Here is a 70938-nt window from a genome sequence, read left to right on the forward strand (position 1 = left end):
CTGGACTCTTATTGTTGTTATGTACTGTATTGTGGAGGGAACTAGCACATTCACATTTCCCTGCATCTTTTATACCTGCTGTGAACTGTGTCTGTGACCAATACAATTTGATTTGACTGTCAACCCGTTCATACAAAAAAACTCCTAGGCAAGAATGTGATCAGAGTAAAATAATTTATGTTTGAAACAGACAAAGTGCAATACCTTCCCAGTAATATATATATACAGGAAACACTGCTATGGAATTCTATGGAGTCATTTAGAATGTTTGAAGACGAGCCTTTCAGAACCTGGAATCAGAACCTGGAATCAGAACCTGGAACTGATCCAATACTTTGTCCAGTGACAGGAGGTCAGTTGTATCGAGTTCTACTTCATGGGCGGGTGTCCCGATTCTCCACAAGTGTGACAAATTTGAACACTTTGGGAGAATCTTCAATTGCCTTTGATTCCTCGCGTCCTCTCTCCTCGCCTCCTTCTCAAAACCCATTGGATAAGAAAGTCAGAGCGGATGGGGAACCTCTGACCTTCTCATCCAATGGGTTTTTTGAGAAGCCGACGCGAAGAAATTGAGATTCTCCTATTCTGGAATGGATTTGACCAATGGTGGAAGCTCTCTTCAGCCCGATGCTTGTAACAATCCCCTGCGTTTAGATCCATGTCGGAACGGTCAGGGCCAAACGGGATGTGATAGGTAAAGGGTGTGGGGGGGGTTCTAAGTCTAGGGTTCTGTTCCAATACCTTTACAGAGATGCACAGTAGAGCTGCGGGCGATATGGTCACAAATCTCCATATCGTCATAAATTGCCTGAACTGATGTGGATAACGACATACAGAACAATACATTTATAACATCAACGAGCACCACGGTAATTAATCAATTATCCTTTTAAAAATACTACTACTAGTTGGATGGTTCTAGCCATGAATTGTCCCATGAACAATCAGCCATATTAACAAACTTGTTTCATTTGAAACGTTCTAGTGTATAGGGTTATTTGGGGCAGCAGGGTAGCCTAGTGGTTAGAGCGTTGGACTCATAACCGAAAGGTTGCTAGTTCAAATCCCCGAGCTGACAAAATTACAACATTTATCGTAATGAATGACAGAGCAAAACGCTGTTCTGTCGTTCTGCCCCTGAACAGGCAGTTAACCTACTGTTCCTAGGCTGTCATTGAAAATAAGAATTTGCTCCTAACTGACTTGCCTAGTTAAAAAAAGGTTAAATAAAGGTGAAATTTTAAAAAATTACAACATTTATCGTAATGAATGACAGAGCAAAACGCCCTGCAATAAGTGATTGGTATGTTCGCTGTAGATCATTCTGGGTTTAATGTCCCAGCTCTAGTACATGTAGTCTTGTGGTAGCACAGCTGGATACTCTATGTATGCCTCAGCCTCCCCAATGGAGACCAGGGTTCAATCCCTGCATCTACTCTTCACTGTCTTCCCTCCTCATCTGTCTCCCCCTCTACTTCTAACCTGTCTCCATTAAAACAATTACAACATCAAATATACCACCCCTAAAAAACACATGCTTCACATCTTGTTTCCTTGAAGTAGTAAACACACCTATAATGGATTGGACAGGTGTAAACCAGGTTACAATGGAGTGTGATGTGGGTAGGGATAAGGGACATGCTGATTTGGTGGTAGGTAGGGATTAGGGAGTCTTGGGACAGAGACAGGCTGAGTTTGCCTGTGTGTCTCCTGATGTTTCTTCAGACTGCTCAACTGGGCGAAGGCTTTATCACACAAGCGGCATTGGAACGGTTTCTCTCCTGTGTGGGTCCGCCGGTGGTTTTTCAGGACATTCCCGTCACGAAACCTCCTCCCGCAGTCAGGGCATTGGTACGGTTTCTCTCCAGTGTGGATTCGCAGGTGAAGAGTGCAGTGGCTCTTACTTGTGAAGCTCTTGTCACAGTAAGTACAGCAGTAAGGTTTCTCACCCGCATGAATCCGGAGATGAAGTTTTAAACTCCCTGTCAGAGAGAAACTCTTCCCACACTGAGGGCAAAGGTAAGGCCTCTCTCCAGTGTGCTTCCTCTGGTGGACTAGTAAATTACGTTTAGTGGAGAAGGTCTTGTCGCACTGTGGGCAGTGGACACGGCTGTTGTGGGTCTTCTGCAGGTGATCCTTCAGAAGAGCCTTGGTAGAGAACTTCTCCCCACAGTGGGGGCATGGAAGAGGGCCTTGGTGCATACGGACTGGACCCAGTGTCTCCCCCTTGTGGTTCTTCAGGTGGTGCTGCTTTAACGAGATTGTATGACGAAACTTCATCCCGCACACTGAGCAGTGATAGGGTTTCTCTCCCGTGTGAGTTCTCATGTGTCTCTGTAAGAGTCCTGATTGGGTAAAATCCTTACCGCAACGAGGGCAGACGTACGGTTTCTCCCCGGTATGGATTCTCAGGTGTATTTTAAGATTGTCGGCATATCTGAATCCCCTTCCACATTCAGAGCACACATGTGGGTTCTTCAGAGGATCATTAGGCGGGTGTCGTGTCTTAATGTGTGATTCCAGTCTTTCTGCAGTTATGAAACTCTTCTTACATTGACCACAGCGGTGAGGGTGGTCTGTGTGAACAATTTCCTGGTGATGTACAAGGCTTATTTTTACACGGAAATTCTTCCCACAATCCGAGCAGTGGTAAGGTTTCTCACCTGTGTGGGTTCTGATGTGTTTCTGTAAGTTTCCAGAATCATTGTAGTTCTTCCCACAATGATGGCAGACGTACGGTTTCTCGCCAGTGTGAGTTCTCAGGTGTCTCTTAAGACTGCCAGCCTCACTGAATCCCTTTCCGCATGTAGAGCACACGTGTGGTTTCTCTCCAGTCAAGTTATCTCTGTATCTCTTCAGGTACTGTAGGTGTAGTTTTAGACTTCTTGCTGTGGTAAAATTCTTCCCACAGTGATCACAGATATGGGAGCCATCTCCTGAGAGAGGTTCCTTGCGTTGCTTAGCGTTAGGCGTGCTGCGAAGCTCTCTTGTGTGTTTTCTCTGTTGTAGTCTCTGTTCGCGTGAGGTAGCAAAGCTCATCCCACAGTCGTCAGAGGAGAAATGGTAAGGTTTCTCTCCTGTATGGACGCTCTTCTGAGGGACAATGACCTCCTCTCCTGGGTGAGCTCTTTTGATGTGTTTCTTCAAGCCTCCAGATTCAATAAAGTCCTTCCCACAACGAGGGCAGTGGAAAGGTTTCTCTCCCGTGTGAGTTCTGATGTGTCTCTTTAAGGTTCCAGATTCAGTGAAACCCTTCCCACACTGATAACAAACGTACGGTTTCTCCCCAGTGTGAGTTCTCCAATGTATCTTAAGACTGTAGGCCTGAGAGAATCCCTTTCCGCATTCAGAGCACACGTGTGGTTTCTCTGCAGTGACGGTATCACTGAATCTCTTCAGGTTCTGTAGGTGTAGTTGTAGACTTCTTGCTGTGGTAAAATTCTTCCCACAGTGATCACAGATATGGGAGCCAGGCCTGTCTCCTGAGAGGGTTTTGTGTTGTTCAGCATTAGACCAGCTGTGGGGTTTCTCTCCCGTCTGTGTTGTCTTGTGTATTATATGGCTACTCTGCCCCGGTGTCTTCCTGCAGTCGACCAGCCGCACGGACACCCTCTTCTGACTCTGCAGTAAGATACTACTGGGAAAGGCATGACCTGGAGACTCTGGGCGAGGGGAGAGGGGTGGGGGAGGCTTGTCCTGGAAATCCTTAAAAAAAAGAGACAGACTTAATCAGGGTAATAATCAGGGTAATAATCAGGGTAATACTCAGGGTAATACTCAGGGTAATACTCAGGGTAATACTCAGGTTATAATCAGGGTAATAATCAGGGTAATAATCAGGGTAATAATCTCAAAAGTTTTTCCTTCTTTCTTTTTTCCCTCTCAACCTTTGACCCCTTTTCAAAAAAACATTGGAGGAGAAATTCCAAGAGGATGAACCTTGAATCTTCTCCTCCAACGCATTTATAGAAGGAGGTCAAGGAATAATTTTATGACTGGGAAAAATAAATACTCACCTCTCTTACTCTCTGCTCTGGAGTGTGCCTCTCTGGATCTGACTCTGCCTCCAGCCCATCGCTAGCCAACCAATCCTTGTCCTCCACGTCCCAGTCTTTGTCGCAGTCTGCAGCGTCGTCATCGGATTGGCTGGAACTCAAGTGTTCCGCCTTCAGTCCATTGCTAGGCAACCAATCGATGTCCTCCTTGTCGCATTCTTCGTCATAGTCGATAGCATCATCATCATCGGACTTGCTGGGACTAATTTGTGCCCCACTAGCATCCTCCAGCATCCTTCTGATGTCCTCTTTCAGATGGAGTAACCAAGACATTCCCTGCTCCTCTGATTTGATTGAATCCGTATTGTCCCACATTTCCTCCATGACTTTACGCCTTAATAAGCGATGATTCATCCCTTTAATTTCAGATCCATCTTTGCCATGACGTTCACACAGGTAGCGTAAATTGTCCACGGTTAAAGTGAATAAACTCTGTTCAATTTCATCAATCAACGTTTCCTTCTCTGAACTGAGTGGATTCATATTGTCCTGCTCGTGTGGCAACAACGACAATGCAGTCAATGGCAGGACTTTAGAGAACCTGTAAAAAAAAGATGTACACATCAAAACACTCATCTGTAACTTCATGTCCTCATTAGCTGATATTTAAAACACGTCACCAGGCGTTGTGAGATCTGGCAGCCGTCTACAAAGTAGCCTGGGACGTGACCGTTGCTTTGTTAGCCGTTTAGCAAGTTAGCTGGCTACTTAGCTTAGCTAGCTATTCTGTTCACGTTGTGTAGGGGACCCAAGTCAGTTCAATCGATTTACAGATCCTGGAAATACACATTCACAGCTTGAACGTGTAGCAAAGTTGGGAAAATAAACCTCATCTTACAGTATACAATAAACACTACAACAGATCTAACTAGATAGCGGTGTACAAAGCAGCTTCACGTTAGCGTAGCTAGATCAGCATGTGCTAACTTAGCTAGCTACCCATGTGGACCTAGCCATCTAGCAGCTATATCGCTGACTATGCATATCTACAAAGCGAATATAAATGGTCTATATATGTATTTATAATATACCTGGCTGTTTTTAATTACTCTGATCATATAGTCTGTGATTTTCCTTCTGATGTTTACATTTTGACCACAATTCTACTGGCAGCAGTTCGATGACGTCGCATTCTGCTTCTTCTTCTTCTTCTTTGGGATCTAACGCCGGTTGGCATCCAATATGTTGCATTACGGACCCCAACTGGACTTTAATATACATCCATGATACTTTGTGATACAAAACGGGAAAAGGGGGAAATTAAAAAAGTATAAAATAAAATATATTTTTTAAACCCTTCCGACTAACCCAACACTCATTCATAACCGCAGGGCTCTCCAGAGGATGGTGCGGTCTGCACAACGCATCACCGGGGGCAAACTACCTGCCCTCCAGGACACCTACAGCACCTGTTGTCACAGGAAGGCCAGAAATATCATCAAGGACATCAACAACCCGAGCCACTGCCTGCTCACCCCGCTTTCAGCCAATCAGCATGCAGGACCCGAAATACCCGGTTTGTAATTTAAAATAACTTTATAATCTCGTAGGCTTTTTCATTCAAGTTTAATTCATCCCGGGTTATATCACACAAAGATGGTTCAGTAGAGGTCTTTGAAGCAGTGCAGTTTCACTCTCTCTCTCTCTCTCTCTCTCTCTCTTGTGAAAATGCTTTCTGGTTGCACAATATTTCAAAATGTAGCCTAATCGCAGCAAAAACTCTGTATTGAAAGCAACTCTGTATTGAAAGCAACAAGTGTTGTTTCTATTGGAGAGAAAAGGATCAACCAGTGTTGTTTCTATTGGAGAGAAAAGGATCAACCAGTGTTGTTTCTATTGGAGAGAAAAGGATCAACCAGTGTTGTTTCTATTGGAGAGAAAAGGATCAACCAGTGTTGTTTCTATTGAAGAGAAAAGGATCAACCAGTGTTGTTTCTCCTGGAGAGAAAATGTCTTTCTGTTCTGAATTGTATTCAATAATGATCAAAGGGCACTCACGTTGGTCATTCAAGGTGAGTGTATAGGCCTATACACTAAATGTAGCCATCTGTTAGATATCAATTACATGGCTAACTATCAGTGATATTAGGCTGTATTTAGAGTTAGCAATTCAGCTAACCACTTCCTCAGGTGGTGGATTAGCGCCAAATGAATTAGTCCATGTGATATAAGTGGCCAAAAAATATGAAGGAAAATGAATCTCTATTGAAGAACAAAAAATAATAAAAATAATAATAGCAGCAATTGCTCAATTGTCAAAACAAAAACGAATGTTAATCACAGGTTTAGTTTGCACATAAACATTTCTGGAATCATGCATTGGTGCTTGGACATGATGTTAGAATACACCTGTTTATTTGTTGCATCACAACATTCTAGTAGCCCTATTCTAGAACACTTCCAAATGACTCCATAAGATGAGGAGGCTTCTAATTGTGATACGACCAAATCACGGGCTGATGCCACCAACTGAACATGTTAGTATGGAGTCCTCTCTGTAACTATGCTTTTAGAATAGAACATGTGAATTTCAGGATCTTTAGACTATGCTCTCACACTAGTCCCCAGTGTGGAAATACTACAACAACTACAACAAAATGCTAGTGTAACGGATGTGAAACGGCTAGCTTAGTTAGCGGCGGTGCGCGCTAAATAGCGTTTCAATCGGTGACGTCACTTGCTCTGAGACCTTGAAGTAGTTGTTCCCCTTGCTCTGCAATTGCCGCGGCTTTTGTGGAGCGATGGGTAACGATGCTTCCTGGGTGACTGTTGTTGATGTGTGCAGGTCCCTGGTTCGCGCCCAGATATGGGCGAGGGAACGGTCTAATGTTATACTTGTTACACTATATTAAGTGAATGTTTTTAAAAGGTTTAAAAATATTTCTGGGTGTTAAAGAAGGGAAAGTAATCCAATTGTAATCAGATTACGTTACTCATTTAGAGTAATCCAGAGGATTATAACTGCAATCCATGTAACTGCAATCAGCAACGAGTTACATTTTTCAAGTAATCCGCCCAATCCCAATCCTAATCTTACTTCCTTTACACACACTGTATATAGACTTTTCTATTGTGTTATTGACTGTACGTTTGTTTATTCCATGTGTAACTCTGTGTTGTTGTTTGTGTCGCACTGCTTTGCTTTATCTTGGACAGGTCGCAGTTGTAAATGAGAACTTGTTATTAACTGGCCACGTGGTTAAATAAAATGTGAAATAAATCAATAAAAACTACCCGTAGGCAATATCCAAATGTGCAAAAGTAACCTAAATAGGTAAAATTACCAGAGATTCTCATGTGGCCAATTGTATTAGGTCATTGGTATTTATATTGAATGTTATATTTCGGCATCTCTGAGCAAATATTGGTGATCAATATTCATTTCCGGGCATTGTTGTAAACTATAGTCTAATCATATTTAAGTTCATTTCCTTGGAAAGATAACAGGCAGTCTAATCTATTTCATTGATACCACACATACAGGTGCACTTGGTTGACGACATGGGCTCATGCTGCATTCAAGACAACTGGGAACTCAGGAATCTCCGACCTCCGACTTCAGTGCGTTCAAGACAACTGGGAAAAATCACTTTGAATGGTCATCCAACTTGGAATTCCAAATCGGAATCTTGGGCCTCCTCTAAGAGCTCAGACTTTCCGACCTGAAGATCACTGACGTCATGATTTTACCTTTTTTTCCCAGAGTTCCCATGTCACGTTCAAAACAACTGGGAAAATACGAGCTCAAATCATCATGTCAGTGATCATCAGGTCGGAAAGTCGGGGGTGCAAAACGCACATAACGCATACAAATCATTTGGGTACTGTTAAATCAATGAAGGTAGCTAGAAGTGGACTTCAGATGATTTTCTATGTTTCTTCCGCCCAGAAGGTAAAGGTGCTTCGCGTCATGCGCTCGGGACAAGACCTGTGACTTACCTTGCTCTCCGGAGCAGGGTGCCTTTGAAAGGAGTGGTTACTGGGGTGGCGTTAAGTGTTGAGGTGGAGCAACTGAAATGGAAGATTCCCTGTGTCTGTGACGCCCATCGTTTGGCGTGACGCAGACCCGGTGGCGTTTGGCGTGACGCAGACCCGGTGGCGTTTGGTGTAACGCAGACCCGGTGGCGTTTGGCGTGACGCAAACCCGGTGTCGTTTGGCGTGACGGAGACCCGGTGGCATTTGGCGTGACGCAGACCCGGTGGCGTTTGGCGTGACGCAGACCCGGTGGCATTTGGTGTGACGCAGACCCGGTGGCATTTGGCGTGACACAGACCCGGTGGCGTTTGGCGTGACGCAGACCCGGTGGCGTTTGGTGTGACGCAGACCCGGTGGCGAGCATGGAGAAACTGAGAAGACACCGTCATGCGCTAACCCAGGTCTCTCTTACTCATGCCTTAAACTAAAGACTCATGAATATTCCGTGTCATAATTACATCCAGTGTGATATCAATATTTATAAACTGTCTGGTTTGAGCCCTGAATGCTGATTGGCTGTCAGCCGTTGGTATATCAGACAGTATGACAAAACATGTATTTTTACTGCTCTAATTACATTGGTAACCAGTTTATAACAGCAATAAGGCACCTCGGGGGTTTGTGGTATATGGCCAATATACCTCCGCTAAGGGCTGTATCCGGGCACTCCGCTTTGCATCGAGCCCTTAGTTCGTGGTATATTAGCAATATACCACACCCCTCCCCCTCGTGCCTTACTGCTTAAATATATACTAAGCTGTAGATAGGGTATTGCAATGTAGTCTACATCTTAGATTTACATTTGACAGGACTAATGGTTGCTAGGGAGTTGTCTAGATAATCATAAAAAAAACTGTACAGACAGAAAACAGCCTAATGGTTGCTAGGGAGTTGTCTAGATAATCATTTAAAAAAATGTTAAACAGAAAACAGCTTCAGTCTGGGTTTGGAACATTTTTTTATTTCTCACAAAAATGTGTTAAATTATAAATCGCTGGTGGTGTTTATAAATGTTATTAACCCCCCTAAAAATAAAAATAAACTAGTATTTCTTTAGTGGTCTTATTAATGAATCGTGGCCCCTCTGCAGTTCCACAGCTCTGTAGTTGGACACAACCACGTATCTGAATAAAGCAGAATGTTTTAAATTACAAACAAACAAACACCACAACATACAATTTGACCCACATTTGTCATTTTGAATTTTTATTTTATTTTTTATTTCACCTTTATTTAACCAGGTAGGCTAGTTGAGAACAAGTTCTCATTTGCAACTGCGACCTGGCCAAGAATGAACTGGTCAAGGCAAAGATGGCGGATAAATGTAAGATGAACGACTCAAGCCGTTTAACCATTGTCTATTTAAGTGGGTGGCTCTCCCAATAGACACCAAATGCGAGTCTGGACTACTTAGTTCATTGACTTCCATTGAAACGGAAACATTTGGGAGTGGGATGTCTCGATTCAATCATAATTAGTGCCCTCTATCATACAGAGTGTAGGGCATTAGGCTCTGGTCATAATTAGTCCCCTCTATCATACAGAGTGTAGGGCATTAGGCTCTGGTCATAATTAGTGCCCTCTATCGTACAGAGTGTAGGGCATTAGGCTCTGGTCATAATTAGTGCCCTCTACCGTACAGAGTGTAGGGCATTAGGCTCTGGTCATAATTAGTCCCCTCTATCGTACAGAGTGTAGGGCATTAGGCTCTGGTCATAATTAGTGCCCTCTATCGTACAGAGTGTAGGGCATTAGGCTCTGGTCATAATTAGTGCCCTCTATCGTACAGAGTGTAGGGCATTAGGCTCTGGTCATAATTAGTGCCCTCTATCGTACATTAGTGCCCTCTATCGTACAGAGTGTAGGGCATTAGGCTCTGGTCATAATTAGTGCCCTCTATCGTACAGTGTGCCATTTTGGACAGAATCAAAGGCAGTGTTCCAGTACTTCAGGAAATGCTTCCTCCCAATCTATTTGCATCAGTTGGTAACCAGATATATAGAGTGATTCCTCATGAAACACAGACAACAACAACAACAACGACTGGACGCAGACATCCATTCTAATTCTTTTCCACGTTGGTTCAATGTAATTGTCATTGAAATGACGTAGAAACAGCGTTTATTCAACCGGTGTGTGTCCAGTGGGGTTTTGGGGGTTGTAACTAAATGTCATCCATAGAATGGTCATTTGGAGGAAGGATTGTTTACCTATGTTTGAGAATCATCTCTAAAAGCATCATTGAGAAATAACTGAACAAAGTTATTAGATTTGGGCCTTACCCAGGCCTTTTGGGGGGGGGGGGGGGGGGGGGGATTTGCCAATTTTTTTATATGTATATACACACACACACACACACACACACACACACACACACACACACACACACACACACACATCACACACACACACACACACACATCACACACACACACACACACACACACACATACACATCACACACACACACACACACACACACATCACATACACACATCACACACACACACACACACACACACACATCACATACACACATCACACACACACACACACACATACACATCACACACACACACACATCACACACACACATCACACACACATCACACACACACACACACACACACACACACACACACACACACATCACACATCACACACACACACACATACACATACACACATCACATACACACATCACAGTTCAAAAGTTTGGGGTCACTTAGAAATGTCCTTGTTTTTGGCTGGCCTTCTAGGCAGAGTTGCAAAGAAAAAGCCATATATCAGACTGGTCGATACAAATAAAAGATTAAGATGGGCAAAAGAACACAGACAATGGACAGAGGAACTCTGCATAGAAGGCCAGCATCCCAGAGTCGCCCCTTCACTGTTGACATTGAGACTGGTGTTTTGCGGGTACTGTTTAATGAAGCTGCCAGTTGAGGACTTGTGATGCGTCTGTTTCTCAAACTAGACACTCTAATGTACTTGTCCTCTTGCTCAGTTGTGCACCGGGGCCTCCCACTCCTCTTTCTATTCTGGTTAGGGCCAGTTTGTGCTGTTCTGTGAAGGGAGTAGTACACAGCGTTGTACGAGATCTTCAGATTCTTGGTAATTTTTCGCATGGAATAGCCTTCATTTCTCAGAACAAGAATAGACAAGAATGAGTCTAAGAAGAAAGTTCTTTGTTTCTGGCCATTTTGAGCCTGTAATCAAACCCACAAATGCTGATGCTCCAGATACTCAACGAGTCTAAAGAAGGCCAGTTTTATTGCTTCTTTAACATGTTATATTAAACACCTGCTCTATCCATGACAGACTGACCAGGTGAAAGTTATGATCCATTGTTGATGTCACTTGTTAAAACCACTTTAAATCAGTGTAGCTGAAGGGGAGGAGACGGGTTAAAGAAGGATTTTTTAAAGCGTTGAGACATGTATGTATGTGTGCCATTCAGCTGGTGAATGGGCAAGAAGAAAAGGAGTCAGGCTACACCGATTGTCAAGACCTGCAACGCTTCTGGGTGTGTCATGCTCAACAGCTTCCTGTGTGTATCAAGAATGGTCCACCAACCAAAGGAAGGGTTCAGCCAACTGGACACAACAGTGGGAAGCATTGGAGTCAACATGGACCAGCATCCCTGTGGAACGCTTTCCACACCTTGTAGAGTCAACATGGACCAGCATCCCTGTGGAATGCTTTCTACACCTTGTGGAGTCAACATGGACCAGCATCCCTGTGGAATGCTTTCTACACCTTGTGGAGTCAACATGGACCAGCATCCCTGTGGAACGCTTTCTACACCTTGTGGAGTCAACATGGACCAGCATCCCTGTGGAATGCTTTCTACACCTTGTGGAGTCAACATGGACCAGCATCCCTGTGGAACGCTTTCTACACCTTGTGGAGTCAACATGGACCAGCATCCCTGTGGAATGCTTTCTACACCTTGTGGAGTCAACATGGACCAGCATCCCTGTGGAACGCTTTCTACACCTTGTGGAGTCAACATGGACCAGCATCCCTGTGGAATGCTTTCTACACCTTGTGGAGTCAACATGGACCAGCATCCCTGTGGAATGCTTTCTACACCTTGTGGAGTCAACATGGACCAGCATCCCTGTGGAACGCTTTCTACACCTTGTGGAGTCAACATGGACCAGCATCCCTGTGGAACGCTTTCCACACCTTGTAGAGTCAACATGGACCAGCATCCCTGTGGAATGCTTTCTACACCTTGTGGAGTCAACATGGACCAGCATCCCTGTGGAATGCTTTCTACACCTTGTGGAGTCAACATGGACCAGCATCCCTGTGGAACGCTTTCTACACCTTGTGGAGTCAACATGGACCAGCATCCCTGTGGAATGCTTTCTACACCTTGTGGAGTCAACATGGACCAGCATCCCTGTGGAACGCTTTCTACACCTTGTGGAGTCAACATGGACCAGCATCCCTGTGGAATGCTTTCTACACCTTGTGGAGTCAACATGGACCAGCATCCCTGTGGAATGCTTTCTACACCTTGTGGAGTCAACATGGACCAGCATCCCTGTGGAACGCTTTCTACACCTTGTGGAGTCAACATGGACCAGCATCCCTGTGGAACGCTTTCCACACCTTGTAGAGTCAACATGGACCAGCATCCCTGTGGAATGCTTTCTACACCTTGTGGAGTCAACATGGACCAGCATCCCTGTGGAACGCTTTCTACACCTTGTGGAGTCAACATGGACCAGCATCCCTGTGGAACGCTTTCTTCACCTTGTAGAGTCCATTCCCCGACAAACTGAGGATGTTCTGAGGGCAAAATGGGGTGCAACTCAATATTAGGAAGGTGTTCATGTTTTATTCTATGGATTATGTTTGGTGAATTTCCCCTGTACTCGGAAAGCTTCTAGGCCTTCATGTGTTTCTTTAGCTAATCGAAATCACAGGCCTCCAACCTCAGCAAAGCTATAAACCCCCCCCCCCCCCAAAAAAAAAAACTATACAATGATGCTGTGGTCTATCAGCTACATAGTTTGCCTCATGGTATTTTTCTGTCTGGGTATCGTAAGGAATCCCTCTTTAAGGGATTGGACAGGTGATAAACCAGGTTACCATTGAGTCTGTGATGGGTAGGGATAAGGGACATGCTGATTGGGTGGTGGGTAGGGATTAGGGAGTCTTGGGACAGAGACAGGCTGTGTTAGCCTGTGTGTGTCCTGATGTTTCTTCAGACTGCTCCACTGGGCGAAGGCTTTATCACACACGTGGCACTGGAACGGTTTCTCTCCTGTGTGGGTCCGCCGGTGGTTTTTCAAGACATTCCCGTCACGAAACCTCCTCCCGCAGTCAGGGCATTGGTACGGTTTCTCTCCAGTGTGGATTCGCAGGTGTAGAATGCAGTGGCTCTTACTTGTGAAGCTCTTGTCACAGTAAGTACAGCAGTAAGGTTTCTCACCCGCATGAATCCGGAGATGAAGTTTTAAACTCCCTGTCAGGGAGAAACTCTTCCCACACTGAGGGCAAAGGTAAGGCCTCTCTCCAGTGTGCTTCCTCTGGTGGACTAGTAAACTACCTTTAGTGGTGAAGGTCTTGTCGCACTGTGGGCAGTGGACTCTGCTTTTGTGAGTCTTCTGAATGTGACCCTTTAGAAGAGCCTTGGTAGAGAACTTCTCCCCACAGTGGGGGCATGGAAGAGGGCCTTGGTGCATACGGACTGGACCCAGTGTCTCCCCCTTGTGGTTCTTCAGGTGGTGCTGCTTTAGCGAGATTGTATGGCGAAACTTCATCCCGCACACCAAGCAGTGGTAAGGTGTCTCTCCCGTGTGCGTTCTCATGTGTCTCTGTAAGAGTCCAGATTGAGTAAAATCCTTACCGCAACGAGGGCAGACGTACGGTTTCTCCCCGGTATGGATTCTCACGTGTCTTTTAAGACTACCGGCCTCACCGAAACCCCTTCCACATTCAGAGCACACGTGTGGCTTTTTCAGAGGATCATTTGGCGGATGCCGGGTTTGCATGTGTGATTCCAGTTTAGATTCACTTACGAAGCTCTTCATACAGTGACCACAGCGGTGAGGGTGGTCTGTGTGAACAACTTCCCGGTGATGTACAAGGCTTATTTTTTCACGAAAATTCCTACCGCATTCCGAGCAGTGGTAAGGTTTCTCACCTGTGTGAGTCCTGATGTGTCTCTGCAAGTTTCCTGAATCATTGTAGTTCTTTCCACAATGATGGCAGATGTACGGTTTCTCCCCAGTGTGAGTTCTCAGGTGTCTCTTAAGACTGCCAGCCTCACTGAATCCCTTTCTGCATGTAGAGCACACGTGTGGTTTCTCTCCAGTCAAGTTATCTCTGTATCTCTTCAGGTACTGTAAGTGTCGTTTTAGACTGCGTGCAGTGATAAAACTCTTCCCACAATGATCACAGATATGGGAGCCATCTCCTGAGAGAGGTTCCTTACGTTGCTTAGCATTAGGCGTGCTGAAAAGCTTCTCTCTTGTGTGCTTTCTCTGGTGTACTCTGCGTTTGCGTGAGGTAACGAAGCTCATCCCACAGTCATCAGAGGAGCAATGGTAAGGTTTCTCTCCTGTAAGGACGCTCTTCACAATGACCTTCTCTCCTGGGTGAGTTTTTCTCGTGTGTCTCCTTAAGTTTCCAGAATCACTCCAAGCCTTCCCACAATGATGGCAGACGTACGGTTTCTCCCCAGTGTGAGTTCTCAGGTGTCTCTTAAGACTGCCAGCCTCACTGAATCCCTTTCCGCATGTAGAGCACACGTGTGGTTTCTCTCCAGTCAAGTTATCTCTGTATCTCTTCAGGTACTGTAGGTGTAGTTGTAGACTTCTTGCTGTGGTAAAAGTCTTCCCACAGTGATCACAGATATGGGAGCCAGGCCTGTCTCCTGAGAGGGTTTTGTGTTGTTCAGCATTAGACCAGCTGTGGGGTTTCTCTCCCGTCTGTGTTGTCTTGTGTATTATATGGCTACTCTGCCCCGGTGTCTTCCTGCAGTCGACCAGCCGCACGGACACCCTCTTCAGACCCAGCAGTAATACGCTACTGGGAGAGGCACGACCTGGGGGCTTCAGGAGGGCGGAGGGTGACGTAGGAAGCTTGTTCTGGAAATCATAAAAATAGAGAGAGAACAAATCAGGGTGGGAAACATTCTCCTACGTGTCTTTCCCTTGACTCTGCTCATCCTTGATTAAAAAAACATTGGAGGATAAAGTCCAAGAGGAGAAACCTGGAATCTTTTCCTCCAATACATTTATAGAAGGAGGACAAGATGGCGCCGACAGACACCGTTGCCTCGTTTCTAGCTACTAGCCAACTTTGCAGTATTTTTGGGGGGTGTTATTTCTGACATATTGGGGGTGTTGTTTCTGACATATTGGGGGTGTTGTTTCTGACATATTGGGGGTGTTGTTTCTGACATACTGGGGGTGTTGTTTCTGACATATTGGGGGTGTTATTTCTGACATACTGGGGGTGTTGTTTCTGACATATTGGGGGTGTTATTTCTGACATATTGGGGGTGTTGTTTCTGACATACTGGGGGTGTTATTTCTGACATACTGGGGGTGTTGTTTCTGACATACTGGGGGGTGTTATTTCTGACATACTGGGGGTGTTGTTTCTGACATACTGGGGGTGTTGTTTCTGACATATTGGGGGTGTTGTTTCTGACATACAGGGGGTGTTGTTTCTGACATACTGGGGGGTGTTATTTCTGACATATTGGGGGTGTCATTTCTGACATATTGGAGGTGTTATTTCTGACATATTGGAGGTGTTATTTCTGACATATTGGGGGTGTTATTTCTGACATATTGGAGGTGTTATTTCTGACATATTGGGGGTGTTGTTTCTGACATATTGGGGGTGATGAAGGGAAAAGACTGCCTCTGACATTGCACGTTCTGATATTTCTTAATTTCTTAATTATTTTTCATATATTATTACTGTTGGAGCTAGGGAACACAAGTATTTTGCTCCACCTGGGATATCTGAATGTGTGTTTCGCGACCAACAAACCGATTTGAGGACAAGGAATCAAGGATGACATTTATCAAGGAAAGACTGAAACACACATTTTATGACTGGAAAAATAAATACTTGTGTCTCTTACTCTCTGCTCTGGAGTGTGCCTCTCTGGATCTGACTCTGCCTCCAGCCCATCGCTAGCCAACCAAACCTTGTCCTCCACGTCCCAGTCTTTGTCGCAGTCTGCAGCGTCATCATCGGATCGGCTGGAACTCAAGTGTTCCGCCTTCAGTCCATTGCTAGGCAACCAATCGCTGTCCTCCTTGTCGCATTCTTCGTCATAGTCTACAGCATCATCATCATCATCAGACTGGCTGGGACTAATTGGTGCCCCACTAGCATCCTCCAGCATCCTCCTGATGTCCTCTTTCAGTTGGACTAACCAAGACATTCCCTGCTCCTCTGATTTCATTGACTCCATATTGTCCCACATTTCCTCCATGACTTTACGCCTTAATAAGCGATGATTCATCCCTTTAATTTCAGATCCATCTTTGCCATGACTTTCACACAGGTAGCGTAAATTGTCCACAGTTAACGTGAATAAACTCTGTTCAATTTCATCAATCAACGTTTCCTTCTCTGAACTGAGTGGATTCATATTGTTCTGCTCGTGTGGCAACAACGACAATGCAGTCAATGGCAGGACTTTAGAGAACCTGTAAAAAAAGGATTTATACATCAAAACACTCATCTGTAACTTCATGTTATTATTAGCTGATATTTAAAGGAACAGTTCAGGATTATGGCAATGAGTTTCTTTACTTCCCCAGAGGTAAATGGCCATGTTTAAGTCTCCGCCGTCCAGTATGAAATCAGTTAGAGACATAGTTTCGCGAGCCAATGCTAACTAGCGTTAGCTGTTTCTGTAGACTTCGTCATTGCGCCAACAGTTTCCTTAGACTTCCAGTCATTCTTATGATCCATATCAACACAGGCAGGCTGTAGACTTCGTCATTGCGCTAACAGTTTCCTTAGACTTCCAGTCATTCTTATGATCCATATCAACACAGGCAGGCTGTAGACTTCGTCATTGCGCTAACAGTTTCCTTAGACTTCCAGTCATTCTTATGATCCAAATCAACACAGGCTTTCATTGTTTTCAAATATGTAGCCTATTTGACTGACAAACCTTAGCTTATTTAACCTTTATTTAACTAGGCAAGTCAGTTAAGAACAAATTCTTATGTACAATGAGGGCCTAGGAACAGTTGAATCAACCGGTTTATCCTCATTAGCTGTGATAACCGTTGACAAGAGGCAGCTTCACAGCAGATGATTCTTCCATCAACCGGTTTATCCTCATTAGCTGTGATAACCGTTGACAACAGGCAGCTTCACAGCAGGAGATTCTTCCATCAACCGGTTTATCCTCATTAGCTGTGATAACCGTTGACAACAGGCAGCTTCACAGCAGATGATTCTTCCATCAACCGGTTTATCCTCATTCGCTGCGATAACCGTTGACAACAGGCAGCTTCATAGCAGGAGATTCTTCCATCATCCTTTCCTTGGCGATACTTTCTTCCTGCTCGACGACATGCTGACCAAACCAGACGCGAGAATCCTATTTCACCTTTATTTTACATAGGCAAGTCAGTTAAGAACAAATTCTTATTTACAACGACGGCCTAGGAACAGTGGGTTAACTGACTTGTTCAGGGGCAGAAGGACAGTTTTTGACCTTGTCAGCTCAGGGATTCGATCCGGCAACCTTTCAGGTTACTGGCTCAACGCTCTAACCACCTGCCTCCCCGTCCTCATTGGTTTTTAGGAGCATATACACACGTGGTTGATTGAAAGATGAACTGAGGTCCACACTCCGGGAGGTTGTAATAATGCTGTAAAGTTGGTTGTAGTAATGCTGTAAAGTTGGTTGATGAACTGAGGTCCACACTCTGGGAGGTTGTAGTAATGCTGTAAAGTTGGTTGATGAACTGAGGTCCACACTCTGGGAGGTTGTAGTAATTCTGTAAAGTTGGTTGTAGTAATGCTGTAAAGTTGGTTGATGAACTGAGGTCCACACTCCGGGAGGTTGTAGTTAGGCTGTAAAGTTGGTTGCCAACCGCCATATAAAGTCCAAAGAAGAAGAAGCCTTTAGGAAGGAGGAGCCTTTAGGAAGGGAAGGAGGAGAAAGGAATTCCGTTGACCGTTTTGTCTGTGGATTAATTGTCAGAGTTGAGGACCTTGTGCATTTCAGGTAAAATAAACAACCCAATGTTTATATCCCAGGACAAATTAGCTAGAAACAGCAAGCTAACTAAATATGACAAATTAGCTAGCAACTGCAAGCTAGCTAGCTAAAATGCCATAAATGATTTAAATGCTTTTCGACCTGTCCCCAAATTAATATAATTGGTTCAGAGTTTGTTTTCATATTTCAATCTGCGTGTCCTGATCGTGTCTGGTGTAGGGGTACCAAAATCAACATGCGCGCGTCCTGTTTGGTCAGCATAGGAGCGGCACCGTTGTCTTATAAGCGTATGTGTCCAGTTGCTGGGGTAACGTTTGAATTTAGAAAACACTTAGATATTAAATTTAATATTTTGTTCCAAGAAGTAATCCAACAATGTAAACGCAGCCATCTTGTCTATTCCTCATCCCTCATTTATCGGAGTCAGGTCAGTGTACGCTTGATTGGTGAACACCCACCTGGCTCGTTAACTAATCCACCAATTAAGCGTCACTTTGAATGACACCCACCTGGCTCGACCAATGAGAGCAGATCAGAGACAGAAAAGATGGCAGCGAATACGTCATGGAGCACGACGTGTATTTAATAACGGGAGCATCTTGTGAATTCAATCGTTCTCGCTGCAACTGGACACATGCACCATTCTCTTAAATGTCTCTCCTAATCAAGAACGAAGAAAGTATCGACCAGAAAAAAAGGTTTGGTGGATAAATATCTTGCTATGCAGCTGCCTGAGATCAACGGTTATCACAGCTAATGAGGATAACCCGTTTGATTCCATTAAATATCACTTTACCTAGCTTTCTGTATTGGTTGGACTCATTGGCTGCATCATTCTGGTGGTTGGCAACAGAACATAAGGTACCACAATATAGCCGGCTTCAGCAACAACAACAAAAAACGTTTTATGTCAACAAAGGCATATGCATGTATAATCTCTAGGAACTATTTACCGAATGTAAAGTTAAATGTGACCCTCTCTATCGAATTAACGTCTGTATCCAACTTTTGTCAGAACAGCACCATGTTGAGTTAGACAGCGGGTTGTCATTAGACCACGCACGTCCTACCACTGTCTACAGAGCAGAGATACGGTGCGGTTCGGACAAAGTTTGGATTCAGACGTTTATTTGATAGTGAGGGTCACATTTCAATTTACGTCTGGTAAATAAGAGTTCCTAGAGATTACACATATGCTTTTGTGTAGCCGGCTCAGGGAGTCCAACCAATACAGACCCCCGATGTTGTGTCCCAAAGCTACACTGTACCATGCATTTCGATGGAACCACTATATACACAAACAAGTATTTTCTGGCAATTTAACCATTCATTTTACCAGCATTGATCCGTGTAGACGCGAGGGGAAAAAGAGACGCTCGCAGCCCGTCTTTTCTCATTCTGCATTATATTCGTGCTTAAACACTTATCGTATGATTTTGTCCTTTACAGGTCTATATAAACCGTTCTGATATAGCTAACGTTTGAACAAATGCGTTACAACTGTTAACTAGCTAGATAAGCTAGCGATCCATGTGGACCTAGCTACAAAGCGGTTGTAATTTGGCTAGATGTGCATTTATGATCTACCTGGATGCTTTTAATCATATCGTCTGTGTGACGTTTCCCTCCGACGTGTTCTCTTGTTTACCTTTTGACCCAAGAGGGTTTAGATAAGTCTCGCTTTCAACCCAGTCTGTTTTGATGGCAGCAGTTTGATGCCGTCATTTCCGGTATGGGAAGGAAGCCTTGTTCTGAGTTTTTTAAACAGTGGGTTAACTGCCTTGTTCAGGGGCAGAACGACAGATTTGTACCTTGTCAGCTCGGGGATTTGAACTTGCAACCTTCCGGTTACTAGTCCAACGCTCTAACGACTAGGCTACCCAATAGACTTGAATGTCTATTGCCGCCACCTACTGTACAGGGTAGTGAACGAAATAGATATAAAAATAATTTTGGGGAGGGTGGAGGAAACGACATCATACGCAATAGCAGGGGTACTCAACTCTAAGCCTACGAGGTCTGGGGCCTGTTGGTTTGCTGTTCTACCTGATAATTAATTGCACACACCAAGTGTCCCAGGTCTAAATCAGTCCCTCATTAGAGGGGCACAATGAAACAAAAACTATACAAAAATAGACCCATTAAAAAAACACATCCAGTATTAGGGCGGAACATTCTTCGACAGGACTCTTAAGTCCCAAAGAGCATTCAGTTGCACTTACTTACAATGATGCCAATTGTCTCTGATTAGTTTATGTAGTTTATGACCGTTGCAATAAATTATACAGTCCACCTTTTTTATTTTTTATTTTACCCCCTTTTTCTCCCCAATTTCGTGGTGTCCAATTGTTTTTAGTAGCTACTATCTTGTCTCATCGCTACAACTCCCGTACGGGCTCGGGAGAGACGAACGCGCACTGCGCCCGGCCCGCCACAGGAGTCGCTGGTGTGAGATGAGACAAGGATATCCCTACCGGCCAAGCCCTCCGTAACCCGGACGACGCTAGGCCAGTTGTGCGTCGCCCCACGGACCTCCCGGTTACGACAGAGCCTGGGCGCGAACCCAGGGTCTCTGGTGGCACAGCTGGCGCTGCAGTACAGCGCCCTTAACCACTGCGCCACCCGGGAGGCCCAGTCCACCTTTTTAACATGAAATATATCAGGGTCCCTTGGTGCAGAGAAACATTCACTGGTGTAGAGGCTCTACTACCATCGCGTCTTCAACGCCACTCCATCCTTTCCTTATTCCCCACGGTAACCCACGGTAACACACTCGTTCTCACTCTCTGTGTTCTCATCTTCACCCGACCCACCATTAGTTTCAAACTGAACATCGGTTTCCACCCGTCTTCCTTCAGAGGAAGCCTTCAAAATAAGACTAGAATGAGTTATGCATTCTACTCTGTGACAGAGCGAGTTATGCATTCTACTCTGTGACAGAGCGAGTTATGCATTCTACTCTGTGACAGAGCGAGTTATGCATTCTACTCTGTGACAGAGCGAGTTATGCATTCTACTCTGTGACAGAGCGAGTTATGCATTCTACTCTGTGACAGAGCGAGTTATGCATTCTACTCTGTGACAGAGCGAGTTATGCATTCTACTCTGTGACAGAGCGAGTTATGCATTCTACTCTGTGACAGAGCGAGTTATGCATTCTACTCTGTGACAGAGCGAGTTATGCATTCTACTCTGTGACAGAGCGAGTTATGCATTCTACTCTGTGACAGAGCGAGTTATGCATTCTACTCTGTGACAGAGCGAGTTATGCATTCTACTCTGTGACAGAGCGAGTTATGCATTCTACTCTGTGACAGAGCGAGTTATGCATTCTACTCTGTGACAGAGCGAGTTATGCATTCTACTCTGTGACAGAGCGAGTTATGCATTCTACTCTGTGACAGAGCGAGTTATGCATTCTACTCTGTGACAGAGCGAGTTATGCATTCTACTCTGTGACAGAGCGAGTTATGCATTCTACTCTGTGACAGAGCGAGTTATGCATTCTACTCTGTGACAGAGCGAGTTATGCATTCTACTCTGTGACAGAGCGAGTTATGCATTCTACTCTGTGACAGAGCGAGTTATGCATTCTACTCTGTGACAGAGCGAGTTATGCATTCTACTCTGTGACAGAGCGAGTTATGCATTCTACTCTGTGACAGAGCGAGTTATGCATTCTACTCTGTGACAGAGCGAGTTATGCATTCTACTCTGTGACAGAGCGAGTTATGCATTCTACTCTGTGACAGAGAGAGTTATGCATTCTACTCTGTGACAGAGAGAGTTATGCATTCTACTCTGTGACAGAGAGAGTTATGAATGTACTACCAGACAGTAGAAGCCTGCTCTCTATTGAATGACAGAACCATGTTAACAATCACCTGTTTATTAGGTGGACATGATAGAGACGACACAAGGCGTCATGTGATTCAGATCAGAAGCAGCAATACAGGTCAAACACAGTGAGTTTACGTCCAAAATGGCACCCTAATAAGCCCTGTAGAGGGTTTTGCCAGGACCCATGACACTACATAGGGAATAGGCTGCACACTACATAGGGAATAGGGTGCTCATAGTGCACACTACATAGGGAATAGGCTGCCCATAGTGCACACTACATAGGGAATAGGGTACTCATAGTGCACACTACATAGGGAATAGGCTGCCCATAGTGCACACTACATAGGGAATAGGCTGCTCATAGGGAATAGGGTGCACACTACATAGGGAATAGGGTGCACACTACATAGGGAATAGGGTGCACACTAAATAGGGAATAGGGTGCTCATAGGGAATAGGGTGCACACTACATAGGGAATAGGGTGTCATAGGGAATAGGGTGCACACTACATAGGGAATAGGGTGCACACTACATAGGGAATAGGGTGCACACTACATAGGGAATAGGGTGCTCATAGGGAATAGGGTGCACACTACATAGGGAATAGGGTGTCATAGGGAATAGGGTGCACACTACATAGGGAATAGGGTGCTCATATCAGACACATCCTGTGTTTTACCTTCAATTCATTGCCTGTGTCCAAAACCCTGTCCAGCCTGTACTGAACGAAACATATCAAGCACTCGTAAGTAGACTCACCTCTTTATTTAAAACATAACTTAATACTCTCGTAGCCTATAGCTGTCTTTGTTAGTCAAGTTGCAGCACTGCTGGGCTACAGCACACCAAGATGGTAAAACACGGTATCGCAGGCGAAGTGTTGCCAACATCTGTTAACTTTCCCAAAATGTCCCGTTTGGAAGATTCACGAAATCAGGAGGGAGTAAGCAAGAAATCCAGAATCTTCCAACCGGGATTTCTGGGAATCTTGGGAAGGAACTGGATTTCTGGGACTCTTGGGAAGGAACTGGATTTCTGGGACTCTTGGGAAGGTACCCTATGCAGGTAGCATCAGGTCGTGGGCGTGGTTACTGAGTGCTGCTGACCCCTGTTTGACCTCCAGGAAACACAGACCATCGCCATGGGAACTGAAAAAAGCAACCGACAGCGTATTAGAATCCACCCCTCTCTAAATAATAGGAAACAGCCCCCATGAGTTCCCTCTCTCTATAGAAAACAACAGCCCCCCCTAAGTTCCCTCTCTCTATAGAAAACAACAACCCCCCTGAGTTCCCTCTCTCTATAGAAAACAACAACCCCCCTGAGTTCCCTCTCTCTATAGAAAACAACAACCCCCCTGAGTTCCCTCTCTCTATAGAAAACAACAGCCCCTCCTGAGTTCCCTCTCTCTATAGAAAACAGCCCTCCTGAGTTCCCTCTCTCTATAGAAAACAGCCCCCCCGAGTTCCCTCTCTCTATAGAAAACAACAACCCCCCTGAGTTCCCTCTCTCTATAGAAAACAGCCCCCCTGAGTTCCCTCTCTCTATAGAAAACAGCCCCCCTGAGTTCCCCCTCTCTATAGAAAACAACAGCCCCCCATTGGAAACAAAGTGACAAAACAGGGAGGAGCTACCATAACTAAACATCGTTCAAAACAGGGAGGGGCTACCATAACTAAACATCGTCCAAAACAGGGAGGGGCTACCATAACTAAACATCGTCCAAAACAGGGAGGGGCTACCATAACTAAACATCGTCCAAAACAGGGAGGGGCTACCATAACTAAACATCGTCCAAAACAGGGAGGGGTTACCATAACTAAACATCGTCCAAAACAGGGAGGAGCTACCATAACTAAACATCGTCCAAAACAGGGAGGAGCTACCATAACTAAACATCGTCCAAAACAGGGAGGAGCTACCATAAGTAAACATCGTCCAAAACAGGGAGGGGCTACCATAACTAAACATCGTCCAAAACAGGGAGGGGCTACCATAACTAAACATCGTCCAAAACAGGGAGGGGCTACCATAAAACATCGTCCAAAACAGGGAGGGGCTACCATAACTAAACATCGTCCAAAACAGGGAGGGGCTACCATAACTAAACATCATCCAAAAGGAGACACTAGTTGTTTTTTGCTAAATGTTTTGCTACGCGGTGCCACGAATGGATACACCTCTGGTGTCCTAACATGACTTGGGCCCGATCTCAAATCACAACCCCTAAGCACAGATCTGAGAAGAGTTGACAGGTTTAAGAAACCTGGTAATAGAGCTCCACATTGACCTCCTGATAGGCTAGGTGATATCAACATATTGCTCATACCAATTAAATCCTTTCAGATCTCCACAAGTGCATAAGGTGATTGGTTTGGGATTGGGCCAGTGTCTGTTCTCACCTGTTGTGACCAGGCAGCAGTACGATGCTGAGGGTGTTGTCAGGTAGAGATCTGAACAGCTTCCCCACGCGCCGGTCCAACTTCCTCATCGCGCACGCCACTTCCTGTTCCTCTCTTCCGGTTTCCTGCGACGACTCGTCCAGTGTCTCTCTGTCGGACCCAGTCGTCGTCGTCATAGTAACCCAGGAGCACAGGTGGGGCGGAGTCAGGGCTCTGCGAGTGCTCACCTTCCTGTCCCAGAGTTCCACAGGTGAGCTGAGGACCGCGTCCACAGTGTCAGGACTATCATACTCTGGAAAAATTTGCAAATTTTTAATAATATGATCATTAACAAACAAATTGCATTTTAAAAATCATACTTTTTATATTTCGAACAACTAAAATTCAACGGCTAAAATTAGACCCAGGTCATTGATGATGGGCGGCAGGTAGCCTAGCCGTTAGAGTATTGGGCCGGTGACTTAAAAGGTTGCTGGTTCGAATCCCTGAGCCAACAAGGGTAAGTTGCTCCAGATAAAAGCGTCTGCTAAATGACTAAAAAGTAAATAAATAAATAATAATAATAAATAATAATAATACAATAATTAAATAATTTAAATTAAAATAATAAATAATAATAATATAAATAAATAATAATAATAAATAATTAAATAATACAATTAAAATAATAAAATAATATTTAAAATAATAATAATTATTAAATAATTACAATTAATATAATAATACAATAATAATAAATAATACAATTAAAAATAATTATTAAATAATAAAAATAATAATAAAGTGAAGCTTTGACTCACTTAAGAAAGCATGCCTCCTACGTTTCTGTTTCCTAGAGTGCTTTGCAGGTAGAATTACACCCTGAACCGTTCCATACTGTCCGAAGGCCTCGCGGAGGTCCTCTTCACAGAGTCCGGCAGTCTTAGCATGGAGCCTCGCTCCAACATTGGCTTCGGCTGCTATCTCTGCTAGCATAGTTTTCACTTGGAGCAGAGTGCCATTGACTTCAACTGAGAGCTCTGCTAGCTTAGCAAATTTAGCTTTAGCATGTAGCCCAGGTCCATTCGCTTCAGCTAGCTTAGCTTTAGCATTAAGAAAAGTTCCATTGACTTTCTCTAAGAGCCCCGAATGGTTCGCTTTAGCATGTAGCCTAGCTCTATTGACCTTAGCTGGGAGTGCTGCTATGTTAGCATTTAGCCTAGTCTCATTGACTTCAGCTGCTGCATTAGCATTTAGCCCAGTCCCATTGACTTTGGCTGCAAACTGTGCTGTTTTAGCATTAGCCTTTAGCCCTGCGGCGTAGATGACGTTAGCATTTAGCGGGTCATCCTGCAGGGAACTCAGAAAGACGTCCAGATCCAACATGGACTCCTTTACAGGTCTCTGGACCTGACAGGTAGAAGAGAGAACACATATTAGATTTATATTCAGAAAAAGCATGAGCAACAAGACAGAAGGGGAGAATTACTGGAAGCAAAGGTCAGAGGGAGAAATTAGAACGAGATTATGAAAAAAGGACAGAGCGAGGGAGAAAGAGAATGGGGAGACGGACAGTGTGAAAGAGACACAGGCAGGACAGAAAAAGATTGAGAGAGGCAGAAAGCGATTGAGAGAGGCAGAAAGCGATTGAGAGACAAAGCGATTGAGAGACAAAGCAATTGAGAGAGACAGAAAGCGATTGAGAGAGACAGAAAGCGATTGAGAGAGACAGAAAGCGATTGAGAGAGACAGAAAGCGATTGAGAGAGACAGAAAGCGATTGAGAGAGAGACAGCAATTGATTGAGAGAGACAGCAATTGATTGAGAGAGACAGAAAGAGATTGAGAGAGGCAGAAAGCGATAGAGAGGCAGAAAGTGAAAAAGAGGCAGAAAAAACCCAGACAGGTACATGAAGAGGGGGTTAGGAGAGAGAAACGTAGATAAACAGAAAACGAGGGACAGATCCAGACCTTGACGATGTGTCCGCTGTGTAGCAGTGTTCCGTTGAGCATCTCGACAGCTAGCACAGCTCCCTCCAGCAGCTCAAACTCTACCTCTGCATGCACCTGCCGAGTCATCACAGGGTCAAAGGTCAAACTCACATTTATGAAGCACATATACTCATAGTAAAAGTAATCTTGATCACTAGTCACCGACTTTGATTAGTCGAATCAGGTGTTCGTGCTGGTCCGATGAAGTGGATGCTAAAGCTACTGTTTCACGAGCACAGACTGGAATATGTTCTGGGATTCATCCAATAACATTGAGGAGTTTAGCTTCATCAATAAGTGCATCGACGACAACGTCGACGTCGTCTCCAGTGACTGTAAGTACGTACCCCAACCAGAAGCCATGGATTCTAGGCAGCATCCGCATTAAGCTGAAGGCTAGAGCTGCCACTTTCAAGGAGAGGGACATTAATCCGGAGGCTTATAAGAAATTCCGCTACGACATCCGACGAGCCATCAAACAGGCAAAGCGTCAATACAGGACTAAGATCGAATCCTGCGACACCGGCTCTGATGCTTGAGGGATGTGACAGGGCTTGTAAACTATCACAGTATACAAAGCCAAACCCAGCCACGAGCTGCCCAGCGACGCAAGTTTACCAGACAAGCTAAATTGCTTCTATGCTCACTTCGAGGCAAGCAATGCTGAACCATGCATGAGAGCATCAGCTGTTCCGGACAACTGTGTGATCACGCTCTCCGTAGCCGGTGTGAGTAAGACCAAGGCCGCAGGGCCGGACGGAATACCAGGACGCATACGCTGAGTATCTGGCAGGTGTCTTCACTGACATTTTCAACCTAACCCGGTCTGTAATACCAACTTGTTTCAAGCAGACCACCATTGTCCCCGTGCCCAAAAACGCCCAGGTAACCTGCCTAAATGACTATCGCCCCGTAGCACTCACATATATAGCCATGAAATGCTTTGAAAGGCTGGTCATTGCTCATATCAACACCATCATCATCATCCCAGACACCCTGGACCCACTCCAATTCACATTACCCAACAGATACACAGATGACTCAATCTCTATTGTACTCCACACTACCCTCACCCATCTGGACAAAAGGATTACCTACCGGTATGTGAGAATGCTGTCCATTGACTACAGCTCAGCATTCAACACCACAATCACCTCCAAGCTCATCACTGAGCTCAGGACCCTGGGACTAAACACCTTCCTCTGCAACTGGATCTGGACTTACTCACAACCGCCACGCTGACCACCGACACGGGCCGGCTCTAGGCGTTAAGGGTAGGCAACAACAACATCCGCCACGCTGACCAACAACACAGGCCGGCTCTAGGCGTTAAGGGTAGGCAACAACACATCCGCCACGCTGACCACCAACACGGGCCGGCTCCAGGCGTTAAGGGTAGGCAACAACACATCCACCAGCGCTGACCACCTACACGGGCCGGCTCTAGGCGTTAAGGGTAGGCAACAACACATCCGCCACGCTGACCAACAACACGGGCCGCTCGGCTATGTGCTTAGTTCCATCATGTATTCATTGTTCACCCTACGACTGTGTGGCCGCGCACGACTCCAACACCATCATCAAATTTACCTGATGACACGACGGTGGTAGGACTGATCACCGACGACGATGAAGCAGCCTATAGGGAGGAGATCAGAGGCCTGGCCGTGTGGTGCCAGGACAACAACCTCTCCCTCAACGTCAGAAAGACAAAGGAGTTGATCGTGGACTACAGGAAATGGAGGGGTGAGCCACGCCTCCAACCACATCAATGGGGCTGTAGTGGAGCAGGTAACGGAGGGGTGAGCCACGCCTCCAACCACATCAATGGGGCTGTAGTGGAGCAGGTCGAGAGCCACCAACCACATCAATGGGGCTGTAGTGGAGCAGAAAACGGAGGGGTGAGCCACGCCTCCAACCACATCAATGGGGCTGTAGTGGAGCAGGTCGAGAGCCACCAACCAAATCAATGGGGCTGTAGTGGAGCAGGTCGAGAGCCTCCAACCACATCAATGGGGCTGTAGTGGAGCAGGTCGAGAGCCTCCAACCACATCAATGGGGCTGTAGTGGAGCAGGTCGAGAGCCTCCAACCACATCAATGGGGCTGTAGTGGAGCAGGTCGAGAGCCTCAAACCACATCAATGGGGCTGTAGTGGAGCAGGTCGAGAGCCTCCAACCACATCAATGGGTCTGTAGTGGAGCAGGTCGAGAGCCTCCAACCACATCAATGGGGCTGTAGTGGAGCAGGTCGAGAACTTCCAAGTTCCTCAGTATCCACACTACTAAGGAATGAACATGGTCCACACACACCCCACACAGTTGTGACGAGAGCACGACGGCGCCTCTTCCCCCTCAGGAGGCTGAGGAGATTTGGCATCAGATCTCCTCAGTTCTACAGCTACACCATTGAGAGCATCTATGGAGCCTCTGGGGAAAAATAAACTTGGTTTGAGCTTTGATATTGTCAAATGAGTTTTATACTCTGAAAATTACACCCCCCCCCAGTACACATTACATACACCCAGACACACACTCACACCCCCCCAGTACACATTACATACACCCAGACACACACTACACCCCAGTACACACTACATACGCCCAGACACACACACTCACACCCCCCCAGTACACACTACATACGCCCAGACACACACTACACACCAGTACACACTACACACGCCCAGACACACTCACCCCAGTACACACTACATATGCCCAGACACACACTACACCCCAGTACACACTACATACGCCCAGACACACACACTACACCCCAGTACACACTACATACGCCCAGACACACACACTACACCCCAGTACACACTACATACGCCCAGACACACACACTACACCCCAGTACACACTACATACGCCCAGACACACACTACACCCCAGTACACACTACATACGCCCAGACACACACACTACACCCCAGTACACACTACATACGCCCAGACACACACACTACACCCCAGTACACACTACATACGCCCAGACACACACACTACACCCCAGTACACACTACATACGCCCAGACACACACACTACACCCCAGTACACACTACATACGCCCAGACACACACACCACACCCCAGTACACACGCCCAGACACACACTACATATGCCCAGACGCATGCTGATGTGGTATATGGCCAATATACCACAGCTATGGGCTGTTCTTAGATTCAGCCCTTAGCTGTGGTATATTGGCCATATACCACAAACCCCGAGGTGCCTTATTGCTATTATAAACTGGTTACTAACTTAATTAGAAGGGTAAAAAATATTGGCTTTCAGCCAATCAGCATTGTGTCACTTTCTATCTATTTACCATGTTTATCTTTAACTCTGCTTTGTCGGAAAAGGACCCATAAGTCAGCATTTCACTATTAATCTACACCTGTTGTTTACAAAGCATGTGACAAATAACATGATTTGGATGGAACAAAAGCCTGTTCTGAGAAGGAGAGCTGATCTAGGATCATCTTTGCCTTTTAGGTTGCAATGAATGGACAAGGCTGATCCTAGATCAGCTCTACTGTGGTCACGAATGGACAAGGGGGACCTGATCCTAGATCAGCTCTACTGTGGTAACGAATGGACAAGGGGGACCTGATCCTAGATCAGCTCTACTGTGGTAATGAATGGACAAGGGGGACCTGATCCTAGATCAGCTCTACTGTGGTAATGAATGGACAAGGGGGACCTGATCCTAGATCAGCTCTACTGTGGTAATGAATGGACAAGGGGGACCTGATCCTAGATCAGCTCTACTATGGTAATGAATGGACAAGGGGGACCTGATCCTAGATCAGCTCTACTGTGGTAATGAATGTACCTGGTGGACCTGATCCTAGATCAGCTCTACTGTGGTAACGAATGGACAAGGGGGACCTGATCCTAGATCAGCTCTACTGTGGTAACGAATGGACAAGGGGGACCTGATCCTAGATCAGCTCTACTGTGGTAACGAATGGACAAGGGGGACCTGATCCTAGATCAGCTCTACTATGGTAACGAATGGATAAGGAGGACCTGATCCTAGATCAGCTCTACTATGGTAACGAATGGACAAGGGGGACCTGATCCTAGATCAGCTCTACTGTGGTAACGAATGGACCTGGTGGACCTGATCCTAGATCAGCTCTACTGTGGTAATGAATGGACAAGGGGGACCTGATCCTAGATCAGCTCTACTGTGGTAACGAATGGACAAGGGGGACCTGATCCTAGATCAGCTCTACTGTGGTAACGAATGGACAAGGGGGACCTGATCCTAGATCAGCTCTACTGTGGTAACGAATGGACCTGGTGGACCTGATCCTAGATCAGCTCTACTGTGGTAATGAATGGACAAGGGGGACCTGATCCTAGATCAGCTCTACTATGGTAACGAATGGACAAGGGGGACCTGATCCTAGATCAGCTCTACTGTGGTAACGAATGGACAAGGGGGACCTGATCCTAGATCAGCTCTACTGTGAGACGCTTTATGGCTTCTGATTTCTGGTCACGTACCCTCTGAGTGGCGTTCAACAGCCTGACAGCTCGTACGTTTCCACAGCTGCTGAACAGCCTCCTCACAGCCCTCTCTGTGTAGTCGCTAGGCAACGGCCCTGCAAACACCACACACATCTCTCTCAGACGCTGAGACATCTGGAACACACGACAAGACACGCACATACAAGGTTCATTTAGACAGATATGACATCAATATGTATACAGTTAGCGCCCCCTATTGGAATATATAGTCATAGCATCCAACAGGACTAGTTCAGTATACAGTTAGCACCCCCTACTGGAATATAAAGTCATAACATCCAACAGGACTAGTTCAGTATACAATTAGCGCCCCCTATTGGAATATAAAGTCATAACATCCAACAGGACTAGTTCAGTATACAGTTAGCGCCCCCTATTGGAATATAAAGTCATTACAAGTCATTATATGATAGACAGAGGTAGACAGATTCATACTGTGTGGTAGTGATAGATATGACAGACAGAGGTAGACAGATTCATACCGTGTGATAGATATGACAGACAGAGAGGTAGACAGATTCATACTGTGTGGTAGTGATAGATATGACAGATAGAGAGGTAGACAGATTCATACCGTGTGGTAGTGATAGATATGATAGACAGAGAGGTAGACAGATTCATACCGTGTGGTAGTGATAGATATGATAGACAGAGAGGTAGACAGATTCACACCGTGTGGTAGTGATAGAGAGGAAGACAGATTCATACCGTGTGGTAGTGATAGATATGACAGACAGAGAGGTAGACAGATTCATACCGTGTGATAGTGATAGATATGAAAGACAGAGAGGTAGACAGATTCATACCGTGTGGTAGTGATAGATATGGTAGACAGAGGTAGACAGATTCATACCGTGTGGTAGTGCTGGTCAGTAGAGATCATAGCCTTCAGATGGTCAGAGAAGGAAGACAACTGGACAATGCTGAACGAGTGAGAGTCTAGTCCTCTTTTAAAGGAAGACAAGACCTGGAGGAGAGAATGAGGGAGGGTTTAGGAGGTAGGGTGGAGGGTTAGGAGGGGAAGGGAGGTAGGTGGAGGGTTAGGTGGAAGGTTGAAGGGAGGGTAGGGTGGAGGTTAGGAGGGTTTACGAGGGAGGGTAAGGAGGGGTTGGAGGTAGGAGGGTTTACGAGGGAGGGGTTGGAGGTAGGAGGGGTTGAAGGGAGGGTAGGGTGGAGGTTAGGAGGGGTTGGAAGTAGGAGGGTTAGGAGGGGTTGAAGGGAGGGTAGGGTGGAGGTTAGGAGGGGTTGGAGGTAGGAGGGTTAGGCGGGGTTGGAGGTAGGAGGGGTTGAAGGGAGGTTAGGAGGGGTTGGAGGTAGGAGGGGTTGAAGGGAGGGTAGGGTGGAGGGGTTGGAGGTAGGAGGGTTAGGAGGGGTTGAGGTAGGAGGGGTTGGAGGGTAAGGTGGAGGTTAGGAGGGAGGTTAGGAGGGGTTGGAGGTAGGAGGGGTTGAAGGGAGGGTAGGAGGGAGGTTAGGAGGGGTTGGAGGTAGGAGGGGTTGAAGGGAGGGTAGGGTGGAGGTTAGGAGGGGTTGGAGGTAGGGTAGGGTAGGGTGGAGGTTAGGAGGGAGGGTAGGGTGGAGGGGTAGGAGGTAGGAGGGGTTGGAGGTAGGAGGGGTTGAGGGTTGGAGGTAGGAGGGGTTGGAGGTAGGAGGGTTAGGAGGGAGGGTAGGGTGGAGGGTTAGGAGGGAGGGTAGGGTGGAGGTTAGGAGGGGTTGGAGGTAGGAGGGGTTGAGGGTAGCAGGGGTTGGAGGTAGGAGGGGTTGGAGGTTAGGAGGGGTTGGAGGTTAGGAGGGGTTGGAGGTTAGGAGGGGTTGGAGGTTAGGAGGGGTTGGAGGAAGGAGGGGTTGGAGGTAGGAGGGGTTGGATAGGAGGGGTTGGAGGGTTAGGAGGTAGGAGGGTTAGGAGGTAGGAGGGGTTGGAGGTTAGGAGGGGTTGGAGGTTAGGAGGGGTTGGAGGTTAGGAGGGGTTGGAGGTTAGGAGGGGTTGGAGGTTAGGAGGGGTTGGAGGTTAGGAGGGGTTGGAGGTAGGAGGGGTTGGAGGTAGGAGGGGTTGGAGGTAGGATAGGAGGGGTTGGAGGTAGGAGGGTTAGGAGGTAGGGTTGAGGGTACTTTTTCATACCCCAGTGGGAATTGAACCCACAACCCTGGCATTGCAAGTGCCAACCTCTACCAACTGAGCCCCATGGGACCCCCTGACCCATCACGCGTCTCACCTCTCTGTCGGAGCTGTGCCACTGCTGATTGGACAGATCCAGGGTGTTGTCAGCACGCTTCCCTATAAACACGGCTGATTGGCCAGAACTCTTCAGGGCCTCTGCAAACCTGAGAGAGCTACAGCAGTGTTGTTACAAGAGAGAGAAATGAGAGACACTCAAACCTGAGAGAGCTACAGCAGTGTTGTTAGAGAAATGAGAGACACTCAAACCTGAGAGAGGTACAGCAATGTTGTTATGACAAGAGAGCAATGAGAGACTCTCAAACCTGACAGAGCTACAGCAATGTTGTTACTACGACTCTAGGAGCTCCGATGCTCAGATCATTTAATAACCATTTCCACAGAGGAGCTGTCTTCATCACCCTTTTCCAGGTGTTCTCCTCCCCTAGCCAGCACCTCCCCTAGCCAGCACCTCTCCTAAACACCTCTCCTAAACAGGTGTTCTACTCTGCTAGCCAGCACCTCTCCTAAACAGGTGTTCTACTCCCCTAGCCAGCACCTCTCCTAAACAGGTGTTCTACTCTGCTAGCCAGCAACTCTCCTAAACAGGTGTGTTTATTTCACCTCCAGGCTAATACAAGAGGAACCACATATGGAAAAGAGGGGAAGGGTTTGTTGGTCATACCTGTTGTTGTTGTGTGTAGATGTTGCTCTGTTGACAGGAGGCTGGTACATGGTAGGACTCACACCCCACAGCTCTTCACAATACAGCTCCACTACCTGATACAGAACACAGACTGGTTTCTGAGTCTGTGTGTGTACCTGTCGGGTCCAGTGTGTGTACCTGTCGTGGTCCAGTGTGTGTACCTGTCGTGGTCCAGTGTGTGTACCTTTCGTGGTCCAGTGTGTGTGTCGTGGTCCAGTGTGTGTACCTGTCGGGTCCAGTGTGTGTACCTGTCGGGTCCAGTGTGTGTACCTGTCGGGTCCAGTGTGTGTGTACCTGTCGTGGTCCAGTGTGTGTACCTGTCGTGGTCCAGTGTGTGTACCTGTCGTGGTCCAGTGTGTGTACCTGTCGTGGTCCAGTGTGTGTACCTGTCGTGGTCCAGTGTGTGTACCTGTCGTGGTCCAGTGTGTGTACCTGTCGTGGTCCAGTGTGTGTACCTGTCGTGGTCCAGTGTGTGTACCTGTCGTGGTCCAGTGTGTGTACCTTTCGTGGTCCAGTGTGTGTGTCGTGGTCCAGTGTGTGTACCTGTCGGGTCCAGTGTGTGTGTACCTGTCGTGGTTCAGTGTGTGTGTGTCGTGGTCTAGTGTGTGTACCTGTCGTGGTCTAGTGTGTGTACCTGTCGTGGTCTAGTGTGTGTACCTGTCGTGGTCTAGTGTGTGTACCTGTCGTGGTTCAGTGTGTGTGTGTCGTGGTCTAGTGTGTGTACCTGTCGTGGTCTAGTGTGTGTACCTGTCGTGGTCTAGTGTGTGTACCTGTCGTGGTCTAGTGTGTGTACCTGTCGTGGTCTAGTGTGTGTACCTGTCGTGGTCTAGTGTGTGTACCTGTCGTGGTCTAGTGTGTGTACCTGTCGTGGTCTAGTGTGTGTACCTGTCGTGGTCCAGTGTGTGTGTCGTACCTGTCGTGGTCCAGTGTGTGTGTCGTACCTGTCGTGGTCCAGTGTGTGTGTCGTACCTGTCGTGGTCCAGTGTGTGTGTCGTACCTGTCGTGGTCCAGTGTGTGTGTCGTACCTGTCGTGGTCCAGTGTGTGTGTCGTACCTGTCGTGGTCCAGTGTGTGTGTCGTACCTGTCGTGGTCCAGTGTGTGTGTCGTACCTGTCGTGGTCCAGTGTGTGTGTCGTACCTGTCGTGGTCCAGTGTGTGTGTCGTACCTGTCGTGGTCCAGTGTGTGTGTCGTACCTGTCGTGGTCCAGTGTGTGTGTCGTACCTGTCGTGGTCCAGTGTGTGTGTCGTACCTGTCGTGGTCCAGTGTGTGTGTCGTACCTGTCGTGGTCCAGTGTGTGTGTCGTACCTGTCGTGGTCCAGTGTGTGTGTCCGTACCTGTCGTGGTCCAGTGTGTGTGTCGTACCTGTCGTGGTCCAGTGTGTGTGTCGTACCTGTCGTGGTCCAGTGTGTGTGTCGTACCTGTCGTGGTCCAGTGTGTGTGTCGTACCTGTCGTGGTCCAGTGTGTGTGTCGTACCTGTCGTGGTCCAGTGTGTGTGTCGTACCTGTCGTGGTCCAGTGTGTGTGTCGTACCTGTCGTGGTCCAGTGTGTGTGTCGTACCTGTCGTGGTCCAGTGTGTGTGTCGTACCTGTCGTGGTCCAGTGTGTGTGTCGTACCTGTCGTGGTCCAGTGTGTGTGTCGTACCTGTCGTGGTCCAGTGTGTGTGTCGTACCTGTCGTGGTCCAGTGTGTATGAAGTACTGGGCCAGTTCCAGGGCAGCCTGGGCGTCCTCTGTGGGGTCATGACCCTTCCTCTCCTCCGTCTGGATCTGCTTCCTGTGGGTCACAAACATAAGAGTTGGGTGAAGTTGCCCCTAGACACTGATCTTGGGTCAGTTTAGCATTTCCCCCAACTAATGGGAAAGGTTAGGATTAGGGGAGGGGGAAGCTGATCCTAGATCTGTACCTATAGGGGGAACCCCCCCCACTAATAGTTAAGGTTAGGATTAGGGGAGGGGGAAGCTGATCCTAGATCTGTACCTATAGGGGAACCCCCCCCCCCACTAATAGTTAAGGTTAGGATTAGGGGAGGGGGAAGCTGATCCTAGATCTGTACCTATAGGGGGAACCCCCCCCACTAATAGTTAAGGTTAGGATTAGGGGAGGGGGAAGCTGATCCTAGATCTGTACCTATAGGGGAACCCCCCCCCACTAATAGTTAAGGTTAGGATTAGGGGAGGGGGAAGCTGATCCTAGATGTGTGTGTATGTGTTGTCAGTGTGTGTGTGTGCTGTCAGTGTGTGTCGTCAGTGTGTGTGTGTGTGTGTCGTCAGTGTGTGTGTGTGCTGTCAGTGTGTGTCGTCAGTGTGTGTGTGCTGTCAGTGTGTGTCGTCAGTGTGTGTGTGTGCTGTCAGTGTGTGTCGTCAGTGTGTGTGTCGTCAGTGTGTGTGTGTGTGTGTCGTCAGTGTGTGTGTGTTGTGAACTCACTTGAGCACGGTCTCAGCCAGCACCTTGAGTTTAAACCTCCGTCCAAACTCTCTCCTGTACAGCAGGGAGGTGTCAATCACATGGGGGTGGATCAGCTGGGAGGAGACAACACAACAGGTCAGGGGTCAGCTGAGACGAGACAACAGGTCACAGATCAGGGGTTTTGAGGTCAGGGGTCAGCTGAGACGAGACAACAGGTCACAGATCAGGGGTTTTGAGGTCAGGGGTCAGCTGAGACGAGACAACAGGTCACAGATCAGGGGTTTTGAGGTCAGGGGTCAGCTGAGACGAGACAACAGGTCACAGATCAGGGGTTTTGAGGTCAGGGGTCAGCTGAGACGAGACAACAGGTCACAGATCAGGGGTTTTGAGGTCAGGGGTCAGCTGAGACGAGACCGGATCGAATTCATTAGCGCTCACAGTAGCAAAACGCTTTTCAATGAAATACAAAAAACAAGGGTTTCTTATGACAAATTCAGGTCGGTCCCTCATCGTATTGGCCCGTTTAGTTCCTAGTAAATATGACCTATATATTCTAGATAGAAATGAATAGATTTGACATGATTCCTATTCTACCTGACAGTCATATCTGTTCTACAACATACATTTCTATCTGAACGTTCTGTAATGTTATATTCTCCTGAACAGGCCTCGGCATTGCTGCTAGCTGCCATTGCAACCACTATCGTCATGGCTACATTGGTAAACCACGGCGACTCACGTTCAGGGCCCTGAGGTCGTTCTCAAGGGAGTGGCCAACCAGGACCGCGTCCCGGGGCAACACTTTCTTGAGCTTTGATTGGACTTCTCTCAGGGTGGTGGTGATTGGCTGCAGCATTGCACGGGTGATACCAGAGAACCTATCAGGGGAGAGGAGAGGTTATGTACAGATATTGAGAAGCACACATACACACACAAACACACACACACTCCGCTTACTGTGTAAGGTAGTGTAGGATGCGGTTGGGAGGTTTGACCAGCTCGTCCAGAACACAGCTCCCTCTGCTGTCTACTAGAGAGATGCGTGTCAGCTCGTTGCCCCATTCTGTCAGACACTACACACACACACACACATATTAGACACCGAGCAATAACTAGAGAACAAAATTGAGGTTTCATCTACTGTTAATAAAATCTATGAATGAATTATATGAATATGGGATGTCACAAATGGCACCCTATTCCCTATATAGTGCACTACTTTAGACCAGGGCCCTATGGCACCCTATTCCCTATATAGTGCACTACTTTAGACCAGGGCCCTATGGCACCCTATATAGTGCACTACTTTGAACCAGAGCCCTATGGCACCCTATTCCCTATATAGTGCACTACTTTGAACCAGAGCCCTATGGCACCCTATATAGTGCACTACTTTGAACCATAGCCCTATGACTGACTACTGTCAGTCACACAGTCGTGTCCTCACCATCTCACAGTCCAGACCATAGAGAGGACTACTGTCAGTCACACGGTCGTCACTGTCTGTACACACAAAGCCCTCACTGCCAGGCATACCTGGAAAACACACCACAGAGACATGAGAGAGAGAGAGAGACCTGTGTGAGTGTCCAGTGTGTGTGTGTGTGTGTGTCCAGTGTGTGTGTGAGTGTCCAGTGTGTGTGTGTGTGAGTGTCCAGTGTGTGTGTGTGAGTGTCCAGTGTGTGTGTGTGTGTGTCCAGTGTGTGTGTGTGTGTGTGTGTGTCCAGTGTGTGTGTGTGAGTGTCCAGTGTGTGTGTGTGAGTGTCCAGTGTGAGTGTCCAGTGTGTGTGTGAGTGTCCAGTGTGTGTCTCACCGCGGACAGGGAAGTGTTTCTTGATCATCTCCTCCTGGGTGAGGAGGTATCCAGTCAGCCCTCTGGTCTCCAGACCAAACTTCCTGATCACTGGGTGCCACTGCAGACCTACACACACACACACACACACACAGAGGTACAAAACACACTCCAGAAATCAAAATCCTAACAATTAGGGCCCTGGTCTAAAGTAGTGCACTATATAGGGAATAGGGTGCCATAGGGCCCTGGTCTAAAGTAGTGCACTATATAGGGAATAGGGTGCCATTTGTGACATCCCATATTCATATAATTCATTCATAGATTTTATTAACAGTAGAGGACATTCCTCCTTGTGCCGAGAGTGGCAGATTTTTAAGTCTCAGGCAGGGCTACCCATACATACCTCCCTCTGGCTGAGCGCTCTTCTGGTCTCCTAGCGCATCGGCAGGACTGTTGTTGACAACTTCACTGCTAAATATCTCAGAAATCATGTTGCCAGGCGATGGAGTATAACTGTGTCTCTGAGGTCAGAGGGGAGGGGGGGGGGGGGAATGTCACGGTGGAATCTTATGCAATATGACTGACATAGTCTGTGTCCCAGACGTCACCCTGTTCGCTATAGAGTGCACTACTTTCTGATCCATACGGTTGTGGTCAAAGGTAGTGCACTATGTAGGGAATAGGGTGCCATAGGGTCAGGTCAAATGTAGTGCACTATGTAGGGAATAGGATGCCATAGTGTCAGGTCAAAAGTAGTGCACTATGTAGGGAATAGGGTGCCATAGGGTCAGGTCAAAAGTAGTGCACTATGTAGGGAATAGGGTGCCATTTGGTCCTTGACTTACAGAGGTGTACTTGGTGCGGAGGTGTTTAAAGTACTGGTAGTGTCTGTAGAAGTGGGCCTGGCTCAGTCCTTCTAGAAGGATCACGCTCACCCCTGACACATTCTTCTGGTGGTGGAGGCGACACCAACTGAAACAGGTACAAGACAATAACACTGATGTTGTCACTTATCGATCCACATACATATCTATCATGTTGTTGTTGTGGCACAATGTTTGCTTCAGTTCCTGTCCTGGTGTAGTGTTATTGCCTCGAGAGTCTAGACTCTGATCTAAAAATAGGTTTTGAGGTGTTTGTTGTTATTGTTGTTGTTGTAGCTAGCTAGCTAACATACCTGGGTTGTTTCAGCCCACCGGTGTTCCCCAGAGCAGCAAACTGAAGCAGTTCCGTCAGATCTTTCAACGTGACCGGTTCCTGGAGACGGTCAAACGGCAGAGAGAGCCGCGGGGGTCGGGAACCGGAACGGTGCTCAGACTCTGGAACTTTGTTACCATCTGTCTCTTTCACTCTTTTACTGCTCTCTGGTGTTGGGGAAGATTCCCTCTTTCTCTTGAGACAGACTTGTGGCTCCATGTGGTTACGGGGAGACTCAGGTTGGATGAAGGAAGGTTGTAGCTCTGAGAACAAGTTCTCATGAACGTCAGCAGCTGTGTTGGTTGGCTCGTTGTTGTGACTCAAACTGGACATGGATCCGAGTGAAGAAAGTAAATTATTGTTGAGTCAATTATATCATGCTAGCTTTGTCTACTTTTGGAAAATACCAAGTTATTTCAGAATAGGACAGGATAGTTTAGCTGGCTACTTTATTAATCCTGCTCTTATGGATTAAACCCTGTATCAGCCAATGGAGTTTTCAGAAGATACATCTAGCGATCATATCCTAGCAACAGTCCCAACCGTGACAAAATACCATGACATTTGCTTTCATAATTTATTTAATAAGTCTTCCTTATGTCGTTGACTTGTCAGTTTTTTACTGGGGATCAAAATCTACACTACTGCATCTCGACTCGGTCGACGAGAAGTGATCGTGACTTGTTTTATTTACAAAACCACAACAATCATATACATACGCAAACAATAAGTAAATACAGTATAGCATGTCCGAAATCTACTAACAAGTTACAGTGAGACTAAGTGCAAATAAAGATCAATACCTCGTAGTGGGTCAATCTGTTTTGTGAAGATTTCCTGCTTCGCCTCACACGTTTCAAGGTTTCCATGCTGCTGATCGATCATCGCTTCCTGCTCGATTTGTTTTCCCTTTCAGCCCAAACCAGTCGAGCGCAGCACAGCATTCACCGATGAGACGAGAATTTTTTTTAAAGATCACCGCGAATCCAACACTGCTTTGTTATTAATGAAGTTGTATGCGATATTTTTTAACCTGGTAGTTTTATTTTTTGAAGTCGTACTTCGGTTGTCACGTTGTTTATATTTTAATGTACACTATTCGTAACGAAGTTGAGTCCGTGGCCTGAAGAAAACGACGATGTCTACAAAGAAACTGGCGAAGTAAGTAAAGTTGGCTAGCTTTCTAGCTAAACTATATATAGACAGCCATACTAGCCGAGAAACAATGTAATTCAAATGCCGATTTGCCTTGATTCTCATAAATAGTTTTTAGCGCTCCCATGAACATAAATGTACAACGAGTAATATTCACAGTAGCGGGGGATGACAAAACTGATAGGATGATGTCTTCCATAAAACAACAGACAATTAGGGTTCGTGAGGAAACGCAGTCAGTCATCAACTGGACAGAAGAAACCACTAACATCTAGTAAGAGTCTTTTCAAACGCCCTCCATGTTTGGTTTTCTGCTTGAATCGATGACATCTCGTTCAACTTCCATCACTTTTGACTTTCTACTTTCCAGATCAAATATTCCCATATCTGATTGTCATCGACTTCGAATCCACATGCTGGAGAGAGAGGAACAGCTACGGGCAGGAGATTAGTAAGTACACACTACTTTACACTACTACACTACTCTACACTACTTTACACTACTACACTACTTTACACTACTACACTACTCTACACTACTTTACACTACTACACTACTCTACACTACTTTACACTACTACACTACTTTACACTACTACACTACTTTACACTACTTTACACTACTACACTACTCTACACTACTTTACACTACTACACTACTCTATACTACTACACTACTTTACACTACTCTACACTACTACACTACTTTACACTACTACACTACTTTACACTACTACACTACTTTACACTACTACACTACTTTACACTACTTTACACTACTTTACACTACTACACTACTCTACACTACTTTACACTACTACACTACTTTACACTACTCTGACAGTATTTGCGGTAAAATCATACCTACATACTGTAACCATTGCACTTTTTATTGTCCTCACCTCCTTGCCTCCCCTCTCCCCCCTCTCCCCCTTGCCTCCCCTTGCCTCCCCTCTCTCCCCCTTGCCTCCTCTCTCCCCCTTGCCTCCTCCTCTCCCTCTCTCCCCTCCTTGCCCCATCTAGTTGAGTTTCCTGCTGTTCTCCTGAATACCTCTACAGGCGAGGTGGAGTCAGAGTTCCATACGTACGTTCAGCCACAGGAGCACCCCGTACTGTCTGAGTTCTGCACCGAGCTCACTGGAATCACACAGGTATTCACACACACAGATGCACCCTCTCCATGCAGACACACCCTTCTTCCCTGTGGCCTGTTCAACAGGATGGTAACAGTCAGAATATTTTAAGCATTAGCCAACATCCATGTGTGTTAAACCTTTTGTTTCTCTTCTACAGCAACAGGTGGAGGCCGGGGTTCCCCTCCACATCTGTCTGTCTCGGTTCTCCCGGTGGCTGCAGACTCTGGAGCACCAGAGGGGTGTGGTCTTCCCCAGGGACCAGAGGGCTCCAATCGCAGAGCACCGTCCCTGTGCCTTCGTCACCTGGTCAGGTATAGTGGCTTAGGATAGGAAAGGTTACCCAGGTCACCTTCAAATGGGAATGTTTTGATATGAAAATCAGATATTCTTATTTCCCTCCCTTTCTCTGTAGGTCCAGGACTCATATCTGACTATATACTGCCTTTCTCTGTAGGTCCAGGACTCATATCTGACTATATACTGCCTTTCTCTGTAGGCCCAGGACTCATATCTGACTATATACTGCCTTTCTCTGTAGGCCCAGGACTCATATCTGACTATATACTGCCTTTCTCTGTGGGCCCAGGACCCATATCTGACTATATACTGCCTTTCTCTGTAGGTCCAGGACTCATATCTGACTATATACTGCCTTTCTCTGTAGGCCCAGGACTCATATCTGACTATATACTGCCTTTCTCTGTAGGCCCAGGACTCATATCTGACTATATACTGCCTTTCTCTGTGGGCCCAGGACCCATATCTGACTATATACTGCCTTTCTCTGTAGGCCCAGGACTCATATCTGACTATATACTGCCTTTCTCTGTAGGCCCAGGACTCATATCTGACTATATACTGCCTTTCTCTGTAGGCCCAGGACCCATATCTGACTATATACTGCCTTTCTCTGTGGGCCCAGGACTCATATCTGACTATATACTGCCTTTCTCTGTGGGCCCAGGACTCATATCTGACTATATACTGCCTTTCTCTGTAGGCCCAGGACTCATATCTGACTATATACTGCCTTTCTCTGTAGGCCCAGGACTCATATCTGACTATATACTGCCTTTCTCTGTAGGCCCAGGACTCATATCTGACTATATACTGCCTTTCTCTGTGGGCCCAGGACCCATATCTAACTATATAGTGCCTTTCTCTGTAGGTCCAGGACCCATATCTAACTATATAGTGCCTTTCTCTGTAGGCCCAGGACTCATATCTAACTATATAGTGCCTTTCTCTGTAGGCCCAGGACTCATATCTGACTATATACTGCCTTTCTCTGTAGGTCCAGGACTCATATCTAACTATATAGTGCCTTTCTCTGTAGGCACAGGACTCATATCTAACTATATAGTGCCTTTCTCTGTAGGCCCAGGACTCATATCTGACTATATACTGCCTTTCTCTGTAGGCCCAGGACTCATATCTGACTATATAGTGCCTTTCTCTGTAGGCCCAGGACTCATATCTGACTATATACTGCCTTTCTCTGTAGGCCCAGGACTCATATCTAACTATATAGTGCCTTTCTCTGTAGGCCCAGGACTCATATCTGACTATATAGTGCCTTTCTCTGTAGGCCCAGGACTCATATCTGACTATATACTGCCTTTCTCTGTAGGCCCAGGACTCATATCTGACTATATACTGCCTTTCTCTGTAGGCCCAGGACTCATATCTGACTATATACTGCCTTTCTCTGTAGGCCCAGGACTCATATCTGACTATATACTGCCTTTCTCTGTAGGCCCAGGACTCATATCTGACTATATACTGCCTTTCTCTGTGGGCCCAGGACCCATATCTAACTATATAGTGCCTTTCTCTGTAGGTCCAGGACCCATATCTAACTATATAGTGCCTTTCTCTGTAGGCCCAGGACTCATATCTAACTATATAGTGCCTTTCTCTGTAGGCCCAGGACTCATATCTGACTATATACTGCCTTTCTCTGTAGGTCCAGGACTCATATCTAACTATATAGTGCCTTTCTCTGTAGGCACAGGACTCATATCTAACTATATAGTGCCTTTCTCTGTAGGCCCAGGACTCATATCTGACTATATACTGCCTTTCTCTGTAGGCCCAGGACTCATATGACTATATACTGCCTTTCTCTGTAGGCCCAGGACTCATATCTGACTATATACTGCCTTTCTCTGTAGGCCCAGGACTCATATCTGACTATATACTGCCTTTCTCTGTGGGCCCAGGACCCATATCTAACTATATAGTGCCTTTCTCTGTAGGTCCAGGACCCATATCTAACTATATAGTGCCTTTCTCTGTAGGCCCAGGACTCATATCTAACTATATAGTGCCTTTCTCTGTAGGCCCAGGACTCATATCTGACTATATACTGCCTTTCTCTGTAGGTCCAGGACTCATATCTAACTATATAGTGCCTTTCTCTGTAGGCACAGGACTCATATCTAACTATATAGTGCCTTTCTCTGTAGGCCCAGGACTCATATCTGACTATATACTGCCTTTCTCTGTAGGCCCAGGACTCATATCTGACTATATAGTGCCTTTCTCTGTAGGCCCAGGACTCATATCTGACTATATAGTGCCTTTCTCTGTAGGCCCAGGACTCATATCTGACTATATACTGCCTTTCTCTGTAGGCCCAGGACTCATATCTAACTATATAGTGCCTTTCTCTGTAGGCCCAGGACTCATATCTGACTATATAGTGCCTTTCTCTGTAGGCCCAGGACTCATATCTGACTATATAGTGCCTTTCTCTGTAGGCCCAGGACTCATATCTGACTATATACTGCCTTTCTCTGTAGGCCCAGGACTCATATCTGACTATATACTGCCTTTCTCTGTAGGCCCAGGACTCATATGACTATATACTGCCTTTCTCTGTAGGCCCAGGACTCATATGACTATATACTGCCTTTCTCTGTAGGCCCAGGACTCATATCTGACTATTTACTGCCTTTCTCTGTAGGCACAGGACTCATATCTGACTATATACTGCCTTTCTCTGTAGGCCCAGGACTCATATCTGACTATATACTGCCTTTCTCTGTAGGCCCAGGACTCATATCTGACTATATACTGCCTTTCTCTGTAGGCCCAGGACTCATATGACTATATACTGCCTTTCTCTGTAGGTCCAGGACTCATATCTGACTATATACTGCCTTTCTCTGTAGGCCCAGGACTCATATGACTATATACTGCCTTTCTCTGTAGGCCCAGGACTCATATCTGACTATATACTGCCTTTCTCTGTAGGCCCAGGACTCATATGACTATATACTGCCTTTCTCTGTAGGCCCAGGACTCATATCTGACTATATACTGCCTTTCTCTGTAGGCCCAGGACTCATATGACTATATACTGCCTTTCTCTGTAGGCCCAGGACTCATATCTGACTATATACTGCCTTTCTCTGTAGGCCCAGGACTCATATCTGACTATATACTGCCTTTCTCTGTGGGCCCAGGACCCATATCTAACTATATAGTGCCTTTCTCTGTAGGCCCAGGACTCATATCTGACTATATACTGCCTTTCTCTGTAGGTCCAGGACTCATATCTAACTATATAGTGCCTTTCTCTGTAGGCACAGGACTCATATCTAACTATATAGTGCCTTTCTCTGTAGGCCCAGGACTCATATCTGACTATATACTGCCTTTCTCTGTAGGCCCAGGACTCATATCTGACTATATAGTGCCTTTCTCTGTAGGCCCAGGACTCATATCTGACTATATACTGCCTTTCTCTGTAGGCCCAGGACTCATATCTAACTATATAGTGCCTTTCTCTGTAGGCCCAGGACTCATATCTGACTATATAGTGCCTTTCTCTGTAGGCCCAGGACTCATATCTGACTATATACTGCCTTTCTCTGTAGGCCCAGGACTCATATCTGACTATATACTGCCTTTCTCTGTAGGCCCAGGACTCATATCTGACTATATACTGCCTTTCTCTGTAGGCCCAGGACTCATATCTGACTATATACTGCCTTTCTCTGTGGGCCCAGGACCCATATCTAACTATATAGTGCCTTTCTCTGTAGGTCCAGGACCCATATCTAACTATATAGTGCCTTTCTCTGTAGGCCCAGGACTCATATCTAACTATATAGTGCCTTTCTCTGTAGGCCCAGGACTCATATCTGACTATATACTGCCTTTCTCTGTAGGTCCAGGACTCATATCTAACTATATAGTGCCTTTCTCTGTAGGCACAGGACTCATATCTAACTATATAGTGCCTTTCTCTGTAGGCCCAGGACTCATATCTGACTATATACTGCCTTTCTCTGTAGGCCCAGGACTCATATGACTATATACTGCCTTTCTCTGTAGGCCCAGGACTCATATCTGACTATATACTGCCTTTCTCTGTAGGCCCAGGACTCATATCTGACTATATACTGCCTTTCTCTGTGGGCCCAGGACCCATATCTAACTATATAGTGCCTTTCTCTGTAGGTCCAGGACCCATATCTAACTATATAGTGCCTTTCTCTGTAGGCCCAGGACTCATATCTAACTATATAGTGCCTTTCTCTGTAGGCCCAGGACTCATATCTGACTATATACTGCCTTTCTCTGTAGGTCCAGGACTCATATCTAACTATATAGTGCCTTTCTCTGTAGGCACAGGACTCATATCTAACTATATAGTGCCTTTCTCTGTAGGCCCAGGACTCATATCTGACTATATACTGCCTTTCTCTGTAGGCCCAGGACTCATATCTGACTATATAGTGCCTTTCTCTGTAGGCCCAGGACTCATATCTGACTATATACTGCCTTTCTCTGTAGGCCCAGGACTCATATCTAACTATATAGTGCCTTTCTCTGTAGGCTCAGGACTCATATCTGACTATATAGTGCCTTTCTCTGTAGGCCCAGGACTCATATCTGACTATATAGTGCCTTTCTCTGTAGGCCCAGGACTCATATCTGACTATATACTGCCTTTCTCTGTAGGCCCAGGACTCATATCTGACTATATACTGCCTTTCTCTGTAGGCCCAGGACTCATATGACTATATACTGCCTTTCTCTGTAGGCCCAGGACTCATATGACTATATACTGCCTTTCTCTGTAGGCCCAGGACTCATATCTGACTATTTACTGCCTTTCTCTGTAGGCACAGGACTCATATCTGACTATATACTGCCTTTCTCTGTAGGCCCAGGACTCATATCTGACTATATACTGCCTTTCTCTGTAGGCCCAGGACTCATATCTGACTATATACTGCCTTTCTCTGTAGGCCCAGGACTCATATGACTATATACTGCCTTTCTCTGTAGGTCCAGGACTCATATCTGACTATATACTGCCTTTCTCTGTAGGCCCAGGACTCATATGACTATATACTGCCTTTCTCTGTAGGCCCAGGACTCATATCTGACTATATACTGCCTTTCTCTGTGGGCCCAGGACCCATATCTAACTATATAGTGCCTTTCTCTGTAGGTCCAGGACCCATATCTAACTATATAGTGCCTTTCTCTGTAGGCCCAGGACTCATATCTAACTATATAGTGCCTTTCTCTGTAGGCCCAGGACTCATATCTGACTATATACTGCCTTTCTCTGTAGGTCCAGGACTCATATCTGACTATATACTGCCTTTCTCTGTAGGCCCAGGACTCATATCTGACTATATACTGCCTTTCTCTGTAGGCCCAGGACTCATATCTGACTATATACTGCCTTTCTCTGTAGGCCCAGGACTCATATGACTATATACTGCCTTTCTCTGTAGGTCCAGGACTCATATCTGACTATATACTGCCTTTCTCTGTAGGCCCAGGACTCATATGACTATATACTGCCTTTCTCTGTAGGCCCAGGACTCATATCTGACTATATACTGCCTTCCCAGTGGATTCTTTGTTAAGGGTTAGAGAAAATAAGGATATTTGCACACTTTAGTACAGTCTCAAACATTTAATGGGGATAACCCTGTTCAACTTGATTGATTATCTGTGTTGTATTGTTTCAGACTGGGACCTGGGGGTGTGTCTGCTGTACGAGTGTAAACGGAAGCAGCTCCACAAACCTGCTGTTCTGAACAGCTGGATAGACCTGAGAGCTACGTACAGAGTAGGTGGTGTGTGTGTGTGTGTGTTACTCTTAACCCAGTCTAACTCGTGTGTGTGTGTTACTCTTAACCCAGTCTAACTCGTGTGTGTGTTACTCTTAACAGCTGGATAGACCTGAGAGCTACATACACAGTAGGTGGGGTGTGTGTGTGTTACTCTGAACCCAGTCTAACTCGTGTGTGTGTGTGTGTGTGTGTGTGTGTGTGTGTGTGTGTGTGTGTGTGTGTGTCTCTCAGCTGTTCTACAACAGAAAACCCAAGGGACTGAATGGAGCTTTACAGGATCTAGGGATACAGTTCTCTGGACGGGAGCACTCAGGTACACACAGACCAGAAACATCTCTCTGTTATCATTTACAGTGCTGAAAATTAACAGAAATTTGTGTTATTGACTGATGTCGGTTCAATTATTTAAATTCCATTTAGTTTTTTTCTTCTGTTTTTTTCTGTGAGCTCAATGTGTAGTTTCTATGGAGATGCGTCAGATCCGGCCTGAACTGCGTGATGTTGTAGCACTAGTTGCTCATAGCTAGCTAGCTATAAGCATTCTCAGCACTAGTTGCTCATAGCTAGCTAGCTATAAGCATTCTCAGCACTAGTTGCTCATAGCTAGCTAGCTATAAGTATTCTCAGCACTAGTTGCTCATAGCTAGCTAGCTATAAGCATTCTCAGCACTAGTTGCTCATAGCTAGCTAGCTATAAGCATTCTCAGCACTAGTTGCTCATAGCTAGCTAGCTATAAGCATTCTCAGCACTAGTTGCTCATAGCTAGCTAGCTATAAGCATTCTCAGCACTAGTTGCTCATAGCTAGCTAGCTATAAGCATTCTCAGCACTAGTTGCTCATAGCTAGCTAGCTATAAGCATTCTCAGCACTAGTTGCTCATAGCTAGCTAGCTATAAGCATTCTCAGCACTAGTTGCTCATAGCTAGCTAGCTATAAGCATTCTCAGCACTAGTTGCTCATAGCTAGCTAGCTATAAGCATTCTCAGCACTAGTTGCTCATAGCTAGCTAGCTATAAGCATTCTCAGCACTAGTTGCTCATAGCTAGCTAGCTATAAGCATTCTCAGCACTAGTTGCTCATAGCTAGCTAGCTATAAGCATTCTCAGCACTAGTTGCTCATAGCTAGCTAGCTATAAGCATTCTCAGCACTAGTTGCTCATAGCTAGCTAGCTATAAGCATTCTCAGCACTAGTTGCTCATAGCTAGCTAGCTATAAGCATTCTCAGCACTAGTTGCTCATAGCTAGCTAGCTATGAGCATTCTCAGCACTAGTTGCTCATGGCTAGCTATTATCATTCTCAGCACTAGTGGCTGGCTAGCTAGCCATGAGCATTCTCAGCACTAGTGGCAGGCTAGCTAAGTATTAGCATTCTCAGCACTAGTGGCTGGCTGGCTAGCTATTAGCATTCTCAGCACTAGTGGCTGGCTGGCTAGCTATTAGCATTCTCAGCACTAGTGGCTGGCTGGCTAGCTATTAGCATTCTCAGCACTAGTGGCTGGCTGGCTAGCTATTAGCATTCTCAGCACTAGTGGCTGGCTGGCTAGCTATTAGCATTCTCAGCACTAGTGGCTGGCTGGCTAGCTATTAGCATTCTCAGCACTAGTGGCTGGCTAGCTAGCTATTAGCATTCTCAGCACTAGTGGCTGGCTAGCTAGCTATTAGCATTCTCAGCACTAGTGGCTGGCTGGCTAGCTATTAGCATTCTCAGCACTAGTCATTTAATAACATTAGGATCGAAACACACACAACTCCAGTCATCAGTTACTGTGAATAATATACATGTTGTTTGAAGGTCTGGATGAAGCCCATAAGTTACAATGAATAAAATTCATGTAAAACAACGTGAATATTTCTCTTAAGCATTTTTGAAAATCTAGACACAAAAATATTTTTTGTTGAATATTATTTGCAGGTCTGGACGACGCCCGTAACACCGCCCACCTGGCCTGGAGGATGATGAGGGATGGCTGTTTGATGAAGATTACACGCAGTCTGGAGAGGGTGAGTGGCTCCCTGACAAACCCCCACTCCTACGCCCCCAGTACTAACAACCCCACCGTGCTGACGACCCCTGGACTACTGTACTACGCCTCTAAAGACTCACCCAGTGGCGAACTACATCGAACCCTTGGATTTCTGTCAACGCCCCAGAATACGCACTCCTCCTCCCGTAAAGACTTACGCAGGTGACTCTTCCCCCCTGTTCCATACACACCTGGGGTGTATTCATTAGTGCAAACCGTAGTGAAACATTTTGCCATGTAAAAGGTTTTGCAATGATTAGTTTCTTATTGGAGTCCTTGTTTTGGGTCAGTTTTGTTTCATTTAGTTTCTAGTGAATATTACTCGGTCTCCTCTGTTTACTGGACTGACTGTCCATAAAGTTGGTTAAAAATGTTTTTGGGATTTGGGCCTCGTGAGTGGCGCAGCGGTCTCAGGCACTGCATCGCCGTGCTAAAGGTGTCACTACAGACATGGGTTCGATCCCAGGCTGTTTCACAACCGGCCATGATCGGGAGTTCCATAGGGCAGCGCACAACCGGCCCGGGTTCGGGGAGGGTTTGGCCATTGGGGGGGGGGGGGCTTTACTTGGCTCATCGCACTCTAGTGACTCCTTGTGGCGGGCCGGGCGCCTGCAGTCTGACCTCGGTCGTCAGTTGATGTGGATGGTTTCTGGGTTAAGTGGGCGTGTGTTAAGAAGTGCGGGTCGGTGGGTCATGTTTTGGAGGACGCATGACTCGACCTTCGCCTCCCGAGCCCGTTGGGGAGTTTCAGCGACGAGACAAGATCGTAATCACAAAAATGGGGAGAAAAGGGGAAAGAAAAATAAGAAATGATAATGTATTGATTTTATTTGACTTTGTTTACCTCTTAGGCGCCTTTGAAGACCAAACCCCTGTTTGGAAATGGGAACGTGCCAGGGGATGGTTGTCCTGGCTACAAGAGGGATAACAAAACCACTATCAAAAACCCCTCCAAGACGACAGAGAGCGGTGGTGGCGGCCATCTTGAAAATCGACCCAACAGCAAGCCAGTTAGCAACACGGATGTTGTTGAGACACGACCCAAGCCTTCAGACAACATGGTTCCCAACACAGAGGTGAACTCTAACTTAACCGCTGAACCTGTTCAGTATCAGAGTATTGTTTCACCAAAGACCCTTCTCAATGGTCTGACCACTCCAATGTGTGGTGGTGGTGGTAGTAGCAGAACAGGTAGAATAGGAACCATACGGTCCGTCTCCTCTCCTATGACTTTCAATATCCCCTCTCCTCATCACTACATCAACAGCCTCGTTCTGGTCTCCACTACTGTGAATTGCATTACCCATCTACCCCAGCCAGACCCGACCCTTGACCCGAAAACAGCAAGTATGGAGGAGGACGTGCCCATCTCGTGCGGTTCGTATGACGACGTGGTATTGGAGGAGGACTGGGATGTCACGGTTGGTGACGAGGCTTCTGTTGCTGATGTGTACACAGAGAACCAGAGGTTTGAGGTGGATGATACCTCGGTTTATGGGAGGACCTTGCTGTGTCCAAGCCCAGTACATTCAAATCCTGGTAGAGGTCCAACCAACAGTAGGCCTAGGTCCAATACCACCAACACGCCCTGCCAACATCTGACTAGCCTGGTACACAAGACCGATACTAGAACATCCTCCAGTAACTTGGTGTCTTTCAAGGCTGGGACAACAAGGACCTACAACACCTCTGCACCTAACAGTCTGTCCACTTCCTCTTTTGTCACACCCAGACCCGTTACCCCTGGCTCAAACCTCTCAGATACACGGTCAAGACTGAACACGGAAACGTCAAACTCCTTTGTGATCGAGAAGAACGAATCGAGAACATCCTCCAGTTCTGCAAAAGCTGCGACAACGAGGATATACAACACCTCTGGGTCAAATAGTTCATGTAGTTTCTCCTTCGACAAACCCAGACCTGTTACCCATGATTCCAACCGCTCAGCTACACGGTCAAGACCTCAAACGGCAACATCGAACAACTCCTTTGTGATCTACAAGGACAAGCCGAGAGCCTCAAATACCACTTCCACATCCAATACCTCAACAGCATCCAATACCTCAACAGCATCCAATCATTCCTTTGTCAAACCCAGACCAGGCCTCCAGAACTCCAACCTCCATGCTACACGGTCAAGACCTCTCACATTAAAAAACCCTGGTAACTCCTTCACACCCATGTCCTCTACGACTAACCTTCCCAATCCAACTAGACCCAAACCAGTTACCACCAGCAGTGACTCTAACCTCTCTGCTTCAAAGACGCCAAATGGCTCTGCATCCAGTCTCTCCTTTGCCAGGCCCGGACCTGTCGTCCATATCCCCGACCCATCGACTTCACGTTCGAGGCTGCACGCAGAGATGCCAAACGCATCTTTCACCATCCACAAGTACTCCTCTTGCCTCGCCTCTGTCTCTCGTCCCTCTGTCGGTGGATCGTTCTCCGTCCTCTCCTCGTCCGTTAACCGCTCCTCGCTCCCGCCAACCCGCAGCACCAAGATCACGGCCCCGCTGTGCGACTGCGGGCGGCGAGCCAAGCGTCTAACGGTGTGTAACGGCGGCCCGAACCAAGGCCGAGCGTTCTACTGCTGCACGGTGCGTAAACACGGCCCCGGGGGGACCAGGAAGGGATGTGAGTTATTTAAGTGGGAGTCTGCTCTCCTCCAGGCTAAATCACCAGCCTCCGCTGCCAACTCCATCGCTCTGCGTTTTGGTCTCAACCCCAGTGTTGTTCGTCCCCCTGTCGTCGTCTAGGACGAGATATCAGTTAGCTTGAGGTCATAGGGAGACTCTCAACAGCATTTCCTTCTCATCCAATGGGTTCGAGAGGACACAAGGAATCAAGGAAATGCAATTGAGATTCTCCTCACTAAGGTGTCATATTTTAAACTGTACATTATGAGAATGTGTATGATGTTGTTTTGTTTTTAGTATATGATTTATGTCCACATACTAAATCTGGTTCGTTCATTGACCAATATCCTGTACAGTTTCTAAATAGAATTGATCCTCCATAATGTGAGATGACATGATGTCATAATGAAATGGTAGGTCGGCACTGTCATAATAAAAGATGTCATGACTTGTAATTACATGGGGTTCTATTGTTGTAAATTTAAACAGTTGAGGTCGGAACCAAAATGGACATTTTTATAAAATGTTTTTGTGTTCTGACATAAGGACGGAATTGAAAATTGTCCCTCTTGGCGCCCTGTACTAGAGCCGCCAATATTTTACATGCGCAACAATCGTGAAATCGGCAGTTCGTCTTCAAAATGAACTGTGAATGAGTGAGAAAGTTAGTGGGTCAAAGATCTAACCCCCCCAAGACATGCTAAGCGCTCATGTTATTGGTAATGGTGAGAGGTTAGCGTGTCTTGAGGGTATGATATATGATGCTAACCTCCCCTGTTATTGTAATGGTGAGAGGTTAGCATGTCTTGGGGGGTATGATATATGATGCTAACCTCCCCTGTTATTGTAATGGTGAGAGGTTAGCATGTATTGGGGGGTATGATATATGATGCTAACCTCCCCTGTTATTGTAATGGTAAGAGGTTAGCATGTCTTGGGGGGTATGATATATTTACCTATATTTACCCATATTTACTTTCTATCTCTTTTGACTTTTAATTTGTTTATACCTTCCGGAAACCTGCCTCACCCAATGTGATACGGAATCGCTATTATTTTTTATTTATTTTTAGAACACACTCAAGAACCTCCAGAAGCTAACCAGCTAACTAGCTACAAGCTATTTAGTCATTGTTCGTTTTTTTAACCTGGATAACACTCGCCAGTCCAGCTTCCCTTCCCCATCCACCGCTGCCCCCTGGACACTGATCTCTTGGCTACATAGCTGATGCACGCTGGACTGTCCATAAATCACGGTACTCCATTCTGCTTGTTTGTTTTATCTGTTGGCCCCGTTGCCTAGTCTACGCCATTTTACCTGCTGTTGTTGTGCTAGCTGATTAGCTGTTGTCTCACCTACTGTTTTAGCTAGCTTTCCCAATTCAACACCTGTGATTACTGTATGCCTCGCTGTATGTCTCTCTCAAATGTCAATATGCCTTGTATACTGTTGTTCAGGTTAGTTATCATTGTTTTAGTTCACAATGGAGCCCCTAGTTCCACTCTTCATACCCCTGATAACTCCTTTGTCCCACCTCCCACACATGCGGTGACCTCACCCATTACTACCAGCATGTCCAGAGATACAACCTCTCTCATCATCACCCAGTGCCTGGGCTTACCTCCGCTGTACCCGCACCCCACCATACCCCTGTCTGCGCATTATGCCCTGAATATATTCTACCATGCCCAGAAACCTGCTCCTCTTATTCTCTGTCCCCAACGCTCTAGGCGACCAGTTTTGATAGCCTTTAGCCGCACCCTCATACTACTCCTTCTCTGTTCCGCGGGTGATGTGGAGGTAAACCCAGGCCCTGCATGTCCCCAGGCACCCTCATTTGTTGACTTCTGTGTTCGAAAAAGCCTTGGTTTCATGCATGTCAACATCAGAAGCCTCCTCCCTAAGTTTGTCTTACTCACTGCTTTAGCACACTCTGCTAACCCTGATGTCCTTGCTGTGTCTGAATCCTGGCTCAGGAAGGCCACCAAAAATTCAGAGATTTCCATACCCAACTATAACATCTTTCGTCAAGTTAGAACTGCCAAAGGGGGAGGAGTTGCAGTTTACTGCAGAGATGGCCTGCAAAGTAATGTCATACTTTCCAGGTCCATACCCAAACAGTTCGAACTACTAATTTTGAAAATTACTCTCTCCAGAAATAAGTCTCTCACGGTTGCCGCCTGCTACCGACCCCCCTCAGCTCCCAGCTGTGCCCTGGACACCATTTGTGAATTGATCGCCCCCCATCTAGCTTCAGAGTTTGTTCTGTTAGGTGACCTAAACTGGGATATGCTTAACACCCCGCCAGTCCTACAATCTAAGCTAGATGCCCTCAATCTCACACAAATCATCAAGGAACCCACCAGGTACAACCCTAACTCTGTAAACAAGGGCACCCTCATAGACGTCATCCTGACCAACTGGCCCTCCAAATACACCTCCGCTGTCTTCAACCAGGATCTCAGCGATCACTGCCTCATTGCCTGTATCCGCTACGGAGCCGCAGTCAAACGACCACCCCTCATCACTGTCAAACGCTCCCTAAAACACTTCTGTGAGCAGGCCTTTCTAATCGACCTGGCCCGGGTATCCTGGAAGGACATTGACCTCATCCCGTCAGTTGAGGATGCCTGGTCATTCTTTAAAAGTAACTTCCTCACCATTTTAGATAAGCATGCTCCGTTCAAAAAATGCAGAACTAAGAACAGATACAGCCCTTGGTTCACCCCAGACCTGACTGCCCTCGACCAGCACAAAAACATCCTGTGGCGGACTGCAATAGCATCGAATAGTCCCCGTGATATGCAACTGTTCAGGGAAGTCCGGAACCAATACACGCAGTCAGTCAGGAAAGCTAAGGCCAGCTTCTTCAGGCAGAAGTTTGCATCCTGTAGCTCCAACTCCAAAAAGTTCTGGGACACTGTGAAGTCCATGGAGAACAAGAGCACCTCCTCCCAGCTGCCCACTGCACTGAGGCTAGGTAACACGGTCACCACTGATAAATCCATGATTGTCGAAAACTTCAATAAGCATTTCTCAACGGCTGGCCATGCCTTCCGCCTGGCTACTTCAACCTCGGCCAACAGCTCCGCCCCCCCCGCAGCTCCTCGCCCAAGCCTCTCCAGGTTCTCCTTTACCCAAATCCAGATAGCAGATGTTCTGAAAGAGCTGCAAAACCTGGACCCGTACAAATCAGCTGGGCTTGACAATCTGGACCCTCTATTTCTGAAACTATCTGCCACCATTGTCGCAACCCCTATTACCAGCCTGTTCAACCTCTCTTTCATCTCGTCTGAGATCCCCAAGGATTGGAAAGCTGCCGCAGTCATCCCCCTCTTCAAAGGGGGAGACACCCTGGACCCAAACTGTTACAGACCTATATCCATCCTGCCCTGCCTATCTAAGGTCTTCGAAAGCCAAGTCAACAAACAGGTCACTGACCATCTCGAATCCCACCGTACCTTCTCCGCTGTGCAATCTGGTTTCCGAGCCGGTCATGGGTGCACCTCAGCCACACTCAAGGTACTAAACGACATCATAACCGCCATCGATAAAAGACAGTACTGTGCAGCCGTCTTCATCGACCTCGCCAAGGCTTTCGACTCTGTCAATCACCATATTCTTATCGGCAGACTCAGTAGCCTCGGTTTTTCGGATGACTGCCTTGCCTGGTTCACCAATTACTTTGCAGACAGAGTTCAGTGTGTCAAATCGGAGGGCATGCTGTCCGGTCCTCTGGCAGTCTCTATGGGGGTGCCACAGGGTTCAATTCTCGGGCCGACTCTTTTCTCTGTGTATATCAATGATGTTGCTCTTGCTGCGGGCGATTCCCTGATCCACCTCTACGCAGACGACACCATTCTATATACTTTCGGCCCGTCTTTGGACACTGTGCTATCTAACCTCCAAACAAGCTTCAATGCCATACAACACTCCTTCCGTGGCCTCCAACTGCTCTTAAACGCTAGTAAAACCAAATGCATGCTTTTCAACCGGTCGCTGCCTGCACCTGCATGCCCGACTAGCATCACCACCCTGGATGGTTCCGACCTAGAATATGTGGACGTCTATAAGTACCTAGGTGTCTGGCTAGACTGCAAACTCTCCTTCCAGACTCATATCAAACATCTCCAATCGAAAATCAAATCAAGAATCGGCTTTCTATTCCGCAACAAAGCCTCCTTCACTCACGCCGCCAAGCTTACCCTAGTAAAACTGACTATCCTACCGATCCTCGACTTCGGCGATGTCATCTACAAAATGGCTTCCAACACTCTACTCAGCAAACTGGATGCAGTCTATCACAGTGCCATCCGTTTTATCACTAAAGCACCTTATACCACCCACCACTGCGACTTGTATGCTCTAGTCGGCTGGCCCTCGCTACATATTCGTCGCCAGACCCACTGGCTCCAGGTCATCTACAAGTCTATGCTAGGTAAAGCTCCGCCTTATCTCAGCTCACTGGTCACGATGGCAACACCCATCCGTAGCACGCGCTCCAGCAGGTGTATCTCACTGATCATCCCTAAAGCCAACACCTCATTTGGCTGCCTTTCGTTCCAGTACTCTGCTGCCTGTGACTGGAACGAATTGCAAAAATCGCTGAAGTTGGAGACTTTTATCTCCCTCACCAACTTCAAACATCAGCTATCTGAGCGGCTAACCGATCGCTGCAGCTGTACATAGTCTATTGGTAAATAGCCCACCCTTTTTCACCTACCTCATCCCCATACTGTTTTTATTTATTTACTTTTCTGCTCTTTTGCACACCAATATCTCTACCTGTACATGACCATCTGATCATTCATCACTCCAGTGTTAATCTGCAAAATTGTAATTATTTGCCTACCTCCTCATGCCTTTTGCACACATTGTATATAGACCCCCTTTGTTTTCTACTGTGTTATTGACTTGTTAATTGTTTACTCCATGTGTAACTCTTTGTTGTATGCTCACACTGCTATGCTTTATCTTGGCCAGGTCGCAGTTGCAAATGAGAACTTGTTCTCAACTAGCCTACCTGGTTAAATAAAGGTGAAATAAAAAAATAAAAATTTACTCACTACCCTAAGTCTCTCTGGATAAGAGTGTCTCCTAAATGACTCACTACCCTAAGTCTCTGGATAAGAGCGTCTCCTAAATGACTCACTAACCTAAGTCTCTCTGGATAAGAGTGTCTCCTAAATGACTCACTACCCTAAGTCTCTGGATAAGAGCGTCTCCTAAATGACTCACTAACCTAAGTCTCTCTGGATAAGAGTGTCTACCTAATGACTCACTACCCTAAGTCTCTCTGGATAAGAGTGTCTACCTAATGACTCACTACCCTAAGTCTCTCTGGATAAGAGAGTCTCCTAAATGACCCACTACCCTAAGTCTCTCTGGATAAGAGCGTCTACTAAATGACTCACTACCCTAAGTCTCTCTGGATAAGAGTGTCTACCTAATGACTCACTACCCTAAGTCTCTCTGGATAAGAGCGTCTCCTAAATTACCCACTACCCTAAGTCTCTCACTACCCCAAGTCTCTCTGGATAAGAGCGTCTACAAAATGACTCACTACCCTAATTCTCTCTGGATAAGAGCGTCTCCTAAATTACCCACTACCCTAAGTCTCTCTGGATAAGAGCGTCTCCTAAATTACCCACTACCCTAAGTCTCTTTGGATCAGAGTGTCTGTTTGTTTTTATTCTCTTCAACCAGAAATTGCAAATATACCAATCTGAACATTTTTCGATAGCGGTCTTAGGTGTTTTTTGAAGAATGCTTGTAGTTGTTTCCATAATAATAATAATAATAATAATAATAACTCCTTGCATTTCTTTATAAATCACACAAAAAATGGACATTGATTTAACATTTTAATGTTTTTGAATGAATTCTACACATTGCAGTGTTTTGCAATGCGGGCTTTTATTTGGAATACTAGTCAGAATAGAGTTTGAGAGCTGAAGACCATTATGATAGCCGTCATTTAGGCCTTAAAATATACTATTTGGTTTGTTGTTAAACACACCATCATTTGTCTTTAACTTGTCTCGAAGTGTCCCTTATCCCGTCTTTCACATCCTTTACTATAGAATCCCGGAGTCTTCCGGCTTTTCTCCCCATCTCCCCGGCGTTTTTAGGCAGTCCCGACGCCTCATGTCGTATCTGGCGAACTGTTTTGAACTTCAGCAGTTTGGTGATCGCTTCTTTTCCGGCAATTTTTGCCTTCATCAAGGCATAAGCGGTGAGCTGTGCGGCCCGTCGTATCGGTCGCAACTCGGACAGTTTTTCCACCACTTGCGCTTTGTTGAGCAGAGCGGATATAAGACGCTTGAACGCCATGTTACAACGATCTGTTTTGGGAACAATACAATAACCTGACTTTGTAATGTATGCACTCGGTAGGTATAGAGGGAAATTAAATGTATACCTGTAAATGCAAGCTACCTTAGCTGTCCCGTTCCGGACTCTGCATTGTTTCTTCTTCGATAGCCCATCTATAGTCAATGTGAAAGTTTTTTTTTAGGTCCGTGTCGCCATCTTGTGTCACGGAGGTCTTGAAACATTTCTGAAATAAACTCTAAAAGGCTCGTTCCACTAATTCGTTGTCATAAAGAGCAAACGTTCAACTTTAATAAAACAATATTTTCCCATCTCAAGAAGTTAAATAATTTTAAAAAAGACACAATTAAGTGTCAAATAAAGTAACAGGGTTGACGTCATCTGAAATCAGCCATAAATCCCGTGACGTGGAGGGAAATGGAGGGGCAATCGAATGCAACTCTCCAGGATGTTTCTTACCTATAAGGACAGCAGTGAAGGCACGGACATGCAAGTGCACACTGTGTACAGCAACTTACCAGTTAGTGACACAAACCTGAAGGAGATGCAAGCAGAACCAGAAAAGGACTCACAACTCACACAGCTGAGGAAAGTCATACAGGATGGATGGCCTGAGGAGAAACAGAAAAGGACTCACAACTCACACAGCTGAGGAAAGTCATACAGGATGGATGGCCTGAGGAGAAACAGAAAAGGACTCACAACTCACACAGCTGATGAAAGTCGTACAGGATGGATGGCCTGAGGAGAGGAGAAAATGCCCTCAGAGGGTCTCAGAATTCTGGAACCATCGTGATGAACTATCACAGATCAACGGAATAATTTTCAAAGGAGAGAAAATCATTAGGCTACCCCGGGGCGACAGGGTAGCCTAGTGGTTAGAGCGTTGGACTAGTAACCGGAAGTTCAAACCCCCGAGCTGACAAGGTACAAATCTGTCGTTCTGCCCCTCCACAAGGCAGTTAACTCACTGTTCCGAGGCCGTCATTATAAATAAGAATTTGTTCTTAACTGACTTGCCTAGTGAAATAAAGGTAAAATAAAAAAAAAAAGATTCCTACCAGTCTCAGAGAAGATATTTTGACAAAGATCCATGCTGGACACATGGAAAAGTGCAGACAGAGAGCACGGGACATTTTGTTTTGGCCCGGACTGTGTAAACAAATAGAGGACGTTGTTGGTAAATGCGCCATATGTCTTGAACGACGCCCCTCTAACACCCATATGTCTTGAACGACGCCCCTCTAACACCCATATGTTACCTCACTGTATCCCAGACCGACCCTGGCAGGTCGTGGCAACCGATCTGTTCCCCTGGAACAACAAGGACTACATCGTAATAGCGAACTACTACAGCAGATACCTCGAACTCAACAAGTTTCCTTTGCCAGGCATGGCATTGTAGAGACTTTCATATCTGACAATGGGCCCTGTTACAAATCAAATGAGTTTGAATCCTTCACAAAACCATGGGAGTTGACACATGTCACCACAAGCCCACATTTCCCTCAAAGTAATGGCCTTGCTGACAAATCAGTGCAGCTTTCTAAATCTCTCATGGACAATGCAAAAGCAGACAAGAGAGACCCCTACCTCAGTCTCCTTGAATACCGCAACACTCCAGTTGACAACTTCAAATCCCCGGCCCAGCTGTCCATGAGCCGCAGACTTCGCTCAGTCCTTCCCAGCACCAACCAGCAGCTGCAACCTGAGGTCGTCAGCTACAAGGAAACGCATGAAAAAACGTGCACAGAGACGACAACAACAACAACAAAAGCGATACTACGACAGGTCAGCTAGACCACTGCCACCACTGAACGACAGAGAGTCAGTTAGAATCCAGGAGCATGGTCTCTGGAAGCCAGCTGTCGTCATCCAGCCAGCTGACACTGAACGACAGAGAGTCAGTTAGAATCCAGGAGCATGGTCTCTGGAAGCCAGCTGACACTGAACGACAGAGAGTCAGTTAGAATCCAGGAGCATGGTCTCTGGAAGCCAGCTGACACTGAACGACAGAGTCAGTTAGAATCCAGGAGCATGGTCTCTGGAAGCCAGCTGACACTGAACGACAGAGAGTCAGTTAGAATCCAGGAGCATGGTCTCTGGAAGCCAGCTGACACTGATCGACAGAGAGTCAGTTAGAATCCAGGAGCATGGTCTCTGGAAGCCAGCTGACACTGAACGACAGAGAGTCAGTTAGAATCCAGGAGCATGGTCTCTGGAAGCCAGCTGACACTGAACGACAGAGAGTCAGTTAGAATCCAGGAGCATGGTCTCTGGAAGCCAGCTGACACTGAACGACAGAGAGTCAGTTAGAATCCAGGAGCATGGTCTCTGGAAGCCAGCTGACACTGAACGACAGAGAGTCAGTTAGAATCCAGGAGCATGGTCTCTGGAAGCCAGCTGACACTGATCGACAGAGAGTCAGTTAGAATCCAGGAGCATGGTCTCTGGAAGCCAGCTGACACTGAACGACAGAGAGTCAGTTATAATCCAGGAGCATGGTCTCTGGAAGCCAGCTGACACTGAACGACAGAGTCAGTTAGAATCCAGGAGCATGGTCGCTGGAAGCCAGCAGTCGTCATCCAGCCAGCTGACACTGAACGTTCATATATCACGTCCGCACCGCAGAAGGAGCGGTGTACCGCCGCAATCACCGTCACCTACTGAACACAAAATAACAACACACTGATGAGATGAACTGTTCCCCTGAAAGAGAACGTGATGGACTAAACACACACAGCACAACATACACTATACTTACCTGCAACACCAGATGTCAAATGTCTTGCACATTGGTCAGTCTTTGCATTACTAGTGTACAGTATGGATTCGTTGAGAAGCTCCCGTATAGTTTTAATAGTGAGCCTTCTTCTTCTTTGGTTTTAGATAGTAACAGTTAGCCACACTCACGAAGCGAGCCTTCTTCTTCTTTGGTTTTAGATAGTAACAGTTAGCCACACTCACGAAGAATGAATGGTGGCTTTGGCTACACCACGTCCAAGGCTAACGTAAGTCTATTCAGTTTTTTAAAAACCCTCTTGTAGTTAAAGCAGAACTAGGAACCAAGCTACTGTAGATGAACCCAATGACGGCAGAGAAGAAGAGAACCATGTGACCAGAAAACAAACGAATAGGAGGAACAGTAAAAGAAGTGGATTAAAAGAGATGGTTCTGGAACTAAACAAGAGGACAGCGAAACAACGTTGTTTTGAGAGCTTCTACTCAGTCCTCTCTATCCAAGAGGACAGCGAAACAACGTTGTTTTGAGAGCTTCTACTCAGTCCTCTCTATCCAAGAGGACAGCGAAACAACGTTGTTTTGAGAGCTTCTACTCAGTCCTCTCTATCCAAGAGGACAGCGAAACAACGTTGTTTTGAGAGCTTCTACTCGGTCCTCTCTATCCAAGAGGACAGCGAAACAACGTTGTTTTGAGAGCTTCTCAGTCCTCTCTATCTTCACCAAAGTATCTTATTGAAGGTGCAATCTGCAATATAGTAAATGCAGTTTAATGGTCACATTAGTTAAAGGCCCAGTGCATTCAAAAACATGATTTTCCTGTGTTTTATATATATTTCCACACTATGAGGTTGGAATAATATTGTGAAAAAGATGATAATGCCCTTTTAGTGTAAGAGCTGTTTCAAAAGAGCGCCTGAAATCTCTGTTTTGGTGGGATGGAGTTTTTCCCTAGCTGCCATGACAAAGAACAGAGCTGGCGAGAGTACCGTTGAGGACAGTGGTGTCTATCGCACGTGAAAGATCTTTTACATTAACAAAAATAGATCTACAAGCGGTTGTGACAAGAACAAAATAGCTTCAAGTGTTTTGTCCAAATACTGGTGGATTCAACTAATAAAATAATGGACGATCTGACCAGAGAGGTTCAGGACCTGAAGAGTTGTTCTTGTCTTTTAATGTTCTGTATTATGTCTGTTTTATAGGTATCCTAATAAAATACCAAATACCCTGCCTGGTGACATCACCGGAAGGTAAATGAGTTAATGGACCAATAAGAGAGTTCCAAACTTCTCTGCCAATAACAGCTGGTTTTCTGTTTTCACCTCCCCACTAAGGCCACTCCCAGACAGTCCGAGCAAAATTCTAGCTTCAGAAATTGCTCTTTGCTGAGAAGCAATGTTTGTTTATTTTTGACAATTTGAATTGAAAACAATCACAGTAAGGTACTTATTTGTTACCCAGAAAATGATTTGATTATTAAGATAGAAATGATTGTGGCTTTCAATCATTTGTGCTTTATCGTGTTAATTCAGCCCGTGTCTCACGACTGACATACGTAACTGCCAAAATACAGGAAACACCAACATAAGTGTCTTATTAGGGTGTTGGGTCACCACGAGCCAGGACAACTTCAATGCACCTTGGCATAGATTATACAAGAGTCTGGAACTCTATTGGAGGGATGTGACACCCTTATTCCATGAGAAATTCAATAATTAGTTACTTTGTTAATGGTGGTGGGAAAACGCTGGCTCTGGCACTGCTTCAGAACCTCCCATAGTTCAACTGGGTTGAGATCTGGTGACTGAGACAGCCATGGCATGTGGTTTACATCGTTTTCATGCTCATCAAACCATTCTGTGACCCCTCATGCCCTGTGGATGGGGGGCATTGTCATCCTATGAGAGCATAGCCATGGTAGCCAAAATAATGGCCTGCCCAGCATTTTTATACCAGTACATGACCCTAAGCATGATGGGATGTTAATTGCTTAATTAACTCAGGAACCACACCTGTGTAGCTGCGCCTTCTTTGTTTCCATTATTTTGGCAGTTACCTGTAACAACCAAAACCTTTAAGAATGATTCCCACAGAATAATCATTTCTGTACAATCGATTTAAATTCAGAACCTGTTGTCTTTAACTTTACACGAAGACAGATCGGGGAGGGGCCAAAATGATTCGTTTTGACGTGTTTCTTACGGTTCATTCCATCGTAGAACAAATTGTAAACATACAAAATGGAAGCATGATAAAATTGAGGATAATGCATGGGTTGCTGTTATGTTTATTACAATTCTTGTAGACATATAGTTGCAGTTTTGTAAAGGATATATACAATTGGCTGTTTTACAAAGCTAAGAAGTTTGTCATTTAAAAAAAATCAACTTTTTCAACAGATTAGATTATTTCGTTCAAAAAGGGAGAATTCAAAATTACCTCCTTCAATATGGAGAATTCAAAATTACCTCATTCAATATGGAGAATTCAAAATTACCTCATTCAATATGGAGAATTCAAAATTACCTCATTCAATATGGAGAATTCAAAATTACCTCCTTCAATATGGAGAATTCAAAATGACCTCATTCAATATGGAGAATTCAAAATGACCTCCTTCAATATGGAGATTTCAAAATTACCTCCTTCAATATGGAGATTTCAAAATACCTCCTTCAATATGGAGATTTCAAAATTACCTCCTTCAATATGGAGAATTCAAAATTACCTCAATCAATATGGAGAATTCAAAATGACCTCATTCAATATGGAGAATTCAAAATGATCTCATTCAATATGGAGAATTCAAAATGACCTCCTTCAATATGGAGAATTCAAAATGACCTCATTCAATATGGAGAATTCAAAATGACCTCATTCAATATGGAGAATTGAAAATGACCTCATTCAATATGGAGAATTGAAAATGACCTCATTCAATATGGAGAATTCAAAATGACCTCAATCAATATGGAGAATTCAAAATGACCTCATTCAATATGATCTCATTCAATATGGAGAATTCAAAATGACCTCCTTCAATATGGAGAATTCAAAATTACCTCCTTCAATATGGAGAATTCAAAATGACCTCAATCAATATGGAGAATTCAAAATGACCTCATTCAATATGGAGAATTCAAAATGACCTCATTCAATATGGAGAATTCAAAATGACCTCATTCAATATGGAGAATTGAAAATGACCTCATTCAATATGGAGAATTCAAAATGACCTCATTCAATATGGAGAATTCAAAATTACCTCCTTCAATATTGAGATTTCAAAATTACCTCCTTCAATATGGAGAATTCAAAATTACCTCCTTCAATATGGAGAATTCAAAATTACCTCCTTCAATATGGAGAATTCAAAATTACCTCATTCAATATGGAGAATTCAAAATTACCTCCTTCAATATGGAGAATTCTAAATGACCTCATTCAATATGGAGAATTCTAAATGACCTCATTCAATATGGAGAATTCTAAAGTTTTTTGTGGAAAAGGTAGAAGGGATTTAGTCTGTTGATAAGAACCACCCAACAGGAATCTAATTTACCCGACAAAATACATCTGGTTAGTGTATATCACAAATCAAAATGACGAGTGCTCTTTTCCAAGTTGGCTGAATTATGAGTTTTACTGGCACGAGCCGCAGTATTCAGACTTCTACACGCGTGCTTGAAACTGGGCGGTGCATCATCCCTCCCCAACAACGTACCCAAATGGAACATCTGCCCACTGAGAGATCTGTTACAACAGCATTCTATCGCGTTTCAGTCTTCAGTGATTCCTCCAATAAGATAACCCGACAATATTTAATCAACTCTCAGAACGTTCTGGATCGTTGCAATAAGACAGCCATGGACAATTGTGCAAGACAATTTTTTTTTTTAACCATTTATGTCGTACTTAATTCGCCTTATTTATGCGACGGGTGGTATAAGGTCTATTGCATTTCGAAACATCCCCATTGACATTGGTCTAATAGACTAATTGATAACCTCGTTAAAATCGTAAGTTGAAGTCTCCATTCCAAACCGTAATGGAATGCACCTGCGGCAGTTCCTATGGGCGTGCTTTATGCTGCCTTCATGACAAACGGGAAACTGGGCGCGACGAGTTGAGTACATTCACATGCTTTGGACCAATTTAGAAAACGCCGATTGGCTGGATGGCAAAACTGTTTCAACCACAAACTGAAAGTACAGCAACCTGCTCACTAACAACTTGTTTTCAAAAAAACACATTAATAGATTTATATATATATTATTTTTTTATATAAATAATGTTTTGTTGTTGCATTTAACTGCCAAAAACTGCTGTTATTCAAAGGTGATTTCCTTTGTGACGTCAGAGTTCCGCATGTGGAAGAAGCCGGAAGCTCAGAGAGGACAGATACGTTTCCTTCACAAGTAGTTACCAGTTGGAGAGACGTTCTTCACACAGTCGGATTGGCTGGAATTCACAGATTTACCAGATGTTATGAACCCTGCAGGGTGAGACGGAATTAGAACGTCGGAATACTGACAGACACAATAAGAACGTAAGAACTCTTTTATCTTAACCTCTTGAGCCCCCAAAGGCAACTAGGAACAAGAAGCTTGATGTTGTCTCAAATCGCCTTTCTGTCTAAAGCCCCTTCCACAAACCGGACATTTAAAAGGCCTCTCCCCCGTGTGACACATCATGTGCAGTTTCAGATGCTTATTGGTGGTAAAACGTACTTGACAAAGAGCACACGCGAATGGCCGCTCCCCCGTATGAATCAGTCGGTGTTGTGTCAGCGTACCCTTACGCTTAAAGGTTTTCCCACAGTCTGTGCAAGAGTATGCCCGCTCGTCTGTGTGCACACGCTCGTGTGATTCCAACGCACTCTGAGATGGGAAATCCTTGCCACACGTATCACATAGATAAGGCCTGTAACTATGACAACGAATATGAAACTTCAATTGGTTGTGTCCGGCAAACATTTTGCCACAAAAGCTACAGGAGAACCCGTCTCCTGTGTGACATACCATGTGTGATTTCAGTTTCTTTTCGCTTGTGAACTGTTGCAGACATTCGGGGCAGGTGAAGACCGGCGTGTCTTTTGTGGGAACGATTACGGTGGTAAGATTACGCCGCGTTGGCCCACAACCTGATTTGTTGGCCAGGTGAAACTTTAAATCCCTGTTGCGACCAAAGCACCTTGAACATATGGGACAGTTAATGGCTCCTTCACCGTGCCGTCTCAGATGCAAAATCAGGGATTGTTTCCTACGAAAACTCTTGGAACACACGTGACATGTTCTAGAATCTAAATTCACACCAGGGGGCAGAGTGGGGGAAGCGGCGCAGGTTGTTGGGTTCTGGGATTCAGTACTGTGGGGCTGGGGAGTCTCTATCCCGTTCCCCCTTGAAGGCTGAGATGTGCCTCCACCTGCTGGGTCAACCTCCCTTAGGGTTTGGCTTGGATTCACTTCCTCATTAAAGTCTTGCTGTGTCTGAAAGTCCGTCTCATCACAGCGGTTCAATCTTCGGGGTCTAGACCTGCTTACTGTAAGAGCAGTTCGCTGATCGAAAAAGCACCTTACAAATAACTTTGATTGATCGACGGATTGGTTTAGCCGGTGTTGCCGAGAGTCATTTGAGAAGTCGACGTCTGTGCTGCTGGACTGTGGGGTCTCCATCTCGTTTTCCCCTGTATGTTGTGGCGACCAGGCTGTCTGGTGTCTTTTAAGGTTCCCTTCCTGACTTGTCATTTCCTGCTGTTGTCTACATTGAGAAGTCCTCGTCCTGCAACCGGGACACTTCCTGGACTCTGGAATGTTTTGACCGGAACACTGGTCCGAGTGTTTCTTCTGATCAGAGGTGCTTTGGAAACTCTCCCCACATTTAAAGCACAGGTAAGGAAGTACACCATGTTGAAATCTCAGATGTCTTCTCAGGTCTTCTCCGTTATCAAAAGCCTCTTTACATAAAAGGCATTTTCTGTAATGATTAGCTAGCTGAAAGGGCAGAGCATTGGAGGTGGTTGGGTTTTGGGGTGTTGTGTTTGAGGGCTGAGGTATCTCTGTCGAATTTTCTACTGCTGCCAAAACAGCGGCGGCCTCTGGAAGAGCCTCCCTCGGAAGTTGCTGTGGGTTCACGTCCTCACGCTCGTTTGGCTCAGAGAGCGTAAAGGTGTCTCCGCACAGAGAGCAAGAGAGACGTGTCTTTGTCTTCAAACACACTTTTTTGTGTTTCTTCAAAGTGGAGTTCTCAGAAACATCCCCACAGTTGAGGAGCTTCCCAGGTGTGTATCCCAGGTGCGATGCCTTACTGAAGGTCTCGTCACACACGGAGCGTTTGGTGACTTTGGAAGACTGTCTTGGTTTACCGTGTTGGGTTGTCTTGTGCCTTCTCTGGGGTAAAGTGTCGTGGGGCTGAGATATCTCTGTGCAATCCCTCGTCGATGTCCTGCACAAATTAGAAACGTCCTGCACTTCCTTTTCGAGGCGGTGAGCTCCTGGTTGGGGCTGAGATATCTCTGTGCACTTCCTTTTCGAGGCGGTGAGCTCCTGGTTGGGACTGAGATATCTCTGTGCACTTCCTCTTCGAGGCGGTGAGCTCCTGGTTGGGGCTGAGGTAAAGTGTCGTGGGGCTGAGATATCTCTGTCCCTCGTCGATGTAGCAGACGTGTTATCCTCTTCTGGTTGAGCTGCCGCATCACACACATTCTGCCGATGCTTCTCTAAGTCGTCACGGTGTTCAACGTCTTGTCTACTACACAGGGTGTACTGGTAAGACCTCTGCTCAGTGTGAGATGTTATGTGTGCTGTCAAATCCTTTGCTTCCCTGAAAGTTTCCCCACACAAGGAGCATATTTTGACACGCCTGCTTTTTTTAGGCTGCCCCTTAGTACGACATGGGCCAGGAACCAGAGAATATCGAGGTCGGCTATCTGAGGGCTCTACGTCGACATTCCTCTCGCTCTTTTGTGATACGACCCGTTCTCCTCTCCGTCCTTGGGTTTCCACATTGTCAATCTGAAGCCTCTCTCTGCTCGGTGTTGGAAAGACCTCTGACACAGGTGACAGCGTATCAGTAATGTCAATCTGAAGCCTCTCTCTGCTCGGCGTTGGAAAGACCTCTGACACAGGTGACAGCGTATCAGTAATGTCAAGTCTGTGCAGCAGCACCGTGGGCTGACGGAGCCGACAGGACGTAGACCAATCAGAAACGTCCTGCGCTTCCTTTTCGAAGCGGTGAGCTCCCGGTTGGATTTTCGGCCCACTGTCAGCACGAAGGAGAAGAAAAGCCTGATCCATTTCACTCTCTTTGTCAAGAGTTTCCTTGTTGACACGCTGGTCCACCTCTTCATTCGAAGGCAAAATGGCGACATTTGCAGTGCGGTCTAAATGAATCCCTCGTTGACTCTCCCTGTAATCCAGCGAAGGTGTCATTACTGACTCACAACAATATGATGCAGGGCTTTGAATGGTCATAAATGTCTGTATGGGTTCTGATTGGATCTCTGGGTCAGCTTGGTCAGTGGATGACTCTCGGGGAGATGGAGACAGGATGTGGTTGTCTTCAGATGACAGAGCTGAGGACAAGAGAAGAAGAAAAGGCAATATTAAAAAAACGAATGTCAAAAAAACGTAAAGAACATTAAAATATAATTCCCTCATTTTTCCAAAAGTCTTCTTCTCCTACCATTGGCCTCAACATGTGGGATTGGAGAAAGGTTGGTGTGGTACTGGAGAAGGGTCCTCAAAGGTTGAGGGTGACGCACAGACTGCTCACACTGCTCCAGGACAGAGTGGTCAGGTAGAAACCAAGATGCAGTCTGAGGGAAAGAGAATGGAAACAGATCCAGTTCTATAATATCATAACCTCGTTGCCCTAGAAAATGTACATTTCTTGACTATTATTATTTTTTACATAAAAAAAAGCTGTTATTGCCATCCACGTCCTGTAAAAGTTTACTGCCGGTAGTATAATTAATAAAAATAATTCAAATTACCTTGTGAACTTTTAATACAAGCAACTAGATTGTAATTGTCCATAAAGAAACATTGTGTGACTTGCTTGAGCTATTTGAATGTATTTTTGTGGTAGTGGAAGAAGTGTTGTGATTTTAGATTTGAAAAGCAGAGTAGACTAGGATTTCATACACTACGTTTTTGTCTAACTTGTTGTAGAAACCAAGATGCAGTCTGAGGGAAAGAGAAGGGCTTGACAATGACAACAGATCCAGTTCTAGAATATCATAACCTCAACTTCCTAAACAATGTTTGTTTTGTTTCTAGCTTGTTAGCTAGCTGCCTAGCCAGTTAAAATAATGACCAGAGCATATAGCTGACAACGTCTTAACTTCAGCTAATTTGTAGCCAGCATTACAGGAAGATAAATTACAACAAGATCTAAATAATGTAACGAAATAAAATCCGGACATTCTACATAAAGATCTTTTAGAACGCGTGCCCGCTCTCGTTTCTGGTAACCATGACAACGGACTCCGAAAACGGAGGTCAAAGTTCAGTTTTACGTCTGCAACATGAACATGGAAACCGACAGTCGCAGCTACGGTCGACAGACAGTCAAGTCCACCGGAGTATAAATGAAATGTCGTTTTGACCAACGACACTTGTCGAAATTGTAATTGTCTACAAACACGTCGTTTGGCCAAGTATAAAACAGCCTTAAGATGTTGTATGCTCTTAAGTTTTTGTCTAAGTTGTTGGGAAAGTGGTCAAAGTCCGCTGATTTGCATCAAAAGTGACAATGTTTACAGAAAGTCACGGGGGTATTCAACAATAGAAGCGTTAGAATGTTGGAAGAAATTCCATTAAAGTGGATTAAGTTTTTTTTAGAAGGAAAAAACATTTAATAGTTTTTAAAGTATAAATGGTTTCAAAAAGGTGTATTTAAGCATACTATTCCAGACCAGTCTGCACGTTTTTAAAGTTTTTAATGGCTTAGACGGTGTTAGACGAGTAGCGTTCCAAAGAATAACTACAAGAGGCAATATGAAGTTGTACAATATTTAAAGTGTGGCTGCTGAAGTATACCACATTATTACATCTGAAAAGAAACTGTGTTTCACCAGGACGCTGACAATATGCATGAATGGTATTAAAACGCACAATGGTATAAAATATACCTGGCGGCAGGGTAACCTAGTGGTTAGAGCGTTGGTCTAGTAACCGGAAGGTTGCAAGTTCAAACCCCCGAGCTGACAAGGTACAAATATGTCCTTCTGCCCCTGAACAGGCAGTTAACCCACTGTTCCTAGGCTGTCATTGAAAATAAGAATTAGTTCTTTACTGACTTGCCTGGTTAAATAAAGGTAAAATACATAAAACATGTATCTATTCATCCAACTAATTGATATTTTTGTATTTGTGTAAATGTTTGGTATCACCCTGATGTATGAAGCCTCGGTCCGGCGCTGATGAAGATACTAAGGCGTTATGGTGGTACCTGTTGAAGGGTCGGTGTTGGAAGCAGCTTCTCCAGTCTGGAGAGGAACTCCCACACCAGAGTCTGCAGTGCG

General features: G+C 45.8%; 5 protein-coding genes across 10 annotated transcripts in view; 1 reads left to right on the top strand and 4 right to left on the bottom strand.

Moving 5' to 3' along the window:
* Positions 1-1577: 1577 nt before the first annotated feature.
* Positions 1578-4643, bottom strand: LOC116373024 (zinc finger protein 709-like). The gene is made up of 2 exons (XM_031821727.1): positions 4017-4643; positions 1578-3705 (listed from the first exon to the last, which is right to left on the bottom strand). Exons 1-2 carry the CDS (start codon positions 4641-4643, stop codon positions 1603-1605), a joined length of 2730 nt encoding a protein of 909 aa, XP_031677587.1. The 3' UTR covers positions 1578-1602.
* Positions 4644-12785: 8142 nt separating this feature from the next.
* LOC109880412 (zinc finger protein 665) lies at positions 12786-20014 on the bottom strand. 2 transcript variants are annotated; one of them, XM_031821735.1, is made up of 3 exons: positions 19847-20014; positions 16151-16724; positions 12786-15140 (listed from the first exon to the last, which is right to left on the bottom strand). In XM_031821735.1, exons 2-3 carry the CDS (start codon positions 16664-16666, stop codon positions 13134-13136), a joined length of 2523 nt encoding a protein of 840 aa, XP_031677595.1. In that variant the 5' UTR covers positions 16667-16724; positions 19847-20014; the 3' UTR covers positions 12786-13133. The 2 variants fall into 2 exon arrangements, with proteins under 2 accessions (XP_031677595.1, XP_031677594.1); XM_031821734.1 differs by lacking the exon at positions 19847-20014 and having other exon boundaries at positions 16151-17695.
* A 2118-nt stretch (positions 20015-22132) lies between these two features.
* Positions 22133-40200, bottom strand: LOC109887243 (RNA exonuclease 5). 2 transcript variants are annotated; one of them, XM_031821709.1, is made up of 18 exons: positions 40080-40200; positions 39257-39601; positions 38925-39051; positions 38483-38600; positions 38098-38205; positions 37732-37820; positions 37242-37357; positions 37024-37162; positions 36303-36397; positions 35549-35651; positions 33858-33952; positions 33231-33339; positions 31874-31987; positions 30997-31134; positions 26455-26550; positions 25306-25894; positions 24506-24797; positions 22133-23251 (listed from the first exon to the last, which is right to left on the bottom strand). In XM_031821709.1, exons 2-18 carry the CDS (start codon positions 39493-39495, stop codon positions 23161-23163), a joined length of 2658 nt encoding a protein of 885 aa, XP_031677569.1. In that variant the 5' UTR covers positions 39496-39601; positions 40080-40200; the 3' UTR covers positions 22133-23160. The 2 variants fall into 2 exon arrangements, with proteins under 2 accessions (XP_031677569.1, XP_031677568.1); XM_031821708.1 differs by having other exon boundaries at positions 33231-33348.
* An 82-nt stretch (positions 40201-40282) lies between these two features.
* Positions 40283-52796, top strand: LOC109880409 (ERI1 exoribonuclease 2). The gene is made up of 9 exons (XM_031821710.1): positions 40283-40437; positions 40641-40705; positions 40802-40882; positions 41455-41582; positions 41725-41878; positions 47570-47670; positions 47906-47987; positions 49589-49677; positions 50552-52796. Exons 1-9 carry the CDS (start codon positions 40415-40417, stop codon positions 52454-52456), a joined length of 2628 nt encoding a protein of 875 aa, XP_031677570.1. The 5' UTR covers positions 40283-40414; the 3' UTR covers positions 52457-52796.
* A 10873-nt stretch (positions 52797-63669) lies between these two features.
* LOC109880414 (zinc finger protein Xfin) overlaps positions 63670-70938 on the bottom strand; it is a 15731-nt gene continuing 8462 nt past the window's right edge. Inside the window, exons 5-8 of one of the 4 annotated variants that reach the window (XM_031821730.1) lie at positions 70866-70938; positions 69096-69228; positions 68528-68985; positions 63670-68458 (exon numbers count right to left, since the gene is read on the bottom strand). The exon at positions 70866-70938 is cut by the window's right edge and continues 38 nt beyond it. In XM_031821730.1, the coding sequence (XP_031677590.1) occupies positions 66005-68458; positions 68528-68985; positions 69096-69228; positions 70866-70938 (3118 nt within the window). In that variant the 3' untranslated portion in view covers positions 63670-66004. Of the gene's footprint in view, positions 68986-69095; positions 69229-69395; positions 69599-70865 lie in introns of those variants that run through there. The other 3 variants (XM_031821731.1, XM_031821729.1, XM_031821732.1) reach the window with 3 other exon arrangements.

This window comes from Oncorhynchus kisutch, unplaced genomic scaffold (assembly GCF_002021735.2).
Source record: "Oncorhynchus kisutch isolate 150728-3 unplaced genomic scaffold, Okis_V2 scaffold4011, whole genome shotgun sequence".
Classification (NCBI taxonomy): domain Eukaryota; kingdom Metazoa; phylum Chordata; class Actinopteri; order Salmoniformes; family Salmonidae; genus Oncorhynchus; species Oncorhynchus kisutch.

Bases quoted from the DNA above. Each gene is read 5' to 3' on its own strand.
- LOC109887243 (XM_031821708.1), bottom strand. From the start codon at position 39,495: ATGGAGCCACAAGTCTGTCTCAAGAGAAAGAGGGAATCTTCCCCAACA. The intron at 37,163-37,241 runs GTAAGCGGAGTG...CTCCCCTGATAG, and splicing joins ATCCTACACTACCTTACACA to GTTCTCTGGTATCACCCGTG. The intron at 35,652-36,302 runs GTGAGTTCACAA...TGTGACCCACAG, and splicing joins CTGGCTGAGACCGTGCTCAA to GAAGCAGATCCAGACGGAGG.
- LOC116373024 (XM_031821727.1), bottom strand. From the start codon at position 4,643: ATGAAGTTACAGATGAGTGTTTTGATGTGTACATCTTTTTTTTACAGG. The intron at 3,706-4,016 runs GTGAGTATTTAT...CTTTTTTTTAAG, and splicing joins CAGAGCAGAGAGTAAGAGAG to GATTTCCAGGACAAGCCTCC.
- LOC109880412 (XM_031821734.1), bottom strand. From the start codon at position 16,771: ATGAAGTTACAGATGAGTGTTTTGATGTATAAATCCTTTTTTTACAGG. The intron at 15,141-16,150 runs GTAAGAGACACA...TATGATTTCCAG, and splicing joins GGCACACTCCAGAGCAGAGA to AACAAGCTTCCTACGTCACC.
- LOC109880409 (XM_031821710.1), top strand. From the start codon at position 40,415: ATGTCTACAAAGAAACTGGCGAA. The intron at 41,583-41,724 runs GTATTCACACAC...TCTCTTCTACAG, and splicing joins AGCTCACTGGAATCACACAG to CAACAGGTGGAGGCCGGGGT. The intron at 47,988-49,588 runs GTACACACAGAC...TATTATTTGCAG, and splicing joins CTCTGGACGGGAGCACTCAG to GTCTGGACGACGCCCGTAAC.